This window comes from Canis lupus, chromosome 11 (assembly GCF_003254725.2).
Source record: "Canis lupus dingo isolate Sandy chromosome 11, ASM325472v2, whole genome shotgun sequence".
Taxonomy (NCBI): domain Eukaryota; kingdom Metazoa; phylum Chordata; class Mammalia; order Carnivora; family Canidae; genus Canis; species Canis lupus.
In genome coordinates, this window is record NC_064253.1 from 63,204,977 (window position 1) to 63,277,065 (window position 72,089).

Here is a 72,089-nt window from a genome sequence, read left to right on the forward strand (position 1 = left end):
ATATTTATAAATAATACATAATATAATGCACAAGTATAAAATATATTTGTATATAATTATTATAACTAATATATACATAAAAGATTTATATATTATATATAACATATATTTTTTATAGTCACTGTGCCAAGTAAAACTATTTGTAATTTTTCATTTCTTTCTGATTGTGGTATTCCTGTCCTGACAGTATCATAATTAAGAAAGAGACAAGGGTTCAGAGTAGTGCCAAGAGAGATGACAGATGGACCAGGGAGGGGCATTGTCAGTTCTAACTTTCTGAACATAGCACACTAGTCAGAAGAGTTAACTCTGGCACTCCGAGAGGCAGAGAGCCAGACAATACTAGGTCAAGGTGTGCAAAAAAAAAAAAAAAAAAAAAACCACATTATTTATGAGGAGAAAGAGTAGAATTCAAAAAGCTTCCCATGGTTAATTTCTTGCTTGAAAAAAATACCCACTGCTGAAGGGAGCTCTGAAAAGGCATAAGTAGCTTTGAGCCTTAGAAAGAGAAAAAGGAATAATAGCCCTTCCAATGCCTCATGAATAAAGTAGCCATGGTGGGCCTTCTCCCCATTCCCTTAGCAAAACTTCATTATATCCCACTCTATTGAGGTGACACAACCAGCTTTAAAGCTAGAAAAGACTTTGGAGCATGTCTGAATAGAGGGAATGAAGGGACTTGTCCATGGTCACAATGTAGTTTGTGGTAGACTCAGGCTTTTCTGGATCTAGACTCATGTAGGCCTCTAGACATCAAGTCCAGAGTTCTGCTCCTTGTATCATGCTGTTTCAGCAATTTAAACCTAAGCTTTGTGGATTTTTTTTTTTAATTTCTAGCCTAGTATTTGGCCTAGTAAACGAGATTGTTTCTGATATATTTCAATAGATAAAGCCTTCAGTATAAAGAGATTTACTTTATTCTCTACATCACTTATGAGCATCATGAGAACATGTGAAAGGAAGTTGATTTCTACGCAAAATACAAACTCAAAGATCTGTACATGCCTTCTCTCTGTAGAGACGTGAACAAATGAAGAAGTCTGGTACAATGTGACCAGGCAGCTAAATCTTATCGAGCATAGAAACACCATGGAACCACTGGCTTTCACTAAAAGTGATAGGTGTCTTATTTTGTCACTTTAGGGTCATTTGGAAATCTCCCATTTGGTGTGATTGAGATGTCTACGTGTCATGGCATTTGTTTCTTTTCTAAAAATTGGTGTTTGTAATCACAGATCTTAATGGGCCTTCCATTCCTATTTAATTTGTTTGTAGTTAGGCTACACTGCTACCGGGTGAACGGAAGTACCTTAGTGATAGACAAGTTAGAACTGTCAGGCGATCTATAGATGGTTAATTGAGAATGAGATCAATGGTCTTTTACAGTTCAATCTGTGAATTTTTTTAAATAAAAGAAAGGTTTCATCCATTCATTATGTATGCGAAGAAGTAAGAAAATGGTACATTCAAAATAGCAATTACTCATGTTCAGGAATAAGCAGAAATGAAAGGACAGCAAGAATAAGTGCTCCCTAAAATTAGTCATCTAAAGTAATACTCATACACGTTGCTAAAGCTATACCTCTCAGAATGTATTTATTTTATACATAGTTCTAAAAACCACACTAGCTTCATTATCACATCAGAAAGCACACAAAAGAACTCAAAGAATTAAAAGGTTGAGGGACGAGGGAGCCCACACATATTGTTGTGAAGACCTCACGGTTTTATAATACTGTGTCTTGTTCAGGGCAATAGCCCTGAGGCATGAGGAGAAAGCTACTGTGTTTACCATATTCTCCTTCAGAAAGCATGGACCATATTATTTTGATCATTTTCCATCAAATTATTACATTACAATTGTTTTTCACTTTAAATGTAAACACTTTTTGTACAACTTAGTTAGGCAGTTCATTTCTCCATTGGCAGAGAAGTAACTTCATTCAATATTCATCAGTAGTATTTAAAGATTATATTCAATTGGAACAAGATCTTAAGCAATGCAAACTCCTAGATATGTGCCATGCCAATGTATGAACAGCTAAAAATAATTTTTAACCCAATGCTGGTTCTGTTGCATCATTTCAGCAAAATTATTTGACCTCAAAATCTTTTTGTCAGGAAGCATCTCAGAAGACAAATCTTCCTTTGAGTATACAAGAGAAATGCTGCTCTGGTGCTCTGTGAACTTTGCAACGTTTAGTACAAGAACTTAGCAAACATCCCTAACTCAAAAACTGGATTCAGATTTTAAATATATTCCATGTAGCTTGAAATTGCAAGGAATTGGTTCAATCCAGCGAGCATAAAATATATTCTAGAGAGAAAAAAATTAAGATTCTGTCCATGGGATCATCTTTCCTACCTTTGCCTCTATTAAATCAAAATTACTGACTTAAAGTGGAGACAGTGGATTGGTCAATTCTAAGCTAGTAATTTCTGATCCTAGCAAGGAGGCCTGGGCAGCATAACATCTTATAAACATACATTTCTACTTCTTATTAAATGGATAAGATAATCAACTTATTTTTGTAACACCTGATCTCCAGCTATTATTTGCTCCCATGGATGTCAAACAAAGGCCCTGAGTACGTCCCTCTCATTTTGTGTAGTTATGATCTAAGCCCATAAAACATTTCTATAGGCTCACATTCCCATGGTCATGTGTGGGTAAGAACAATAATTGGCCAGGTATTTAAACAACTGTGTCAACTCTTAGACTACTTCTCATTAAGTCTGAGCTTGAGTAGCCACTGGGACCCTTCACTGGCCTGACTCATCTCACTGAATTCATCCATTCACTCAACAGATATTTTTGAGGGCCAACTTTGAATCAGGTACTGCAAAATATCAATTAACCAAACAGATGGCAAACCAGAGCCACTCATTGTTTTGAATAACCCCAAACCCTCAAGGCTACCTACCATGTATGCAGTATCCCATACACCAAAGCACTCAGGGGTCTGATACAAATCTGCTGAGGGGAACAAAACTACATGAAAAATATGTGAAATATACATATGGTGTGACAATTTTTCACAATTGCAATATATACTATGAAATATGCGTGTGGTGTGACTGCTTTTCACAGTGCAAATCCATTGATGTCCTAAGGACCAATTCATAAGCATCTATGCTTAACAAGAGGTATGAAAAATAGGAATGAAATATGATTTCTGTACCAAACTCAACTCCTGACTTCCTTTGAAGTCTACTCTCTCTAACATTATTGCAACTTGTTTACCAATACCTAAAGAATAATCCTACTTTAGGCTGAAACATATTAAGGGATTATTAGCTTTTGTTCTCATTTTTACAAGAAACTACTAAAATAAAACAACATGGGTTTTGTATATATGCTGATTTTATTAAGCTCTTGCTTTCGCTTGAGTTTGCCATATAGAATTTTAGAGCTGGAAAATATAATCTATAATTTGACATAATCTATCACTGTGGTGTTAGAACTGGACCCCAGTGGTCACCATGGTGACTGGTGTTAATCACAAGACACCAGGGGTCACCATGGGATGCAGGAAGGTGGTGTACACAGGCAAGACCCTGAATTCCAGAACTTTAATATTTGACTTATGATCCCAAGAACATTTATTTAAAGAAAGGAATCTGTGTTTTTTTGAAAAAGTTTCAAATCATTGAATTAGCCCAACTCCCTTGTGTTATGAATAACAATATTGAAACTTAAAGAGACACATGACCTGCCAAAGATCACATAGTGGGTGAGTGACAGTACCTGGACTCACATCAGTATCTCCACATTCCTTATTTAAGAATTGTCCAGGGATCCCTGGGTGGCACAGCGGTTTAGCGCCTGCCTTTGGCCCAGGGCGCGATACTGGAGACCAGGGATCAAATCCCACATCGGGCTCCCGGTGCATGGAGCCTGCTTCTCCCTCTGCCTATGTCTCTGCCTCTCTCTCTCTGTGTGTGTGACGAAAGAAAGAAAAGAAAAAGAAAGAAAGAAAGAAAGAAAGAAAGAAAGGAAGGAAGGAAGGAAGGAAGGAAGGAAGGAAGGAAGGAAGGAAGGAAGGAAGGAAGAAAGAAAGAAAGAAAGAAAGAAAGAAAGAAAGAAAGAAAGAAAGAAAGAAAGAAAGAAAGAAAGAAAGAAAGAATTGTCCAATAGGGGGCATCTGGGTGGCTTAGTCAGTTAAGCAGTTAGGCATCTGACTTATGATCTCAGCTCAGGTCTTGAATCTCAACTCAGTGCCTAATGAGTTCAAGACCTGCCTTGGGCTCCCTGTTGAGCTTGGAACCTACTTTAAAAAAAAAAAAAAAAGGAAGGAGGGAGGGAGGGAGGGAGAGAGGGAGGGAGGGAGGGAAAGAGGGTGGGAGGGAAGGAAGGAAGGAAGGAAGGAAGGAAGGAAGGAAGGAAGGAAGGATCGTCCAATAGGTCATACTGTCTACTAGTAAGGTATTTAAATGCCCAGAGTCCTAATGTTATGACAGTATTTCAATGGACTGTGGCATGATGGAGTTTCTGTCCATTTCAAGATCTTTGTCATCCTCTCTGAGCTCCTTTCTAATACTTCCTAGAGTTGAGGACATAAAACTTCAGAGTTTTGTTCTGAGAAGATATCAATACTACTAGGAAAGTTTGTCTGTAAAGGCTCTGTGTTCATATATATATGAACATATATATGTATATAAATATATATATATGTTTATAAATATATATCTATGTATATATATATTTGTGTACTAGATAGCGCCAGGAAAGCATCAGGTTGTCTCTAGGCTTGGCTACAAAGGGCAGTGGTGAGACTCAGCCAAGACCTGGTGGGGCAAGGCAGAGATGATTAAAGGGAAGCAAGGAAGGCCATGGAAGTTAAAGGGACTTCTAGGTGTCTCTTTGAAGCAGGAGAAAACTAAGGGAATGTTTTGTATTCTCCTTTGGCCTCAAAATATGTTTAATACTGAGTTTAAGACTGTACTACACAACTTTTCAGATCAAAAACCTTCAGGGAAATTTCACTTAATTTTATAAATATGTGACTAAGAAATGTTAACACCTACCTTTAACACCCTAACCTTTCAAGATGTAGAGACTCACTATACAACAATATTTAACAATTGTGTTCAAACTACTGATTAATAATAAATTTCTGTAGTGTACTGCGCCTTACTGAGAAAGTATTTAACTTCTTATACAGAAAAAAGAAACAAAAACTGTCCTATATGACAATGAAGATAATCAGGAAAGAACATCTTAGTTAAGTCTACATGGGTATTGGGGTAATATAACAGACTCAAAATCAGGTCTTTGTTTCTGTGTACCAGTCCACTGAGAATTATTGGCACCTCCACTTTGTCCTTTACAGTTTTGAGAGGTAACAGTTGTATCTGGGAGGGGCTACCATGCTCTGGTTCCAGCCTTGGAGCCTCAGTCTGTCCAATCACACAGGTGATATTGTGTCTATATCTGGAACCTTCTTTGGAGGAAACATCTTACTGTTGTGCATTTGTCAATCTGCTTTAACCATGATCTTTCTCTACCCTTCCCCTCTGGACTTTTTGATCTGCTGATCAATGGCTTTAGCTTAATATTAATTTTTAAAATTTCTCTTAACTGGTCAGTTGAAAGAATAAAGAATACAAAGTCAAGTTTGTAATGTCCAGTTTCCCAAGGTGATTACACCTCACCTTATAGCTAGGACCCTTTAACTTTACTGTGTTTCATAAAGAGCAATAGTAGTGGTTAAGAGGACAGCTCTAGAGTCACACAGCTTAGATTCAACTCCTGGCTCTGTGAATGACAAGCTGTGTGATCTTGAGCAAATCACTTGACTTTGCTATGCTGTGTTTTCTCATCCATAAATTAGATATAATAAAAATAGAAGTTCCTCATAATGCGTAAATGAGATAACAGGTGAAGGTGCTTGGAATAGTGACTAGCGCATGATAAGTACTCAACAAGTGTTGGCCATTATGAATCTCATGCTGTTGTGTGGATCATGGAGGTAAACTCTTCTGATTCAAGTCTCACTAGGGAATGTGCAGCCATTTTCTTTAGTTGACAGTGTAACATACTCTGCCCCTCCTGAACATTCAAAGCTAAATTGTAGGCTGTATCCTATAGTTGTTGACTACTTTTGTTCACTTCTACTTCTGCCGTTTTCTCTGTCTCCATCACTAACATTGTCATTATCATCTTCAGCAACATGGAGACACAGTGAAGTCTTGTTCACTCTGACATAAGATTTCTATGCTCTGTAGGGATCCACAGTCATCAGTGATTTTTCCCTCAGTGCCCACTAGAGCTCAGGAGAAGTTCTGAGCCCAGCGTTGAGGATCAGAAGTCAGCAGCACAGAAGTGAGTTTAATCAAGACCCTGACTCTCATCCTGCCAGCTATGGTCCCACAGATGGTAATAGCTTCACAGATGCTACACTAGGATCCCAGGAGAACAAGAGGCCTGAGATGCTGTGATCAGAAGGACCAAATGATTGGCATTCAAATACCCAAAGACACAGACCAATAGGACGCCTTCTTCAAGGGCCCTCATTGCCTCTTACCCAGCATGAGCCACACTAGAGACCTGGAACAGAAGGAAAGGACTGTATGTGGGACTATGGGCCATAGTCAAATTCCAAAGAAGTGAGCCAGAGGTGTGGTTAAGACCCAACCCCTGCCAGGGGAAGCCAAAGGCCAATGGTTGAGAAATGCTTCCTTGGCCTATTCAGAAAGATGATGAAAGCTTGGTGCCAAAGTACCTCTGTCAGCATCAGCATCTTTACTAAAATTCATTATTCACTTACTCAGGTTGAGCCCTGTTTTCAAGCAACATGTTTCATACACAGAAACCTATGAGATGGGTATCATTTATCCCACTTTATAGATAAGGAAATAGCCTCTGAGAGTTTCGGTGAATTATCTAAGATCACACAGCTATTAAACAGCAGCTTAGTCTCTCTGAGGCATGAAGGCACTTAACTGAATATGCACATCCCCAGCACCCACCGGCTGCTATAAGGTTGGTAACAGAGACAAAGTTATTTAACTGCTTTTACGGTGTTTATTTTATACCGAAAACTGTGTATTGTCTTTTTTGTGTAGCTATAAAAAATATTATATGGTAAAGCATTAATTATTTATCAGCCTTTTAATATCTTCTCACTGCTCTAGGAGTCCAAAATGATTGTCTCTATTTTTTTTTCACTTTTTTTTTACTTCTACCAGTTAAAAAAATTATTCAAAATTAGTTCCACTAGATAATTTCATGGTTCCTAGACTGGAAATAAATAGCTCTCTAGAATTTGCAAACTCTAGCATGCTGTTTCACTGCAGAAATCAGATATCAGCATCGGGTTCAACCTGGCCTCCATTCTTTTCTCTTTAGAGAAGTACACTTGTTGATTGGTCTCAGTAAGATATGTCTTACATTCTGAATGTATTGTGCCATGTTGCATTAATCATTACATAGCTACAGGGAATGAAAATAACCAATTTCCTTAATTAAAGGGTTCTAGTAAGACAAGAGATGCTCTATTCACTTTCCATTTGTCTTGGCTAATAGTAACAGCAATAATAATACCTTGAATTTAGACAGTCCCTTTCTTCCAAGAAGTTCAAAGCTCTAGTATGTCATAAGAACAGACAGATGAGTAGTTGTAAACTTGGCAAGAAGAAACAGGTGTAATTTGGGCCAAATTAAAACACAAAAATGAGACCATAATTTTTTTGTGATGAATGTATTATCTTTCATAGGATGGATACAGTGTGGTGTAAGAAGGAAAGAAAACACAAAATTTAGATGCCAGCTTTTGTGTATGAATCTTGGCTTCGCCAAAAATTAGCTGGGGGGCGGGGGTACGGTCCACACTTAAGTACATTTAACCATGCTAAGTCTCAGGGTTCTCACCTATAATAGAGACATGTATGACTATTATTAATATAAAATAACAGCTAAGGAAGGCACTTTATAAACCATGAAGTCTTATAAATGTTAAATTATTATTTTCTCATGATGTTCATAGAAAAAAATTTCAAGCAAGCTAACAAACAGTTGTACCTTACCTTCTACAACTCATGCTCCACTTTTTATTTTCCAGTCTCTTCCCTGGTATCTAGCACCCAATGAAAGGCTATGGATGCTTGTTGAATTGGGATGGATTAAATCGGATTGAATTCATAGTCTTTCACACAGATCTCCAAAAACAATAGATACGATATTCTAATGTTCCGAGTCTAAATTCTGGAAGATTAGATTTGTAACTGTAAGAACAGAGGAAGTGGCTCCAAATTGTTTCAAGAATAAGAATTTTGGAGGCTAAGAATTTCAAGGAAATCCATGGAATCTATGCTTTTTAAATGCAGTTGAGAATTTTAAAAATGTTTTTCAGATATAATTTACCATTAACAGAAGTTGGTATTTATAGCTCTAGTCCTAAATGATAAGGTTAGGATTAAAAATCGATTCTTCACTGGTTGAAAGAGATAACCACTTTAGCAATAAAGAACATGGGAGGACATTCAACTCCAAGCTCTAGAGAGGAAGAAGTAAGTGAGGGATTGGTTTAGCTGACTCTAGAAGCAAAGAGAGAGTGGCTTCACCACCACTGCCAACAAAAACTCAACGGCACCGTTGGCTCTTTGAAGTGATCTGCTCACTGCCTAAGACAAAGTCTGCATGTTAGGTTTGATGGTTGTGGTTAGTGGTGGTGATGGGTTGGGTTTTTTGTTTGTTTAGGTTTTGTTTTGTGGTTTTGAATTTTTTTCCTATAACTGAATTAACAATTATTTGACTAACTGACCAGATGAACCAGCTCTTTTGCCTTCAAAAGACATAACCTAAAAATACAAAAGAAGAAGAGAGCAACAGAATAAGGAATAATGGAGTTGAGATAAGAATATAATGATGGACATTAAAAATGGACAGAAAAAAGGGAACAAGCACCTAGAAAGCAGGGGGGGAAAGACGACTTTAAAAATATTTAATCTCCTTTATGTTTATTTTACTTAATTGTTTTTTGTGTCTTTTCCTAGGAAATAACATGATAAGGTAAAAAAATAAACTTTAAATAATCACCCAAGGTCCTAATATAAAACTTTTTATTCTTTATTTTGCATGTAAACCTTTTTCTGAGCTACTTTCAGACAGATTTCGTGTACTCTTTCCAAGTCCCTCCTGACGGGAGTAACTGCTTTCTGATTTATCTTTGTGTAAATGTAGGTTTCCATGCAGTGGGTTTGTTTAAAATGAAATTTGGGCTGGCAGCAAATCTCTCCTGGGCTTCCCTCTGGCTTCTTGCACATTTCTTTGCGCAGTGTCACAGAAAGAGCCAGACTGGGAGAAATGACTCTTCCTTCCAAAGAAGCATTTACAAAAATATATATATCACATGAATTATTATCCCAGACTCATCAACAACCTTCTCACAAAAGATGTAAAACTTTCTTATAATAGAAGCTACCACTCATCGAGAGCTCCTGTTAGTCAGATGCAGTGTTAAGTTCTGTATATAATTTTTATTTTCATATAACCTTACAACAACCCTATGACTAGGTATTATTATTATTCCCACTTGACAGTATAGGAAATTGAAACTGAAAGAAGTTAAGTAACTAGCTCATGATCAGAGAGCACACAAGTGTTGGAATTGGGATGTAAGCTCATGTCTGCCAAGTTCCAAAGCCTTTTTGGATGTGACAACCGCTGTAGAAGCAAAGAGCACAAAGTCGTGTTGCCATCATCTGAGGGGAGGCCACGGGAGCTCAAGTTAGACAGTCACTGGATGACAGTTTTCACTGGACCTGGACTCAATCATTGGAGAGAACTTAGTGAATCCTGAAGAATGGCAGGCTGGCACATATGTCAGACTTGTTATCTACTTTGTTAATCACTCTTCCAGTATCATTTTGATGCCTCTTTCTCCTCTCCTCTCTTTATACCTTCAGGTTGTACACTGAGAAGCTGTATTGTCTTGCAGGCAGACAGTATGGGGTTGCGAAAAGAACACGTGGAAAGCAATAAATAAGCATAGTAGCTAGGTGTGAGGCACTATGCTGGGGCTTTACTGATATTTACTCATTTTACTCTCAGCTCTTCCAGGATGTGTTTATATTATAGTCTCCTCACTTAACAGACCAGGAAACTGAGGTACAGGGATCTTCCAGGCTCAACTACTCACTACCTACGTGATGGTGGGCAAGCGACTTGACCCTTGAAAGCCTCAATTTATCGTCTACACCAAACTCATAGAATTAGTGTCAACCTATAGTAGAAAGTTGGCACACAAAGGCTGTTTGCCCTATTCAGTTTGATATCTCTTCTCAACATCTAACAGAATGCCTTGAAATGGTAGGAACTCAGTTATGATTTTTTTTCTTAGTTATGATTTAATTTGGTTTTGATATATAGACTGGTTGATGGACAGTAGAATGGTGTTGAAAGGATGATATGAAATAAGCATTTGTAGATTAAATCTTCTGGAAGGAGATAGGATCAGGCTTCTTGAAGGGGGAGCCATGTGGACTATGGTTCTCATCTTCTCTGCCTTCAGTCTTCTAATCTGAAGGCTGAATTATCACTGTGGATTATTAGAAATGGGAGAGAGGAGCGGTAGAAGGCCTATCCCCCGTTCCACTGCCACCACTTCCCTGCCTTTGTCTGAAGTATAAAGTCCCCCCATGATGTGTTTCTCCACCCATGTCTAGTACTAATCCTTCCTTCAATACCTGATAAGTCATCCATTCCAGGCCAATGGCTTCCCGTGCCTCAAAAACACTTTCACCTTTCACACCCCTGTTGGTTCTTTCCCACTTATATGGGATATCTTTCCACCATCTCTCCTTGTCAATCTTCCAGATCCTCCTAAGCAAAGCCCAAATGGCATTTCTTTTAAGGGCCTTCCTGGAATTTAACACAGAAAACTAGATTAACCCAGCACCCTCAGCTGGGTATTGCAGCGGGTGCAAATATATCCCCCACACACGCACACAGAGAAGTAACTTTGTCTTATTCTTCTCTGTATCCACAGCAACTACCACAGAGCCTGGCCTAGGACACTTTTTATATAGTTGAATAAAATAAAAGAGGATGTGATCGGAACCCCTTGTCCTAACCTCTGCAGTGAACCATAAATCAGGCTGTGTGTTCACTGAGGGACTGCTTTTATGTTCTCTATCCCTTCCAACCTCTGATTTAAATATTAACAGACTTGACAGGGCTGAGGTTTACCCTCCATGAAAATGGAAACTGGTTTGGTTTAGAATTGTTTTAATAGTGAAAATCGGAAGATGACTGATGAATCATCCTCTTTAGTCACCATAGGGCCAAAGCTTAGGACACACTGAGAAGGAACTCTGCCCTTAACCACATCTTAAATGCAGAATGTCCACTGGGCTCTCCACCCACCATCCCTTTCCATGATTTTTGGGTCGGGTTTCATTGGAAGCATTGCGGGGCTGTTTTCCATTGACACAGAGGTGGAGCACAGTCAGGATGGCCACAGTAACTAAAAGACAAACAGTGAGGGTGCAGCACCAGGTCTGAATTCACAGTCCTGTTGTCTTCTCTATTAGTCCAGTGCTCCCGTGGCCTGATATCCCTCCAGATACTTTGAAGGTAGAGTTTGGACCATTGGCATGGCTGTGCATGTATCCCTTCCTTTCTTCCTACAACAAGTTGCTGAGAAACCCTAAACTTAAGAAAAAGTAATTGGTCAACTTCCATAAGGGAACATGCATTTACTGAGGACCTGCTGTGTGTCAGGAGTTAGGCATGGGGGGTACACGGAGGCAAACCCAGTGACAGCCCCTACTGACCTGGCAGAGAGCCAAGTGGTGAGGAGTGTGAGCTCTGGAGCCAGACCACCTGTCTGATCTGATTATCAGCTCTGACACCTAGGAGTCATGCCACTTTAAATAAATGAATTAATCTCACTGTGTCTCAGTTTCCTCATATGTCAATGGGAATGATAATAATAACATCTACCTCTTAAGAGTTCTTTTAAACATCAAATAACATATGTAAAGCCCCTGGGAGATAGTAAATTTTAGCCCTTTGTGTTTTAATTTAGTAAGGGACACAAACATCAAACAGTCACCATTACCTTGGAAACAAACATGATTAGAAATGAGCCATCAGTGGTTGACAGTGAGAATGAACCCAGGGATACTTAAACTAGTCTAATGGTCCAAAAAGGTTCTACTGAGGAATTGTACTGGGGAAAAGGTGAGGTGGAAATTGTTCAAGGCATAAGCCCTGTGGTGAAGAATACAGAGCACATTCCACAAACCAGAAGAGCAGTGAAGCTGGAGCTCCTCCAGTAGGAGCTGAGGAACCTGGTCCAAGTGAAGAGGTCAGCTCACTGGCCTTAATGAGGGCCCAGTGATGGCATGAAGGAGAGTGACTGGTGGTTTGGGGGAAAAGATAAAGGTCTTTAGGATGACATAGTCAAAATCAGTCTAGTGCGAGGAATGTGAAACTGGTACAAAGATCCAAAGAGGGTTTCAAGTAGGAAACAAATCTTTGCTACCAGAGCAGATGCCATGAGCCATGATATTTACAAAAAGGAGTAGAGGCTTCAAATTTCTAAGGGAAAAGATGCCATGGGAAAAGGAGACAGAGGGAGATGGGCATTTGAGAAAGATGTGAAAGGCAGCCAGGACTACCAGGAGGAGGAAGACGGATGCCATGAGGAGGAGCAAGTACCCACATGGCACTCAAAGGGCCAGCCCTAGGAGTCCTCAGAGGATGTGTGGCCTGGACAGGGGTCCTCTACAACACTATGGCCAATTTTCTACCTATGACTCTGGGTGGCTTGGATTTATCATTGGAACGTTGCACTAAAGTTTCTGAATTCTATACCAAATACGTGTGTGTGTTTTGGGGAGCAGGATATGGCAGGCACTGGAATCAGGAGGAAATCCTCTGATTTTCTCCTTGTCCCATCATTGGCCATTCCTGACCTATAGCCATCACATCCCTGGTGGGCTCCTCTGGGGAGGAGATTCTCCCACAGACAACCATATTCCAATATGTTATGGGACTTGAGGACATTTCTTTTTTAAGAACTGAGTTTCCTCCAGTATAAAATGAGAGACCTGGACTTCTAGGTCAGGGTTATCAAGTTATCAAGACCTTATATGAAGCCTCAGTTCCACCCACAATTCTTGACAGAGTTCATTGGTCCCTTTGTTCTACCTTTTTTTTTTTGTTTTAGACTCAAAGACTGCCTGAGATGGAAACCCTCTAATCTTACTTACAGTGGATATGGCATAGATCAATATGCCAAGATTGAGGAGAAGGGGAAAGAAAGATACTTCTAGTCAGGATATATCAGGTGCATAATCGGTTGGGCCCAATGCATCATAGAAATATGAGGCACCTTGTTCAAAAATTAGGAATTTCAAGATGGCAACAACAGAGTATTAATCCAAGCCCATGGCCCAGTGTACCTACATAAGTCGCATGAAGCCAGCCTACCTCCTGATCCAATACCTTTATCACACGCTGACTTCTCTTTGTTTCTCTTCCCATTCCCAGCTTCCATCAGGTAGTGAGTGATTGAAAAATAAACTATATTTTAGGTTTGAAAGACTATGATGAGGCTCTTGAGAAGAAACTATTCAACCCCTAGAAAGAAAGCAAACAAAGAAGAGGAGTTGAAGACCATCCCCCCTGTTTCTGACCCTCTGCAGCATGCTGTTCACTTCCAAGAAACTGCTGTGTGAGCAGAAAACAGGTCAGAATATAGAATTCAGTGGGTTAGTAATTTTTGGTTTAAAAAAAAAAAACACAAATTGGGTTTTCTGACTAAAAGGCAATATATTCTAAGAGGTGGGCAAAAGGGACTGTCCCTGACCTCAAGGAACAGCTTAGGATAGTTCTTATTTCTTGGTGCTTGAGTTACTCAGAAAGACCATCCAGATCCAACAAGGCAAATGGGGTCAATACAACCCCTATTGTGGGGGCGGGGGTCATAGCACTGACAGACATAACTAAGCCACCATATGGACAATCAAGGGCATAAGAGACTGAGATATGATGTTTGGCATGAGCCAAAGCTCTGATAATATGGCCAAATAAAGCTAAAGCTACCATGCACTGGTTATATCAACAGGAGTATAAAGGCCTGGGGAAAGAAGGCAACATTTATTCTCTGCCAGTATTGAGGGTGACAGTGAGAAGGATCTTTTTTAAGCTCTTCACTATAAATGAGAAAGGGAACAAGTGCAGGTTTTAGGTCGGAAAGATCTCAAGATGATACCCCCTGAGGAAGAGTTGAGAGTGGATGGAGTTTTTTGCCTGAAGAGCAGAGTCGATGATTCATGGGCACGTTTGAAAGGCTGTTATGTGGGAGCTGGATTCGGCATACTCAGTGTGGCTATGGATATCAAGAGACTTAGGCGGGTGGAAGACAGGAAGACAGGACAGGCTCCTGTCACTGGAAGTGGAAGCAATGTGCACCTGTGCATGCTATTGCAAATTAGGCGTTCTGCTGGGTGGGACTCCTAGGTTCTCTTCCACATTCAAGAACTCCAGGGAATCAAACACTTGAAAAGATAGTGGGTGTCTTGAATCTTGGTGAGATATATTTCACAACCAAACTCAACATATTTCCAAGATTTCATAACTGCAAGGATGATGGTAACAGGGAGGGGGAGCCGGCATCTACAAAGAGTTAACTGGAAGAACACAGGTACACTTTACAAATACCTTCCCACTGAAGAGTCACCCAAGACACTGCTGTTGGCACACGGTAGGTACTAGCTAGGACTAGGGCCAGCACAGATTTTTGGCTTAACACGAAATCAGTCATCCTAAGGTTACCTAAGGCTGGCCTGGAAAGAGATAGTGGTGGCGGTTCTCTAAAAATATTTTTATTGACCAGCCTGGAGTATGGATTAGCATCAGCAGCATCTTCTAGCTATGATAAGAGAGAAAGCAAAAGACATCTCTCGCTCTGCTCTGCTCCCCCCCCCCCCTTTTTGCAAGGCCTGTTTGCAATCCTGGGTCCTGTTTCCTTTTATAATCATATAGTGCTTTTGTCAAGCCACTCTGATTCCTCGTTTGTTTTCTTTGGATTACTCCACCCTGCTGTGGGAAAATTAACTCTTTGGCACATCCACAGGTACACAACATGCAGATATCCACCCCCGGCAACACATCCTCGGGAGTCCCACCAAGGCTACCAGGTTAAAAGAAAGGCTTAAAGTCTAATTAGAGTCTAATGAGCTGTGCTAATTGAGATTATTCTTACAAATTGTTTAAAATTCTAATGAGTTGGCCTTAAATGGAACCTCCAGTCAATGTTTACTCTGGCTCTGCCCCAGAAAATTTGTAAGACAAACACAATGTCTCCATCCTTGCCAGCCTCAGTAAAAATGGGGTATAACACTACTGGACGCCAGATAGTCACAAGCATTAATCATCATTTTAGGCTGCTAGAACGCTGTCAGCTACTGATACAAAAACTGATATCAAACACAATGGGTGTTTTCTAGGAAAGTAGCATTCACCATGTGCCAAGCGCTGAGTTAGGGGAGTCAAGAACTCAGGACAAACACAGACACTTGCCTGATTTCATCAGAATCTCCAAAGTCAATGTGTGCCTGTTGCAGGCCAGTGGGGGTAGGGGAGGAGCCAGGAGGAGAATGATGGGGGGGGAGGGGGAAGGGAAAGTAGTTCAACTATTCCTCCCATGCAGATACCAACATTTTTGTAGCAAGACTTGGGATCCATTCATTCCAGATCACTAACTACAGTAACATCTACAGCGGATTTTGTTCACGTAGAGCTCCATAAAGATAATGAAAGCCAAGACAGGCTTTCCAAACACTCAAGTAAATACATCTCAGTGCCTGCCATTGCACACAGACATCATGGCTTGTACCATCACCTTCAGGGCCTGGACACAGAGAGTCAACTTTGGCTGACTTCCAAAACAGGTGCTACACCACCACTCTCACCAGGATGGAGTCCTCACGGCAGCTGGTTCTCAGGTGGCTCCAATTGAAATGAAGTCTCCTGTCAATAGTTCTGACAGATGGACCCTGTTGTCCCATACCCGAGCCCCAAGAACTCTGGCTTCTACCTCAAGGAAGCAGAATTTATACTGTAAAATGTTCCCCAAATAAAAAAAGAGTTTTCCAAGTTGCTGAGCACTCACAAATAGGACAAATTCCCTTTCATACATCTTAGCAAATAAGACACTTATGGGTGGAAATTTAAGAAATGGAACCAAAATTCACCTAAGCCAAGCTCCAAAAACTATCTTATTTCCATACTACCCTGTTGCCACCTATAGAAAACAAAATGGCTCAACAAGCTGTATCTTTAACATATGCTTTGTCCATGTTCTAGGAAGCTAGTAATCTGGAAAAAAGAATGTGGCCTCAAACTTTATTCTTGAGGCAGATTTTCTAGGATGGATCCTACTTTATCACTGCTAAAATAGTTTTAACAGCTCAGACTCTCCTTTAAACAGACTTTCTTTCCAGCTACGCATTTTCTTATGATTATCTCATTTAAAAAAATCCATGATGAGGGGGCATGGGTGGCTCAGTCCATTAAGCATCCAGCTCTTGATTTCAGCTCAGGTTATGATCTCAGGGTCTTGAGATAGAGGCCCGCATTGGGCTCTGGGCTCAGTGGGGAGTCTGCTTGAGATTTTCTCCCTCTCTCTGCCTCTGTCCCTCTCCACTGCATCCTCTAATTAATTAATTAATTAAAATTAAAATCTAAAAAAAATAATCCAGGATCACCAGAGCAGGTATCTATACAAACTTGCATGCATCTTCATAATTATCAAAAAGAAAACTTTATTGCACAACTATGGCCATTTTACCTATACAGAAAAAATTATTATGAGAATTAAGCTGGAGTAAATGCAGTGAGAGAGAAGCATAGTTTAAATGTTATAGGAGTTTGATGGTGGTAGGCCATCTGACTAACAGAACAGATGGCTTCAAACCAAAAGGGTCATCAATGCTGACCCTGAAAAACAAGCCAAATTTCAACATGACAACGGGTTCAAGAGGATTCCAAATAAAGGGAAAAGTGGGAGTCAAATAAGAGCCAATGATGGGTAAAAAATACACAATGGAGAAAAAGGCTGTAACATGACTCGTTGGTCTTGAATTGCATGCTAACAAGTTCAAGCCCCCATTCAGTAAGCACTGGGGTGTCATGATGTTGGGTTAAGTGGCCCAAACTATCAGATCTGGGATTTAACAAGATAAATGCAGATATAAATGTCCTGTGGGCTAGAGGAGAATAGAGAGAACTGCAGACCAGATACAAAACAAACCTGGGGGCACCTGGGGGCTCAGTGCTTGAGCGTCTCCCTTTGGCTCAGGACATGATCCCAGGGTCCTGAGATCAGGTCCTGCATCAGGCTCCTTGCAGGGAGCCTGCTTCTCCCTCTGCCTGTGGCTCTGCCTCTCTCTGTGAGTCTCTTATGAATAAATAAACAAAATCTATAAAAACAGAATAAAAATAAAACAAACTGACCCATTTTCACCAGCACCAGTTTTCTTCAAAATATTCCCATTGTATAGAAACAATGACTAAGATCAGAACAGGATTTTCTTAGTAAGAGAAATGCTTTCAACTAATGTAGGAAAGTCTAAAATATGAGTAAATTGGCACATGTTTTGGCACAGGAACCAGGCCAGACATTTTAAGCTGTCCCTGCTGTAAATTGCTAGGCTGTAAAATTATCGGCTATAACTGCTACAAAGGTATCTTAGAAACCACCTCATCAAACCCCTTTATATGACATGTGGGAAAACCAAGATCTAGAAAGAAGCCATTGGGCTTGTGCAATAAAGTAAAGCATAGTATGTGGCAATCATTTGGGCCTGCTAATGAATGGGTAATGTTTAACTTTCTCCTGTGCTTATAGTCCAAAGATAGGGACAAATGTTCCTCCTCATACAGGACCATATGGCACAGTGGAGGCCAGTGTTCATATCCCAGATTCTCCACTTGTTACCTGGGTGAGTGAATTACTATCTATACCTGTTTCCTTTTCTCTAAAAGAGAGGGTATAAGGGACGCCTGGGTGGCTCAGTGGTTGAGCATCTGCCTTTGACTCAGGTCGTGATCCTGGAGTCCCAGGATTGAGTCCCATGTCAGACTTTCTGCATGGAGACTGCTTCTCCCTCTGCCTATGTCTCTGCCTCTGTGTCTCTCACGAATAAATAAAAATAAAATATTTTAAAAAGGGGGGGGTCTAAGAGTACCTTCTTCATAGCGTTGTTATGAGTTAGTTTATATATAGTTCTTAGAACAATACTGCCATAGAATTGGTGTTCCGTAAGTGTTAACCATTTGTATCTATAATTCAAGTGACAGATTTGGGTGATCAGTTGCCATATATCTGGAGAAGCCCAGCCAAGATGTTGCAGAGTTTGGAAAATATTTCAGGCTAAAAACAGCAGAGAGGATTGAGGTATAGAAAAGAGAAATATGGTGTGGGGAACAGGGGAGCTGCCCTCAAAAACTGTATCATGGCAGAAAAGGGTATAGGTTCATTCTATTTTCACAGCAGTAGAAAGAACTAAGAAAATGGAAGACATAGGTAGATCCCTATTCATAGAAAGAATTTCTAAGTAGAACTCTTCCAGAAGAGGAGTAGTTAATTCAACCAATAGAGAATGTTCTACCAATGGACATGGTCAAACCCTGAAGATCCAGCAGGATGGTGTCCAGGCGTCAAGTGGTCTGGGTTAAGAGGTTAGCCTGCGCTACTCTCCAGCCTTAAAAATAAGTTCAAAATGTTCAGCATTACTGCTTAATTGAACAAAATAAGAAGATAATAACAATAATAGGACTTTACATAGTTCACAAAACAATTCTGCCTTCAGTATTCAATTGAAACCATAATCTACAAGATTAAGTCTTTTCCCCATTTTACAAAAGGACTCTGAGACATGGAGAGGTAAACTGACGCTACTGGAAGCCACACTATGAGGGTCTTGTGACTATTGTTCAGGGTTTTTTTTCCCCCTGCTGTACTATGTGCAACCAGGCAAAGGTCACAAGTGAAGTTAATCTACGAAGTAGGGCACAGGCCAGACAAGGACATCAAGATGGTGCGCCTCTAAGTCCACAGAAAATTGCCCCTAAGAATTCCAGGGGCTTCTAGGTTGGAAAGTTTCCACCAGGGCTTTGGAATTTTGTTAGCAAAAGAATCTTCCTTATGATGCTGTATCTTAAAAATAGTAAATAGAAGTCTAATTAAGATGCAAAGCAATCATTTAGAATAAAACCTAGTTATTGGGTTCTTGATATAAGTTAAATATTCAATTATGAAGCTTTGAACCAGCTGGGACACTGCTGGCTGTCTCTTTTGGAATTGATGTGTTTCCATATATTACATGATAAACTCAGTTTCTAGGCCATAAAATATTTCAATTTAAATGCATTTCAAAAATCGCTCACATACAAGCAAATTCCAATATGGTTCCTAAGTAAGGAAATAACATTTCTTTGTAAAATTCTTTTTAGTTCATAGCATATGTTCCCATCCATCCTAACAACTAAACTCATAACAATACTATGTGATAGGTACTGTCACCCTTAATTTTATGGTCAAAGACCCAAAAAGGGCTTACGCGAGGTCACCCAGATAATTAGGATAAAATCACAGAAGCAAAGTTAAATGCTTCTCTTGCAACAGAGCCACGGTGCAGTGACATGAGTAATCTCTACCAAGCTACGGTTGATACCTGGAACTAGCCAACTCTCAGTGCAATTTTGTCAAGTTCCCATGTCTCTCAGAATTTTTTGGCCACGTTCTGACAGCACTCACCTCACCAGGCTCTGCTGCCCTACCCAAAGGTATGGGACTGGTTTTCTCAATACCAGGTGAATGCGCAGGGCTCTGAAAAAGCAGTAAGTGAGCTGCCACATGCCCGGAGAAATGTGACTCATAGCATTGAGAAGAGGAGGTTGTGAGGGAGCTTGACAAGGCCCCAAGAGGACCGTTATCTTGGTCAATTGGCAGGGCCATGGTCTAGCCCCTCCCTTCTCGGGCTCATAAATTCTTACTGTCAAAGCCACAGATTTGACTGGACCCAGAGCACTGACTCACTCTAACAATGCTCACAGACACATTCATCAAATTAGCTGCCAAATCTTCTAATTCATGGGGAAACTCATTGTCAAGTGGATGGATGCTTGGTGTCAGCCTGACCAGCTGTGGACAGGCCGCATGGAGAGCCAGGTGACTGGCAGGCTCCTTCAGGGCTCTAACCCTGATTAGAGTGAGGGAATTAACTGGGTGATCTAAATGCTGAATGCTACTGGGCCAGAATAACATGGTGAGGCTTCCAATTCACCATGGGGTGGGCCTGTGAGGGAGAAAGAAGCACCGAGGCCAGTGCGGCAGGGCACACCATTCCTGGGCCAGCTAGGACGGGCACTGGGTACCTCCCTGACTTACCTTTAGACACATCTAATCTCAGCCAACTCCTTTGCATCAGAGGTACTTCTGAATTGTATTTCCTTCTGTCAAGTTTGATTGTCGCCAGGACTAATTCCGGCCTGTGAATCATTCTGATACTTTAAAGAGATTTCATACCGTTCAACAGTAACACATTCAGTGTTGATTCCTGAATGCAATTCTCAGGGGGCAATCTGAGTTCCTTGTTTCCAAGTCTGCGGTGAGAGTACACTCATCGCTGTCACCCCATGTCAGGGCATTCTGACTCATCCTATCTGCTTTTGCAAAAAATAAAAAATAAACAAACAAAAAAAGCTTTGAAAATTCTAATATTTGAATATTAGAAAACCAATATAAGCACCATACAGGAAAATTAGAAAATACATATGACATGGGGCCCAAATCCCAGGACCCTGAGATCGTGAGCTGAGCTGAAGTCAGACACTTAACTGACTGAGCCGCCTAGGCACCCCTGATATTTTATTGTATGAAGCACCAAAATTATTTAAGGAATCCTCAATGGTTGGATATTTAGGCTGTTTCCAACTTCTGTTTTTACAGAAGTACTGCAATAAAAATCCTTATCATTAATAAAATTATATTTTAATAAACATTTAAATTTTAATTAAATACTTTAATTAACATTTTATTTTAGAATAATTTAATGTTTACAGAAAAGTTGCAAAGAGTACAGAGACTTCCCATGTATTCCGTACAACCCCTACCATTAACATCTTACATTACCATAGTACATTTCCCGTAACTAAGAAAGCAACATTAGTACATTATTATTAACTAAGCTCCATACCTTATTCAGATTTTATTAGTTTTCCACCAATGTCCTTTTTCTGTTCCAGGATCCAATCCAATGTAACATATTGCTTTTAGTATACCTAAATTTTTATGCATACATTCATTACTTCCATTTATGCCTGGAAGTGGAAAAATGAACTCCTGGAAGTACTGAGTCTAAGGGCACACATATTTTTAAGTTGCCCACCAGAAATGTTGTACCAGCACACATTTCTCCAGTAATGCATTAGAATGCCCATTACATGCTGATGACACTGTTCTGTAAAGCAGCTTTGAATCCTAGGCTATTCTGAATTAAGGTATGCCTAAAGTGTAAAATAAATACCAGATTCTGAAAATCCAGTACCAAAACAATGAATGTGCATGATCTCATTAATGATTTTATATTAAATACATGTCATAAAGATAACTTTTTATATAACAGATTATATAAAATATATTATTAAAATTAACATAGGGGATCCCTGGGTGGCTCAGCTGTTTGGTGCCTGCCTTTGGCCCAGGGCGCAATCCTGGAGTCCCGGGATCGAGACCCACGTCGGGCTCCCTGCATGGGGTCTGCTTCTCCCTCTGCCTGTGTCTCTGCCTCTCTCTCTCTCTCTCTCTCTCTCTTTCTCTGTCTATCATGAATAAATAAATAAAATCTTAAAAAAAGGAGCCTCGGTGTCCATCAAAAGATGAATGGATAAAGAGGATGTGGTTTATGTATACAATGGAATATTCCTCAGCTATTAGAAATGACAAATACCCATCATTTGCTTCGACGTGGATGGAACTGGAGGGTATTATGCTGAGTGAAGTAAGTCAATCGGAGAAGGACAAACATTATATGGTCTCATTCATTTGGGGAATATAAATAATAGTGAAAGGGAATAGAAGGGAAGGGAGAAGAAATGGGTAGGAAATATCAGAAAGGGAGACAGAACATAAAGACTCCTAACTCTGGGAAATGAACTAGGGTTGGTGGAAGGGGAGGAGGGCGGGGGGTGGGGGTGGGTGACGGGCACTGAGGGGGGCACTTGACGGGATGAGCACTGGGTGTTATTCTGTATGTTGGCAAATTGAACACCAATAAAAAATAAATTTATTATTAAAAAAATTAAATTAACATCAATTATTTTGTTAATATAGCTAAGAGAAAATTTTAAATTATATATGTGGCTTGCATTATATTTCTACTAGACAGCAGAGTACTAAACTAATTTTATGATCTACTAATGAGTTACAACCCAGTTTGAAAAACACTGCTCTAGTGGGCTCTGGATTCCTGACCAGGAACCACTGCAGAAGGCAAGTTACCATTCCCCCAACACACACACATACCCAGAACACCTTTCTGAGAGCTAGATGCCCAGGGACTGGGCCAGGATTCTCTTGAAATATGTTTTCTTAGTCTGTTCCAATGTCTAGAAGAATGGATGGCCTATGTTCAAAGTTCTACTCCACAGGTCATGTCTAAAATAGTGTAGAATTCACTAGACATTTCTGAAGAAGTTCAGACTTCTCATCAGTATATTTTGAAGATTTGGACACTTCCTTTAAAAGAAGTTAATACCTAAGAAAGTGTGTTTTGGTGATAGAGATGTCCTCAAGCAGGCATTGATAAGCTATCTTGTTACTGTTATTGGTAGATATAGATAAAGCTTTCTGTTTAATGGGAAAAGATACAATCTCTGGGAAATGTTGATGTTAAGATCTAAAGCAGAATGTTGCTGATTTTTAACTATGTGTCATTTAATTTTTGCATGCTTATAAATTCTATTTAATAATGCTCCATTTAACTGTATAGTCAAAAGTATAGTGGAAAAATGCTTTACAATAGTATTAAGTAATACCACATGGAATACTGGAAACTTGCTAAGAGAGTAGATTTCAGGTGCTCTCATGATACACACACAAAAAAAAATGCTAACTATGTGAGGAGAAGATACGTTAATTACCTTGATTTTAGCAAACATTTCATTTTGTATATGTATGTCAAATCATCAGGTTGCACAACTTAAATATACATAATTTTCAGCTGTGAAGATTTTAAAAAGAAAATACACAAATGCCCCAACATTAGTAATATAAAATAAGTCATTTTATTTCTATAACCTCTTTATGAACTAATGAGGGACACGGACAGAGACATTGAAATGGCATGTACATTATTTGTTCAGTAATTTTCACCTGAGAGGTTTTTGTGTAGGTCAAAATCCACCCCGATGTCTCTGAAATGAAAGGAAACGAATAATTCAGGGTGTACTCGGATCTGTTTATTAGATGCCCTTCCGCTCTAGTAAATACTGCCAATGCCATCAAGGGGTTAACCTGATGAGCATAAACGTGGTGACTTCAGTAATGTGCTTATTAACCTTACTAATAAACTTGTGAACTACTTTCCCTTACAGATATCATATGCTATTGACCAAAGGTTTCTTTTTTTATCATCAAAGCTTTGCTTAGTTACGGAAGTTAACACAGGCTTATGTAAGCACATGAGCAATCTAGACATGTATCATGTAACCACCCGGCATCACAGATGCAGAGGCACATTGCCACAATATTGTAATGACCACTCTGCTGGAATCACAATAAGATCACCTCTAGGTTTTGAGGTCTTGGAAGGATGGGGCACCACAAACTGAAATAAAACTGAATTATTCTCTTCATACATATTATGCAATTCTCTTATTAAATTTCTCCTGAATTTTATCATTTCTGTCATTCCTCTATGTTATATAATTTTTCTGTTCCCATTTCTAAGCTATTAATATTCCTAACTGGAACTATTTTTTAAGAAGTTAAATTCTTTTGTGTAAGGCGGACATTTCTACATCCCTCTAGATAGTGAGCTCAGAAGATCTGGTCTTTCTCCCCTCATCAGCCCAGCACAGAAAAGGCACTATCAATACTGGCTGAATACAGAGACTTTGGAATGAAGACTTGTGCTGTGTGTCTACTCCTCACTGGCTTCTGCTTCCATTTGAGATGTTCTTGGGGGGAGAGTGATGTTTGGAACCAACCATGACCACTGACTGGACCAGGAGACAGGCTTCTGGGACTGGGCCTAGCTAGACTGAGTGAAAGAACAGGCATGGGGCTGGTCAGAAACAGAAGCCAAGTGTGAGGAGGGAAGCAGAGAGATGGATGGATTTCACAAGATGCCAGGTTCTCAGCTCTCCTACCTTCATCTAGCCTCAGTGTACAGTCCTGTGAGGAGGATGAATGGGCCACACATAAGACCAATTCCTCAAAGATCTAGGAGTGGCTGGGAAGCTGGCCGGATGACGGGGAGACCCTTCCATATGGTGAAAGTATGGCTCGGGTCTGGCTGTGGGCTGAGGCCCCTCGGCAGGCTTTTCCTGGCCTCTGGGTGTGAGGGAAACGTACAGAGGGCAGTGTGAGGAGTTGATAGCCAGTGTGGGGGTACAAATCTGAAAGCATAAGGACAGAAAAGAAAGGGACTTATGGACACAGATAACACAGAGAGGCTACCCACGAGCTCAGGAGTGGAAAACAGGAAGAATTGTGGAGAAACCCAGAATCTAAGAGAAGTTTCTTTTTTTTTTTTTTCTTTTAAGATTTTATTTATTTATTCATGAGAGACACAGAGAGAGAGGCAGAGACATAGGCAGAGGGAGAAACAGGCTCCATGCAGAGAGCTCCATGTGGGACTCAATCCCAGGACCCCAGGATCACAACCTGAGCCAAAGGCCAATGCTCAACCACTGAGTCACCCAGGTGCCCCCTGAGAGAAGTTTCAAGCTGGAAAAATACAGGTAAGATTGAGGATTGCAGAGGGAGCATCTTGCAGGAGAGAGAGGATGCTGCATTGGTGTTAATGAGGCTGCAAAGGGGCACCACGACCCCCATTTCCTACACGTATGCAGAGAATCAGACTATGCTTCCCAGCTCTTGTGAACTTTAGAGGGAGCTGTGAGGCCCCAAGCTGCTGCAGGAAAGGGTGAGCTGGGTACTTGGGGCCAGGTCTGTGCTCTCTCTCTGGTATCTAAAGTCAGGTGGCCACAGGAGGTGACCCTGACCTCCACTGTGAGTCAACCAACTCTTTCAGGTCACCACACACTTGTGAACACGCCTTCCTGTCTGTCTGGGCTGTGGTTTGCCTTCCCTTGATAGAGAGAAACTGAAATGGGAGGCAAAGGCAGGGGTCTACGCTTCAGAATTTCCGTATCCCATACAAAAGATAATTGCTCGAGGACACCATAAAGGAAGTCAATCAGAAAAATCCACAGGCCCTTCAAGAAACAGAGCTGGGGAGATGCCTGGAATTTTGAGTGACTCAAGGCAAAATGCACAGGAAAAGTTTATCTGTCCACAGGTAGGAGGAGGAAAAAAAAAAAAAGAAAGTAAAGTAAAAGCTCATATGCTTTTGGCTTCCGTGTGCTATCATTAATCATTTTCCTCGGAATGGAGGATCGTTTCCTTGCTGTAAGAGGAAAAGAGAAACAGATTCCTTTGACCAATATGCTACCCAGATGTTCACCAGACTCCAATATCTTTTTTCCCCCCCACTTGATTTGGAAAAGTGAAAGCTAAGATGACAATTGAGGGGAAGTGGCTCCTGAAGACAACATCACCAATCACTGCTCAGATGAGGCAACAGTCGCCTTCTGCTGGGGGAAGGGAATTACATGACATCCCAAGAGACTTCAAGAGCAACATCTAGCCACCTTCTGACAGAAGCCATGGAAGTATTTGTTGGACTAACTCTTTGCTGGATCAGCCATGAATTAAACTGCTTCATGAGATGGAGACAGTCTTGTGTGAGGCCTGTTGCCTGCAGGAGTAGCCCCAACCTGGAATGCCTTGACACATCCCAGCTTCACATGGCTTCCCACTGCATCATGTACGGGATTCTTGAGGAGTTCCTTGCCCCGAGGAAAAAATAAGTCAGATACTTGGTGGAAAGAATTCTGGAAGCTTCCAATTATAGAGACAAGGGTGAGATACAAATACTGTGAGGTTCAATAAAATGGGTCTAATTCTGAAGAGAGTGAGGACTGCCTCTTTGTTTTTCACCATGGATTTCCCAGATCCAGAGACTCTTTGGGTATTAATAAATGTTATTATTTTCTCTTGATTAACTTGTATTTTTACTTCTGTAAGTGTTTGTAAGTGAGAACCAACTTAAATAGAAAGTAAATAGCCCTTGCCATGTGTAGATGTGAATCATGAAAAATAAACATAGTGACAAGAGAGGCATTATAAATGCCATTCCAAAGAGAGGGTTATCTACAGATTTTTTTGCCTTAAATTTGCTTTTGCTTCATTGATAAACAAATGAATAAAGAAAAATGATTAGTAAGTAATGGAAAAGTTATATGGATATTTTGGCTCCAAACTGTAGCCTTTTTGGCTGAAAAATTAAAGAAGGCCTCTCATACAAGAGTCAATAGTACTTAGCATTGTAACCAGACACCCCACCAAAATGATCCAAGTACCACCAGGGAGACAATCCCTCACTTTGGGAAACATCAGATTAGATGGTCTTGAATTCTGACAGTCAGTAATCTTGGTTGTTAAAAAAAAAAAAAAAAAAATCTCGGTCGTTATGGTGATACCTTTTAAACTGTATCATCAATAAAATTATCAATATGACACAGATGAGACTATATAGAATGAACTTCAGAAGTAACAAGCCTGATGTCTTTGCAGCCAAACTCCTTAGCTACGCATCACACAGTGGGGCCCCGTTATGATTTACCAAGTAATTACGTGGACCTGGGTTTCCCAAAACTATGGCTGGTTGGAAGTAAGCCTACAAATCACAAACCATCATTCTCTTGAGACAGATTATGATGTTTCTGGAGTTTAGTTCTTCCCTGAGTTATTGTCAATAAGGTGAAGAATGTCCTTTTAATAAAAGCAGGATAGGCCCAATGGTGGGACAGCATAAGGAGAGTTCTGGAGAATGGATTGAATTCCTAAGTGTTTTATCCAAGGTAATCCAAGGGAGAGAAGCCACAGCTGGGAGAAGCCATGGTCAAGAGACAAGCTGAATTATTCTCTAGGGAAAACCAGCTGTGAGTATTGGGGGAAAATTTTAATGGGACACTGAGCAGTAAGACGGATCAGGGAAAAAGAATTGCAAAGTAAGGAAGAAGGAGCCAAACTGGTGGTTCAGAAGCTAAGTTGAAGATTAAGACCTCGTACCACAATGTTTCATCTATAAGGCACCTGGCACATAGTGCCCAAGGCAAGCACATGAGCAAAGAAAGAGCCACTTTAAAATTCATAGGCAGTACGTGCCTTTGGCATACTTGGATGCCTATAAGCCTGCACGCATCCATCTCTGCACGTGAGCCCTTCGCATTCCTCACTGCATGAGGCTGTGCTGAGGGAATTCAGAGGTGAACACAGTCTAGATCAAGAGGCTGAGAAGGAAAGAAAGAAACAAGACAGGAGAAACCATGGCACTCAAGGCAGACAGGGTCCAATAGGCCAAGGGAAGAAGGTCAGGGAAGAATGGGGCCCTAGCAGGCTGGGGTGGGGCGGGGCGGGGCAGAGCCCGGAATGCCTAGAGTTCTCAAATATCTCTACCTCCACATGAATGCAACAAAAAAGGAAGGACTAGGGATGAGTCCCACATCAGACTCCCTGCACGGATCCTGCTTCTCCCTCTGCCTGTGTCTCTGCCTCTGTGTGTGTGTGTGTGTGTGTGTGTGTGTGTGTGTGTGTGTCATGAACGAATAAATAAAATCTTAAAAAAAAAAAAAAAGGAAGGACTTTCCTGGAAATGGGACCTTTAAGCAGCATTAAAAGGATTAGGGACTGCTTGACGGGCACTGAGGGAGACACTTGATGGGATGAGCACTGGGTGTTATTCTGTGTGTTGGCAAATTGAACACCAATAAAAAAAAAAAAAAGAAAAAAAAGAAAAAGAAAGAAAGAAAAAAAAAGAAAGAAAGAAAAAATAAAAAGGATTAGGGGAGGCCAGGATAGCTGTAACAATGGGGGAAGGCCCAGGGATTTTTCAGGCAGAGAAAACAGTTTCGGCAAAGGCAGGGAAACAATTATTTACAGCTTCCTAGATGTTTTCTAACCGCAGAAACCAAAATGTAAAGAATCTGTCAGCACATTCGAGGATTGCTGACTGAATCTTGAAAATTTATAGGCAACTGACACAGGAGGGTTGAGCAATTCTGTTGATTTTATCAGGGTACCTGTAATCTTACGTGGAGAGCCAGAGGCTCCCAAGAATTTTCTTAGATTCTGCAATTTGAAAATTCTTTTGCAATAAAATACCTTGATGTGTTTATAAATGCCATATTACAGTAAAGTGATCCCTTCCGGACCAGACACTGGGAGGCAGGGGAGTAATATCTTGAATGGAAAATTGGGAAATTTCCTGGAAAAATAAAAACTTAAATGATACTTAAGGCACTCGGTATCTGGTCACATGTTCAAACCACAGCTGGCCTGGACCCCTTTCAACCCCCAAATATTGCAAGGTAGCAGAGCTTACTTCTGCTGATGGTGAATTCTTCTCCTTAACAACATTAGTGCATGGCGACTAATCCTCTCAATATTGAGAGGTGGAATAAAAAGAGGAAATTGTTGATCTTTGGAGAAACATCTTAGGAAAATGGTAAATAAAGGGCATCTTCTTAACTCTGAAATAAAAGTGCTGCCCTTTTTGTTTGTAATTGAAGTATAATTGTAATCGAAGTGTAATTGACGTATAATTAACATACAATGTTATATTAGTTTCAGGTGTATAATATAATGATTCAATATTTCTAGACATCACTCAGTGCTCATCATGATAAGCATACTCTTAATCTTCCTTATCTATCTCACCCATCCCCCTACTCACCTCCCCTCTGGCAGCCACCAGTCTGTTCCCTGACTTTAATTTTTTTTTATTTTGCCTTTTTTATTTAAATTCAATTTGCCAACATATAATATAACACCCAGTGCTCATCCCATCAAGTGCTCTCCTCAGTGCCTGTCACCCAGTTACTCCATCCCTCCACCCGTCTCCCCTTCTGCAACCCTTTGTTTCCCAGAGTTAGGAGTCTCTCATGGTTTGTCTCCCTCTTTAATTTTTCCCAGTCACTTCCCCTCCTTTCCCTTATAATTTCTTTCTCTATTTCTTATATTCCATGTATGAGTGAAACCATATGATGATTGTCTTTCTCCAAATGACTTATTTCACTCCGCATAATACCCTCTAGATCCATCCATGTCGAAGCAAATGGTGGGTATTTGTCATTTATGATGGCTGAGTAATATGAGTCTGGGTTTTGTTTGTTTGTTTCTATTTTTCTTTGTTTTGTTTCTTAAATTCCACATATGAGTGAAATCATATGGTATTTGTCTTTCTCTGTCTGACTTATTTCACTTTGAATATCCTCTAGATCCATCTACATTATTGCAATAGAAAGATTTTATTCATTTTCATGGCTGAGGAATATTATATATATATATATATGTATATATACATATATATAAATTATATATATACACATATATAATATATAAATATATTTATAATATATAAATATATATATATATAAATTGACATGTGACACCACATCTTTATCCATTCATCTATGGACGGACACTTGGGCTACTTTCATAACTTGGTTATTGTCAATAATGCTGCAAAAAACATAGGGGTTCATATATCTTTTTGGATTAGTGTTTTCCTTTTCTTTGGAAAAGAAATATCCAGTAGTGAAATTACTGGATCATATGATAATTATATTTTTAATTTTTTAGGGAAACTCCATATTGTTTTCCACAGTGGCTGCACTCATTTACATTCCATCAACAGTACATGAGGGTTCCTTTTTCTCCACATCTTCACCAACACTTACTATCTTTTCGACTCTAGTCATTCTGACAAGTGTAAGGTGATACCTCACTGTGGTTTTGATTTACATTTGTCTGATGATTAGTACTGTTAAGCATCTTTCCATGTGTCCTTTGGCCACTTGCATGTCTTCTTTGGAAAAATGTCTATTCAGGTCCTAAAATGTCTATTCAGGTCCTCTGCCCATTCTTAATCAGATTATTTGCTGTTTTTGGAGTGAGTTGTATAAGTTCTTTATATATTTTAGATATTGACCCCTTAAGAGATACGTCATTTGCAAATGTCTTCTCCCATTCAATAGGTTGCTTTGTTGTTTTGTCGATGGTGAATTTTTTTAACTTCTATTTTAAAATGAAACAAATGAGACAAAGAAATTAAGTAAATGGGAAGGAACATTAGAGTGTGTCACCACTAGTTCTGTGTCACTTTTACCCAAGCAATCCTCCTTGGCTCTCCCTCCCTATAACTTTAACTCTTGACCTGGAGCCTCCTATGCTTACCCCTCTCCTCTCCCTTGGCTCTGTAAGCTGGCTCTGAATTCTACTTCCTATAGAATTCCTTTCACTTTACCAACCCCAGAAGATAGAACCAGATGTAGAAAATTTTGTTCTTCTGTCTTCCCCATCCTAGCAAATGATATCACCATCTATTAGGTACCTAAAACTAAAAAACGTAAGAGTTATTCTTGATTTCCTTCTTTCTCTCCATATTAGGTTCCTATAGATGACATAACAAATATATCACAAACTTAATGGCTTAAAACAACAGATATTTGTTCTTTCACAGTTCTGGAGGCCAAAAGTCCAACATCAGATGTTGGCAGAGTTAATTCCTCCTGGTCACTCTAAAGGAGAATCCATTCCATGCCTCTTCTACCTTCTGTTGGCTGTGGGCAACCCCTGGCCCATAGACTCATAGACCCATCACTCTAATCTCTGCTTCTGACTTTACATGACCTTCCCCTTTGATCTACCAGTCTTGTCTCCTTTTTGTCTCTTATAAGGACATTCATCTTTGGATTTAGGACCTGCCCTAATCTAATCTCATCTCCAGATCCTTATCTTTCTTATATCTGCAGAGGCCCTAATTCCAAATAAGGTCACATTGAGAGGTTCCAGGTGCACATATCTTTTAGAGCCCACAATTCAATCCAGTACATCCTCCTTCCCCATCAAATTAGTTCCAACTACCACTGACTTTACTTCACCATATATTCCATTATCTTTTCCTTCTTTCTATCTTCATTACCACCATTCAGGTCGACAGCACCACCAATATGTGTCCCTGGACCACTTCTGTAGCATCCTAACTGGATTCCCTGACTCCACATTTGGGTCTTCCCATTTGTCCTCCCCATCACAGCCTAAACGATGTTTTTGTTTTTGTTTTTTAATTCATCTCTTATTGATCCCCTACTTAAAACTCTCCACTGATCTATCACTATCAGAATAAAACCCAAACTCCTCACCACAGCCTCCTGACATAGGAGTGACTATGATATATGCTCAAGGTAACATTTTAAAAATATACAGCTTTTTTATGACTTAATCTCAATTTAGAGACACCTGATAATGCATGTAATTTAAGAGGGAAAAGAAAAACACAAAAATACATAACATAAGCAAATAAATGAAATATCCACCACTTCCAAATGTTGGTACCAGTATTAGCTGTAGACAGAGCAGAGAGAGTATCCTGGATCTTCTTTTCTACCTTTGATGTGTTGCTCATTGATTTTAAGCCTAAACATCTCTTTTTCCTATAATTTTTCCTGTAATTTTTTAGGCACAATTAGATCACATAATCAACTTATGAGTTCAAAAGCTCTCTATGGGCAAAGACACCTTGTTTCCTATTTCTGTTTTTGTTTTTTTAATGTGGTTCAGCTAGTTGGTTGCAGTCAAATAGAGGCAAAGATAAGTGTTATCTGAGTCCCTCCATGGCCTGCTGCATGGGGTCAATGATGGATGCTTGCTGGGATGCTGAGGTGCATACAGCCCAGGCTCCTCTGGTCAATGGAGCCTGCTCTCTGGGCAGGGAGATGGACACTTGGATAAGTCAGAAAATGAAACAGCATGAAGTAAGTAAGTAAGTATACCCAAACCAGGATAAGGAGAATGCAGAGGAAGGGCTGACTATTCCTGAGTCAGAGCATTAAGAAAAGATTTGTGACATAGGTGGTTTTTAACCTCAGCCTGGAAGGATTTGTAAGAGAAAATGAGGAGGGCATTGCTGACCAGCATGAATGATGACAAAAGTGCCTGACTTGAAGGTTCTTGAGCATCGTGCTCACAAACTTGAGCTTTATTCTATATGCTGTGGACATATTACGAAATACTTTGAGAAGGGATATGATATGAAAGAGCTTTGCTTCTGAGAGCTCACACTGGTGCCTGGGCACAGGGCAAATGGGACACAGAGAGACGGAGCAGGGAAACCAGTTAAGGAGCTGCAACCACAATCCTTAGAAGACATAAGGGGCCCTGATCAAGACGGGAATAGACATCTGGGTGGCTCAGCAGTTGAGCTTCTCTGCCTTTGACTCAGGGCCTGATCCCGGGACCCAGGATCGACTCCCACATCAGGCTCCTGTAGAGAGCCTGCTTCTCTCTCTCCTTATGTCTTTGCCTCTCTCTCTCTCTATCTCTCTCTCTCTCTCTGTCTCTCATGAATAAATAAATAAAATCTTTTAAAAAAAGACAGGAATAGAAGTACTGCAAGACAGAGACTTTGAGAAAATCAACAGAGTTAAGAATCAATTGGAGATGGAAGAGGAAGTAGAAGGAAGAATTAGGATGACTCTGAGCTTTGAAACAGTGAAAAGAAGGAATTTTGTACTTCTCATTAAAATTGGAAGCAAAAAGATTGGGAGGGGAAAGATAATTTTGCTCTGGGTCATCCTGGCCTTGTGCTCATTACTACTTGGACAGATTACCAGAGCTGAACATCAGCTTTTGCTATGACTGCTGGGATCAGAAACGGTTTTTTTTTTTTTTTTTTCAAATAGATAACACTTAGCACTCGTCTTAGGATAGGTCCATTACCCACACCTTCAGTGACCAGCTCTAGTATCAGCAGCTACAGGGGCTGTCGAGCGCATCATCATATTTCTGCCAACTTACCCTATCTCAATACACTAATTAACCCCTTCCCATCAACCCCAAAGAAGGCAATGAAAAGCACAAAGAATGTAAAACAAAAAGAACACAAGCATTAGAATCAGAAAGGACAGGCCTCCAAAACCAACCTCTTTACCTCCCAGCTGCATGACCTTGGCCAAGTTTCTCAATGGGTCATGACCTTGGCCAAGTTTCTCAATGGGTCTGTGAAGGCTCTAAATGCAATTGTGCTTTTTACTCGCCATCATAAGAGCAAGTAGGGATGGCTACTATGGTCCCCAAGGATGCCTTCCCAGTGGACATTGGCTTCATCCATTCCATGCTTATCATAACAGCATCGTGGACATCAGCTGCCATTGAGGGCTGACCAAACTAGCCCCACTCAGGGCAGCGGAGGCTGAGGAGCGTTTGTCAGCTGATTCCAGGCAGTGAGAGAAGCCAGAACATACAGATTAGGAATGAACTGCTCCCTCAGCAATCACACAACACTGGTTCTTTATGTGTATCTGGGGAATATCTCACTTCGAAGGGGTCATTGTTATCATCATAATTAATATCTTACATCTGTACAATGTTTTGCAGTTTTAAAACACTTTCCTGTTCATCATTTGATCATCACAGAAACCCTCAGAGCTACAGATTTTTATCCTCATTTTGCACTTGTTGGTAATAATTATGATTAGGCAATAATAATGTATTAGGGCAGTTACATCAAATTATTAATTAGTTACCATGTTGCACACCTTGTGCTAAAAGCTTAGCTTGTGTTATCTCATTTAATTCTCACAACTCCAAGTGGTAGGTGAAACTAGTATCCCTGCTTTACCAAGGAAGAAACTGAGACACTGAGAAGGTAAGTCACTTGCACAAGGCCTTGCATAAGGCCCTGCACAAGGTTGCACTGAATCCAGAGCCCTCTGCACCAACCACTGATCAGACTGCCTTTCTAGGAGTAGCAGGAGGCACAGTGTGGTTAAGAGCTGCTTCAGAGGTGATAGGTTTAGTAAGTGCAGCTCTGCAACTCAATCCACTTACTCTAGACCTTATGTAGCCCCTGGACCTCCCCGTGTGTTTGGAAGAACAACATAATGAAGACCAATTCCTGTTATGGAGGTAGGAGATAAGAGGACAAGAAGTGACCACTGGGCATTCGTGAACTCCTCTTAGGTGTCACTAATCTCATAGTCTGTCCTTACCCCTTGACAGATGTTACAGCTGAGGGCTGCCTGCATTGGGACAGTGGCTTCTTCCATTGGATCTCCCACTAATCCTCCCTTGCTTCACTGGGCTTCATGGTCCATAATTTCTGCTGCACTCTCATGACTGCTCCAATCACTTGACCTGCACAGCCCTTCCATGAGCCCTGCCAAATGCAAATCCAGATATTGACCATTCTTCCCAATCTTCCCAAGGTCTGCAAACATTCCTGATAATGCAGTCTCAGCTAGTTTCTGTTTTGTCTTGAATGCCCTACAGAGGCCATGGCCTCTGAGGGGAGGATCTGAGCAGTTGCAGAAGTGGTTACTGCAATAGCCCCCTACATGGGCTCCTTCCATTCCTTCTCCTTGCCCGTCCACATGCCCCCATGATACATGGACGATCTTTCTACAGCACAGAATTTACCATACCCCTTCTCAAAAACCTTCAGTGCCTCCTAGCTGCATAAGAATACATTCCAAACTCCTCATCCCATATTGTTTCAGGACTTGATCCCTGTCTTCTTCCCTTCTGTTCCCACCTGCTACCATCACTTCATGTATTCCTCATGGGCCTTACACTTTCTTGCCCAGTGCCTCTGCTCAGGCTCTTACCTCTGCCTACTGTGTCTTTTCCCCCATGCTTAAATTTGGCCATCATTTGCCAAGGCCTACTTCAAAATACCACCCTTCCCTCAATTCTTTCCAAAACACTCTTACAATTCTTTCTTCCTCATGATTTTCCCAAACATGTTATTTGCACTTACTATAGTATATACTACAAACAGTGCTGTGCTAGAATTATTTTTATAATGAGAGTCATACATAAGTCTATGTATCCCCCACTTGATTGAGAGTTCCTGGAGAGAGGGGATTAGATATTATCTGCTTTTGTCTTTCTTTTCACACATAAAATAATGTGTTATACAGTATAGAGCCTGATGAGGTAGGAGTTAGTAGATGGGAAGATAAAATGTTAGCTGATAATTGATGACCATGAACTAACAGGTTCCTAGTAGAAAAGTGGCTCATGCTCTCTCAGTTTCTTTCCATCCCCACACACAGCCCAGGGGCCCAGGTTGTCCTCAGGGAAGTACCAGAGCTGGTGGGGGATGAGCACTGATCACAGGTCCCTCCTTCCTCATTGCCACACCAGCTTCTGCTGCTTCTCACTGACTCTGGCCACTGTGTAATCACTGATGGTGCCTTGGGAATTGACACCTAACAGGTAGCATTTCAGTCACCAAGCCAGGCAGGACTCCAAGGCAGACTCTCACTCTGTCCTCTAATGATGAGCCCCGGCTAAACAAAGTGATTACTGCTGTAGGAAGCACAGAGGATACTGAGTGGAAGTGTTAGGAGTTCTTTTTCTCTCTCTCTTTTTGAAATTCAAAACAGGCCAGTGTTGATGGCATTCTAAAGAATATCTTCCCCTTTTCGCAATGGGTTTGCCGCCAGAACACAGGTGTCGTGAAAACCACCACTAAACCTAAAACAAAATGGGAAAGGAAAAGACTCACCTCAACATTGTCATCATTGAACACGTAGATTCGGGCAAGTCTACCACTACTGGCCATCTGATCTACAAATGTGGTGGGATCGACAAAAGAACTATTGAAAATTTTGAGAAGGAGGCTGCTGAGATGGGAAAAGGCTTCTTCATGTATGTCTGGGTCTTGGATAAACTGAAAGCTGAACATGAACGTGGTATCACCATTGATATCTCCCTGCGGAAATTCGAGACCGGCAAGTATTATGTGACCATCATTGATGCCCCAGGACACAGAGACTTTATCAAAAACATGATTACAGGCACATCTCAGGCTGACGGTGCTGTCCTGATTGTTGCTGCTGGTGTTGGTGAATTTGAAGCAGGTATCTCCAAGAATGGGCAGACCCGTGAGCATGCCCTTCTGGCTTACACACTGGGTGTAAAACAACTAATTGTTGCTGTTAACAAAATGGAATCCACTGAACCACCCCACAAACAGAAGAGATATGAGGAAATCATTAAGGAAGTCAGCACCTACACTAAGAAAATTGGCTACAACCCCGACACAGTAGCCATTTGTGCCAATTTCTGGTTGGAATGGTGACAACATGCTGGAGCCAAGTGCTAACAAGGGATGGAAAGTCACCCGTAAAGATGGGAATGCCAGTGGAACCACATTGCTTGAGGCTCTGGATTGCAGTCTGCCACCAACTTGTCCAACTGATAAGCCCTTGCATCTGCCCCTCTAGGACGTCTACAAAATCGGTGGTACTGGTCCTGTCCCAGTGGGCCGAGTGGAGACTGCTGTTCTTAAGCCTGGCATGGTGGTCACCTTTGTTCTGGTCAATGTTACAACTGAAATAAAGTCTGTTGAAATGCACCATGAAGCTTTGAGTGAGGCTCCTCCTGGGGACAGTGTGGGCTTCAATGTCAAGAACGTATCTGTCAAAGATGTTCATCACGGCAATGTGGCTGGTGACAGCAAAAATGACCCACCAATGAAAGGAGCTGGCTTCACAGCTCAGGTGATTATCCTGAACCATCCAGGCCGAATCAGTGCTGGATATGCACCTGTGCTGGATTGTCACACAGCTCATATTGCTTGCAAGTTTGCTGAGCTGAAGGAGAAGATAGATCATCATGGAAAAAAAGCTAGAAGATGGTCCCAAGTTCTTGAAATCTGGTGATGCTGCCATTGTGGATATGGTTCCTGGCAAACCTACTATGTGTGTTGAGAACTTCTCTGACTATCCTCCTTCAGGCCATTTTGATGTTTGTGACATGAGACAGATGGTTGCTGTGGGTGTCATCAAAGCAGTGGACAAGAAGGCAGCTGGAGCTGGCAAAGTCACCAAGTCTGCCCAGAAAGCTCAGAAGGCTAATATTATCCCCAATATCTGCCACCCCAGTCTTAATCAGTGGTGGAAGAACGGTCTCAGAACTGTTTGTGTCAATTGGCCATTTAAAGTTTAATAATAAAAGACTGGTTAATGATAACAATGCATCGTAACACCTTCAGAAGGAAAGGAGAATGTCTTGTGGATCATTGTGTGTGTGTGTGTGTGTGTGTGTGTGTGTGTGTGTGTGTGTGTGGTAGTTTTAAATTACTAGTTTTTAAAATCAGTACTTTTTAATGGGAACAACTTCACCAAAAGGCTGTCACAGAATTTTGAGACCCATTAAAACAAAAGTTTAAAGTGGAAAAAAAAAAAAAGAATATTTTCCCCTTAATTTGATTTTCAGCAAGGAGAAAACTGGTGATCGTACTTCTCACTCATCTCATTTTAAAAATGCAGAAACTGGGGTACAAAATTAGAGATTACATCCGTCAGCATCTAATTAGGAAAATAGAGCCCAGGATAACTCCAGAAGAAATTAGTCACAAGATTTTCAGAAGAGCCTAAAAGCCAAGTATGGAATAAAAAGTCAAACTAGAGATTATCAATGGCTAAAAGCTACCACCATCCCAAGGGCTAGAGGAATAAAGATAGGAGATGGAGTCACCAAGAGGCAACTGGAATGATGACAGGGCTGCTTGGCAAAAGGGGGGACCACAAGAAGGAGAGGTTATCTGATGGCAGCGAGAACCGTGCAGGAGACTCAGCTACTTTTGGGGACACTTGCCAAAGCAGGGAGAGGAGAGAAATACCCTGGCTTCCACCCCCTCCTCCCTCCAATCTCTCACCAGTGCCTCTGAGCAGCTGATCTAGCCAGAAGCCAGATGATAAGGGTTCTTGGGAAATGTCACTTGCAGAGGTCAGCCCCCCATCACATGAAGCAAAGCGAAGTAAGAACAATAAAAGGATCTGAGACCAAAGTGACAAGTGAATGGTGCAGAGACTTCTCGGTTGTCTTTTCTATTCTACTTCATCTACCCAACATTTCTTATGCTTGCTGCCTGTGCCAATATTTCTTGAGTTTGTTTTCTGCACCAAGCTCCCTGCCAGGCCCTGAGCACAAAGACTTACATAAGACATGGACTTTGCCCATCCTGGAGGGTCTCTGAGTCCTGAGGGGGAGAAAGGAGGAAACAACCTTAATGTGATCAGCACCATAATAGGAATGGGCAGTAAGGGACACATGAGTGGACCCGCAAGGATAAGTGAAGATGGAGATTTTCCATGCATGGGAAACAGCATAAAGCAAAGGTGCAGAAGCCTAAATGTATGTAAAGAATGCAGGGAGGAAGAAGTCACTTTAAGGGACTAGAGGGTGAGATCTGTCTGAGAGTGGCAGGCAGTGAACTGGAACATCAGATAGGGCCAAGAAGCAAAAGGCTCGAATGTGGTAAGGTTGTGACTCCAGGGTGTAGGCAAAAGAGCCCTCTGAGCCTTGTGTGAAAGAGCTTACTTTGTATAAGAATAAGGACTATATAAGGCCACTGTATTCTAGCTTATTCTGTTCTAATTACACTCCCTCTTTGGGTGTCTAGTACTTGATTTTCCAACATTCTTAATGAAATTTTCCAAATGTCCATAAAACTTGAAAGAATTCCATCATGTGTAGCCATGACGTCCCCCACTCAGGTTCTATGCTGGCATTGACTACACTGCTTTCATCACAAATCAACCATCTAAAAAAAAAAAAAATCAACCATCTATCCCTGTCTATCCATCCAGTCTTTTACTTCTGGTGCATTTTAAGAAAAGTTATAGACAAGTACATTTTGCTTCTGAATACTTCAATGAGCATATGATTAACGAGAGCTCAATCTTTGCAATTTTTTAGGTTAAATTTATATGCAATGAAATGCACAAACCTTAAATGCACCTTTCAATGAGTTCTGATGAATGTATTTCCCTGCGTGGCCTAGACCCCTATCAGGACACAGAACATTTCCATCACCCCCCAGAAAATCTCCTTATGCCTTTCAAGTCCTACATCCCAGAGATAACCACTGTCCTGTTTTTCCACCCAAATAAGTCTGTTCTAGAGCTTCATTTAAATGGAATAACACAGTATAGTATGTACCCTTGTGAAAAAGTATATAGTCTTGGGTCAGCATTATGGTTTTGAGATCCACCCCTATTGTTGCATACATCAGTGTTACTTCTTTATTCTTCAGTAATAGTCCAACATGCCACAGGTTGTTTTTCTAGTCTCCTGTTGATGGACATCTGGGTTGCTTTCAGTTTTGCTATTATGAGTGAAGCTACAGGTAATAGTCTTATGCAAGGATATTTGTAGACTTTTATCTCTCTCATGGAAATACCTGAGAGCAAGAGTGCTGGGTCACACAGTATCTATGATAATCACGTTTACCTGGCAAGGTTGCTGTGGGGCTTAAACAAGGTGATACAAAGAAAGCACTTGGCATAGGGCTGGGCATGGAGAAATCACCATGCTGATTTAGGAGCAACAGCATTATCAAATGCATTTTCCTGGTAATAATAAAATAGAGTAATAATACAGGATCATGTTGTCACATTCTCATGTTTCAGAGTACTTCAAGACTACTCTTTTTCACAACCACTCACCTACTCTCCCTGTTCCACAGTTGAAGAAATTACAGAGACACAGTCCAGAGCTACCCACTTCTGGACAGAATGTCAGCATGAAACTAGTGGTATTTCCTATTTTAATAGATGAAATCTGTGACCTTTCTTTGAAACGAGAGCACATTTATTCCCAAATATGTCCTCCACGCCTAATAGGTAAAAATCCCCCATCATCTATATGTGCAGGAAGTATCCATACACTGAATTTCAGCAGTAGGGAGTAATAATAGGAAGAAGGAGAGCTCTGGAATTAGCTGCCCTGGTTCAAATCCTGGTCTGTCATTTGAAAGTGTATCACCAGCATTCTGACCAGTGCAAGGTGGTATCTCACTGTGGTTTTGATTTGTATTTCCCTGATGCCGAGTGATGTTGAGGATTTTTTCATGTGTCTGTTGGCCATGTGTATGTCTTCTTTGGAGAAATGTCTGCTCATGTCTTCTGTCCATTTCTTGATTGGATTATTTGTTCTTTCTGTGTTGAGTTTGATAAGTTCTTTATAGATCTTCGATACTAGCCCTTTATCTGATATGTCATTTGCAGATATCTTCTCCTATTCCATCGGTTGCCCTTTGGTTTTGTTGACTGATTCCTTTGCTGTGAAAAAGCTTTTTTTATCTTGATGAAGTTCCAATCATTCATTTTTGCCTTTATTTCCCTTGCCTTTGCATACATGACTACTTAGAAGTTGCTGTGGCCAAGGTTACAAAAGTTGCTGCCTGTGTTCTCCTCTAGGATTTTGATGGATTCCTATCTCACATTTAGGTCTTTTTTTTTAAGATTTTATTTATTTATTCATGATAGTCACACAGAGAGAGAGAGAGAGAGAGGCAGAGACACAGGCAGAGGGAGAAGCAGGCTCCATGCAGGGAGCCCTACGTGGGATTCGATCCCGGGTCTCCAGGATCATGCCCTGGGCCAAAGGCAGGCGCCAAACTGCTGCGCCACCCAGGGATTCCCATTTAGGTCTTTCACTTATTCTGAGTCTACTTTTGTGCATGGTGTGAGGAAATGGTCCAGTCTCATTCATCTGCAAGTGGCTGCCCAATTTTCCCAAAACCATTTGCTGAAGACTCTTTTTTTCATTGGGATATTCATTCCTGCTTTGTCAAAGATTAGTTGACCATAGAATTGAGGGTCCATTTCTGGGTTCTGTATTCTGTTCCATTGATCTACATGTCTGTTTTTTTGTGCCAGTACCACACTGTCTTGATGATTACAGCTTTGTAACAAAGTTTGAAGTCCAGAATTGTGATGCCACCAGTTTTGGTTTTCTTTTTCAACATTCCTTTGGCTATTTGGGCTCTTTTCTGGCTCTATATAAATTTGAGGATTATTTGTTCTAACTCTGTGAAATAAATTGATGGTATTTTGATAGGGATTGCATTGAATATATAGATTGCCCTAGATACATTTTAACAATACTTGTTCTTCCAATCCATGAGCATGGAATGTTTTTCTATTTCTTTGTGCCTTCCTCAATTTCTTTCATGAGTGTTCTCTAGTTTTCTGAGTATAGATCCTTTGCCTCTTTGGTTAGGTTTATTCCTAGGTATCTTATGGTTTTGGGTGCTATTGTAAATGGGATTGACTCCTCAATTTCTCTTTCTAATGTCTCATTGTTAATGTATAGAAATGCAATTAATTTCTGTACATTGATTTTATATCCTGCCACTTTACTGAATTCCTGTATAGTTCTAGCAATTTTAGGGTAGAGTCTTTTGGATTATCCATATAGAATATCATGTCATCTGAAAAGAATGAGAGTTTGACTTCTTCTTTGCTGATTTGGATGCATTTTATTTCTTTTTCTTGTCTAATTGCTGAGGCTAGGACTTCTAGTACTATGTTAAATAGCAGTGGTGATAGTGAACATCCCTGCCATGTTCCTGACCTTAGGGGTAAAGCTCTTGTTTTTTCCCCATTGAAAATGATATTTGCTGTGGGCTTTTAGGATATATATGGCTTTTAGGATATTGAGGTATGTTCCCTCTATCCCTATACTATGGAGAGTTTTAATCAAGAAAGAATGCTGTACTTTGTCAAATGCTTTTTCTGCATGTATTGAGAGGATCATATGGTTCCTGTCCTTTCTTTTATTAATGGAGTATATCACATTGATTGATTTGTGGATGTTGAATCATGCTTGCAGGCAGAAATAAATCCCACTTGGATGTGGTGAATAATCCTTTTAATGTACTGCTGGGTCTTATTGGCTGGTATTTTGGTGAGAATTTTTGCATCCATGTTCATCAGGGATATTGGTCTATGATTCTCCTTTTCGGTAGAGTGTTTTGGTTTTAGGAATAAGGTAATTCTGGCCTCATAGGAAGAGTTTGGAAGTTTTCCTTCAATTTCTATTTTTTGAAAGAAACTTCAAAAGAATAGGTATTAATTCTTCTTTAAATGTTTCGTAGAATTCTCCTGGGAAGCCATCCAGCCCTGGGCTCTTGTTTGTTGGGAGATCTTTAATTATTGTTTCAATTTCCCTGCTGGTTATGAGTCTGTCCAGGTTTTCTATTTCTTCCTGTTTCATTTTGGTAATTCATACACCTCTAAGAATGAATCCATTTCTTCCAGATTATCTAATTTGTTGGCATATAGTTGCTCATAATATGTCCTTATAATTGTATTTCTTCAGTGTTCGTTGTGATCTCTCCTCTTTCATTCATGATTTTATTTGGGTCTTTCTCTTTTCTTTTTGATAAGTCTGGCCAGGAGTTTATCAGGAAATGACATATGTTGACAAGAATGTAGAGAAAGGGGAATTCTCTTACACTACTGGTGGGAATGTAAGCTGGTACAACCGCTCTGGAAAACTTTTGAGATTCCTCAAAAAGGTTGAAAATAGAGCTACCCTATGACCTATGACCCAGCAATTGCACTACTAGGTATTTACCCCAAAGATACAAATGTAGTGATCTGAAGGGGCACCTGCACTCTAATGTTTATAGCAGCAATGTCCACAATAGTCAGACTATGGAAAGATCCCGGATGTCCATTGACAAATGAATAGATAAAGAAGATGTGGTGTATATATACAATGGAATCCTCCTCAGTCATCAAAAAAGAAAAAAGAAATCTTTATATTTGCAATGACATGGATGGAATTAGAGGGTATTATTATGCGAAGCAAAAAAAACTCAGAGAAAGAAAATCATTATATGGAATTCCACTCATACATGAAATTTAAAAAACAAAATAGAGGATCATAGGGAAAGAGAGAAAAAATTAAACAAGACAAAATCAGAGAGGGAGACAAACCATAAGAGACTCTTAATCATAGGAAACAAACTGAGAATCATTGGGGGGTGGAGGGATGGGGTAATTAGGTGATGTGATGAGCACAGGGTATTATATAAGACTGATGAATCACTGACCTCTCTATGTCTGAAACCAATACTACATTGTATGTTAATTAGTTGAATTTATATATTTTTTAAAAAATTTTAAAAAGGAAAGTGTATCACCAGAGACCACTTAGTTTAAACCTTTCTAAGCCTCACTTGCTCCACCAGCAAAATGGGTATACCAGTAACTACCTCGTAGGATTATTCTGAGGATTAGAAATAATGAATGCAGAGCCTGGCACATGGTAGGACTTCAATCAATGTCGACTACTAATGTGTATAAGCGACAGATAGAAATAAGTAGAAGTCTTTACACCTGTGATAAATACACACTTAATTCTTGAGTGACATCAACTCAGCAAGGAAAAGCTGAGCATATTAGAAAGAGATGTGGCCACTTATTACTTTGCTGATTATCTTCCCAAGGAATTCACTTTCATTTCACCCTCAACCCTTTCCTCAAATGAAAAACAAAATATATGTAGCTATATTCATTCATTCAACAGTCACTGAATGAAGCCCTTCCTTACAACTGGGCTGCGCTAGGCACAGGGTTGACCTAGAGGGCAGGCAGTCTTTGGCCTTGAATAGTTGTTGGTCTACTGGAGGAGTCAGATATATAAAGCAATAGCTAGAATAAGTCACTTCTTACTTGAGGTAGAAGCCATTTGGAGCAACTCTGATACTATTCCTAAAAGGCTACATATCTTGCCTGATGATGAGCAAGAAGCCCTCGGATGATGCTGTTTATGTGCCAGCTAGTCTTAGTCAAACTAGAGCATGTCAGAATAAGCAGTAGAATAAAAGCCAGCACAAAGAGCTTTGGGAGTAGCGTTAACCAACCTGCACAGCAACGTGGAGTTCCCTCCCAGCAGGCAACACAAACAAGGCCCTGGCCTCTAGCTTTTCATGGGAGACTACTTGAGAAAAAAAAATGTGTCCCCAAAAAGAGAGAGAGAGAGAGAGAGAGAGAAACAAGAGAGCATCGGGGAAGATTTGTACGGGGACAAGGAAAAGAGAAGCACAGTACAGGGTGAAGGAGAGGAAAGGGAAAATAATATAAGTGGAACAAGAAGAAGGTAAGAAAAATAGGACGTGAAGACCCACAGGAAGGAAAGATTGTGCCTGGGGACATTATAGATGAAGGGACATTTGAGCTTGGTTTTGTTGTCTTTTTTTTTTTTTTAAGTTTTAATTTTAATCCCAGTCAACATACAGGGCTCTATTTGTTCCAGGTGTACAATATAGTGATTCAACTCTTCCATACGTCACCTGGTGTGCATCACCATTTGAGCTTGGTTTTGAAGCCTGAGTAGGAGTTTGAGAGAGGAAGATGTTCCAGAGTAAATGGGGTATGATGGTGCATACTTCAGCATGGGAAATGCTTAGTGTAGCTGGAAGATGCTATGGTTTTATTAGGTCATGGGCAGAGGTGAGGAACACTGTCAGAAAGAAAGAATGAAAATTGTGATCAGACTGTAAAAAGACTTGAATGCCGAGGTAAGGGTGGGATCCTTTCTCTACCAGCAGTGGAGAGCCACAGAAGGATTTTCAGCAGCAGCTGGCATTCTTAAACTCGTGTTTTAATAAAAAAAAAATAATAATCTGTACTACAGAAGAGAAATAACATGCCACCCAGATCCCACGTTAAGAGTGAAGGACTTGAGATAAAATTGCTGGGAATGCAGTCAGCCCCCTTTTGGGATTACCTCAGCTGAAAAGACTCTCCTCACCCAGTCATGCCCTTTTCCTGAGGTGGCCAGCATCTGGTGTCCTATTGATGTGGCCTATAGGGGTGCAGCCCTATCCCCTGAACTTGGAACAGCTCTGAAGGGTTATTATCTCATCTTGACAGCTCTCCGCTGAGGCTTCCACTGAGCCTGCATCCCCAGCCTGAGCTCTCCCTAGATCCAGTCTTGCTTCCCTCCCACCCCTCTTCTTCCCTCTCCTCTCCACTCCTCCTCTTCCCTTCCCTCCCACCCCTCTTCTCTTCCTTCCCTTCCCTCCCCTTCCCTTCCCCAAGAACACTCTCTAATATACCCTCTGTACACTAAACTGTCAGTCTGCTTCCCAGGAAACCCAACCTAGGACGGGACGGTGGAGTAGGTTGAAAAGAAAAGAGGGAAGAGGCAGGAGGTGAGATCTTATTGGCCTGGGCTGTGTTTGCTCAGGCCACACAGCCCAGACTTCCCAAGACAATCCTCTGCCTGGTTGTAGACCCATCCGGCCACATGTTTCCTGTGTTTTTTCTAACTCCTGGCTGGTCTCCTGGCTCCTGGATTCACCAACATGCTCCAGTGACCGAATTAAGTTGTCATCATTTTTGGAAAGCAGAAAGGAGAGTCTTCCACAGACAAGACACAAAGAGAAGAAAGCAGTGCTCTCCCAGGGTAAGAAAGAATGATGAAGAGGATGCAGCAACCTCTCCAGAAATGGGGGAAATGAAATAAACCAACAGGACAGCTGCTTATGAAACCTATCTTCTTTTCTGAAAACAAATCATTCAAAAGATAATCCCTTTTAAATACTTTCATAGACACTTTCCAAGTCTTTTTCATCTAGGCACAGAAACAAAATGTTTTAACAATAGCAGGATGAAACTATGTGCATAGTTTTATGTCTTGCTTTTTTCTTTCCCCTCATTTCATTCCAGCTTCCCATGTCAGGAAGGGAAATAACCTTTTGATTCAACAGGGACAACTGGGCTCAATTTGTACAGTTGAGTTTTTATTCAAAATATAAATCAATGGCTGATATAAGGAAAGCCAGATTCATATTCATTTGTTGTAAGGTGGCAACCTATCAAATGTCTTTCTTTCAAATGTATGAGCATCAGACACACACCTTTCTCCCTACACAAATCCTACCCTGATTAGTTATAAGAGTTCTATTTGTTTTGTTAAACGTGGTAGATATAATAATATTCATAAAACATATGTAAACACATAAAGAATTGCCATACAATGAACACCTCTGTTCCCACTGCACATTTTTTCTTAAAAAGAACATTATCATTAACTTGAAATCCCTTGTAGAGTGCCCTACCCCATCCCAAACATTAACTCCCTCTCAAAATTAGTAATCATTGTCTCAAATTTTGTGTTTATCATTTCCTTACTTAATTTTATAGTAACATAGATATGTTTTCATCTTTAGGTTGTGCATACGCACATACATATATATTTAGTTATATATTTTTTGAGCTTTAAATGAATGAAATCATTCTGTATTCTTCTCTGGCTTTGTTTTTCCACTCAACAGTATGTTCCTGAGGTTAACCCACATGTATTTTAATTGAAGGTAGAGTTATTTCAACAACTCTGAATCATAAATACCATGGTGTCCGATGCTAATAAAAGCCCCAGGTAGTCAGAGAAAAGAGACATTTGCAAATCAGTGTCAGGGTTTCCATAATGTAATGGTCCTGCTGGAGAACATTGTTTTTTCCATTCCTCTCACCACTCCACTTCCTGCAGGGACACTGGGCAATGTCACCATGGAAAAATGTGTCTGGAGAAGCATCTCTCTCAGTGAGCCAGGGAATTCATCCTCTGTATCTGCTGCTGTAGGACAGGCTCAGCATATAGCCCCAACCCTCTCCTCTCTGCTCTGCTCCTGTCCTGAAAAATGGACCTGTCCCAGCTCTGCAACCAGCTGATGGGCACCAAACAACCCCCACTCATCTCCTGCCCAAACCACCCTGTACGTCATTGCCTAGGGCTGGACACCTGACCTGCTTTTCTCTCATAATGCACATGAAGAAGATTGATCTTGGGGAAACTACTATCCACTGATGTTCTAGATGCATCAGTTCAGTTAGCATCTGGTTTCTGAGCCAGTTTTCCCAAGTCTAAAAAGCAACACACACCCCCATGGAAGAAAGGTCATATCAAGAGCTATTCCCCCCTCATTTCAGCCAGATAAAATGAGAGTCTGTTCTGTTGACTTTCCACATTTAGCATTTCCACTATAGCCACCGCTGGCAACTCCCCCTCTCTGAAGAAGACCAAATTAGACCCTCAGCCAGGCTGCTGGCATCAGAGCACTCTGGATCCCAAATGTCAAAGATTTCCATCCAAGAGGCTCTCATTTCTCTCTCACATTACTCTGCAAAGGCATAATTAACAAACCATTGACTTCTCCTTTTCAGAGAATCAACTCCCTAGTCTCAGGGAGGAAATCTGGTTCTGTAGGAGGCATACTTTCTTCACATGGGATGTTCCTGGAGACTCAGCACCTTGTCTCTGAGGACTTCCCATCCCCACAACCCTGGCACAAATGACTTGTCCCTTCTCCATGCCCTTCACTCGATCCATATGGATTTATCTTATGATACCCACAACATAGTACTATCTTTAATTATTTAGATAGTTTTCTCCTCTACCAAGTTATAGGCTCCTTTAAGGAAGGAGAGTATCTAATCCATCTCTATATTCCCAGCTTAACCCATGGCATGGCATAGAGGAGTCACCCAAGGAATCCACCATAGTTGTCCTGCATCTCCTCTCCTGATCCATCCCAACAGGTGAAATGGAAGGCCAACCACAATGCCAGACAAGCAAACTGGAGCCAAAGAACAAGTTTCATAAGGCTGACAGGATGTCTTTCTCCAGGAGAGAAGCTAAAGAATATGAAGGAAATCTCACCAAGTCCTTGAGACAAGGGCAATAGTCCAAACTGGGGATATTGACTACTCATGTTGAGTATGAAATGGTGGGGTGGGATCAATTACTAGAGAGGGAGCCAAGTATCAACTGGATAGTAGAGTAGATTACAGCAGATCAAGAACAGGCTAGGAAGTCTTAAAACCATGAGTTAGCCAGGCTTAAACAAGTTTAAAGCAAATAGGTTGTAACTAAAGGTTGAACAGCCTTGCACGCCATGCTATGGAGTTTGGCTATTATTCTGTGGGACAATAGAAAATGGCCCTATGGCACCAGAGATAAACTGGCTTCCTTCAAATAGAGCCTGGTGTGAAGCAAGATTATTTGAGAAGAGCAACATGACCTCTCAGTTTAATAGAAACTTAATTTGAATTCTGTCTTCAACTCTAAGATAGGGGGAGGCACCTATGTAGTTTAAGGAGTCTTGGCATTAACTCCATAAATGTAAACTAAAATGGCAGGTTTCAAATGAGGAAAGAGAGATGGAGTCAGGCCATCACAGCTCTCTCACTCATTCTCTGGACCTCAAGACCATCCTCTGTAGAGTGAGGATATGAAGTCTTCCTCACAAAGCTCATCATTTAGGAAGCTATCAGGCATTTTTTTTAAGAAACAACCTTACAACCTTTTTTTTGTTTTTTGCTTTTTGTTTAAGAAACAACCTTACAAGTCTGCCTGTTTGCTAAGAGTTTCGTGATACATTGGAAGCCTCCATATTCCCAGCCCATCAAATCACGACACAGTGCAATACAGGAGCCATATTACCTCATGCAATGTCTACAGGGATCTGGAGTGGAAATGGCTTTGCCTGAACAATTTCTGAGAAAGCTGGACACCATATAGAGACCATGGCAAAACAAACCATCCTGGCCAGGCCTCCTGGTTACCGTATTCTTCAGTCTAAAACAAGATAATCAAACCCTGGTAAACATTCCTAAACTAAAATGCAAAGACCATTTCAGACCAGGAAGAGCCCTTCTAGGTCATCTAGTCCAATACGCTAATATTACAGGTGAAAAACTCAAAGTCCAGAGGGGGGACCAGGCTTAACCAATGTCACAAATATGTAGAGAAGAACTGGAAACAAAATCATGTCTTCCAACCTCAGATATCATGTCTTAAACACTGACTTAAACATGGTTTTATTTTTTAAACGACAGACTAATAAAAGTATGATAAAATGGGAATAAAATGGAAGAAAAACTCACTCAAATACTAAGAGGGAAAGTAAAACTAACCAACAAGGCAAACTCTCCAAATAGATGATACAAACAATAGAATGCTAAGGCCCCTAGCTAATTGCATTTACGTTATGAAAATATGAAATGAGGGTGATCAAGCCTGGAGATAACCTGAGCTCTCAACTCATCTAAACAACTAATGTTAAGCACCTGGGAAGTTGAAGTGATTAGGTTTGCTAAACTGAAAAGAGATGAAGGAAAAACTGGATGTGATTTTGGATGAGCCCAAAATTTGTGTGTGGCGGGGGGCTTCAAATGAGAACATAGTAGGTAGAAGTAGGTGGACCCAACCCCAGTCCTATTGCTGCCCCTCTGAAACCTGACATGCAAAGACTCTGCACAAATGCTCAGAACACGAGAGTTCTCTTTCTAAGCCTCAGTTTCCACAGCCCTGAAGCCAGGATCATAAGCACCATTTCCCAGAGCATAACAGGAGCATCATGAAAATCCCCCAGTAAACCATGACTTACAGAAGGCATGGTTACTCAAATGTGGATAGGACCAGAAGGTTTGCTTACAATTCTATGATTTGTGTATCTGCTTTTTGTAACAAATGATGGAAAAAAAGAAAAAAAATTACACAGTGGAATAGCAGAAAAATCTCTTCAGAAGGAAGTAGAGAGAGGTATTTAACAAGCCTAGCAAAACAACCATACATTATGCTGCCTGCCAGACCAGTAACCGAAGCATAAATTTAAATGGCCAAACCAGAAAAAAACACTGTGGAGTTTTTTAGAATTATGGAATTCCAACATGCCATATATCTTCGGTATGATTATCTACACAGTTTCTTGTTTAGGATGATTTTTGGAATGATACCAGTCCCAAAATGCAGCTGCTAACACAAACTGCTTTGTTTCACATTGTTCCCAATGGTGCTACCTGGAGAGGGGCTTTGAACATGGGGGAAGGGAGTTCTAGTTCCAGTTCTGCTCTTACTTCACCGAGTGGCCTCAAACACAGTCCATTTCCTCCCTGGGGTTTAGATTCCTCACCTATAAAATGAATGTTTGATCCAGAGATAATCGTCATTTTTAATGACGAATCTCTCATTTTAGCTATTGAGTTGGCTTTCCAACATGCGTGGTATGTGAAATCTTCTTGTAATGAGAAAGGTTGGGCTGCCCAGGTATGATGCCAAATGGCAGATGGCTTGGCTCCCTCCTCTTCCTTGGGCAATTCCAGATGAAATGAAAAGACAGCCGATTGAGGGTCCTGCCTCCTGCTGCCACACTAGCCACTTCAGAATGTCAGTGCCCCTCAGTGCTGATCATCTACTGCCCTTCTCAAAACCAGGATGTAGAGAACTACACATTTACATATGACATTTGAATTACAAGATGGACCGAAACTAAGATGCAGCTATTGCCTCGTTCATGAGAAGACCCAGGAATCATTTCTAATCTTTGACAGTTAGTCATGGAGACATATTCTGAGTAGCCCCAAGAAGAGAGAACTAGGACCAATTAGTTGCAGGAAAATAGTTTTAACATAATATACACCAGTCTACTTTATGATATTCCTAAACATTCATGCTAGTGAAATCAAATTTTTTTCTCTGATGTATTTTCTAAAAATAAATTAAATATGGATGTAACTATGTAAAAGTGCCCTGTATCTATTTTTTCACATGCTCCAGGTGCTGGTATATGGTTTCAGCCAACAAAAGCTATCAAAGGAAACTCTACCCTCAACCTTGAACTGAGTATACTCTATAATAGGTGTGGTTTATCTATGGTTTATCTACCATAGCCTTCTCTTATGTTTCTACGTGTATGTGCCCACATATATGCACAGTGACAATAATTTTGACCCACCATGGAATGCAAAAGCTACTTCAGAATGGATCTGGATTTTCCAGATTTTCCTTGTTAGTTGTTACTGCAATTAAGTAGCAAATTTTGCCACATCTTAATAAGACTTCTTCAAAAAAATAGATGAGGAAACCAATGATGAAGATGAGCAGATAATCAGGAGGGTTTTAGCAGACTGTCCCTATATTTGGTTTGCCTGGACCGAAGGCTGATTGGTGAAGCTCCTGCTCTCTTCTCCAGGCCTTACCACCTAAATCAGCCAAGGTCACTCCTTTTGTCCCACAGAAGTGATCTGCTTGGGCCAATCTTGCAAGCTAGAAGTTGGCTAAGCTGAGCTTAGACACAGAAATTCCAGAGCACTTCACTGCCCTGACCACTTTCCTGTCAGATGTCCAGAATCTTGGCTATACGATAGCCCTGTCAGATAGCCCCACTACATGAACTCCCTACATTTTCTAGCACTCACTCAAGATATTGTGTCTGAACGTCCTTGGCAGGGCATCTTCTGAATGTTCAGAGAAGCTTTCAGAGGCTCTGTTCAGCCTGCCACCTCCTAGGAACCTTTAACTATGAGTGGCTTCGTGCTTTTTCTTACAGTTAACTTCGTGTTTATTAGTCAGCTTTTTTTTTTTCATTGCTTTTCATTTTCACTTACATGGACATAATCATTGATAAAAGCAATAAAATTTTTGGTTGAGAAAAAAGATGGCAAACTGCCAACTAGAGATTAGTGGAAGACCTTTGACATTATGTGACGTTGTTAACATCGTAAATGATCCTTCAGCCTGGAAGGACTGAACAACCAAAGTCTGATGGAAGAAGCCATAATTGGAAGCATGTGGTTGGTGACTTCAGAGAACATAAAGAGAACAGAAGAGCCATGGGAACACAGTGTGACAGGGACCATGCTACAGATACCCTATATTGTGCAGATTAGGGTCCCATTTCTAGAACCCATACCCTAATTAGATCTTCTGTGGGGTTGGTCAATGGCAGGGGGTTGTTCCCCAATACAGGAGATTTTCAAAGATTGGCTGGGTGTGAAAATACGCTTGTACAAGGATATTCATTAATGCCATTTATATTAGAAAAGATAAATCCAACAACAGCGAATTAGTTACAAAAACTAGGGTAAACCCACACAATGGAACACTATAAAAACCAGATGTAGCTATGAATTTATTTGGAAAAAATGTTTTTAATGTTTTTCTAAGTAAAAAAAAAAAAAAAGTAGAGCACAATCTCTTTCATAGAAGAGACTGAAGAGTTATGCACCTGAGTCCTAACTATACTTATTCCTGAGTGGCAGAATTATGGCTTTTTCCACTTGATTTACATATGTTTTCTCATTTTAAAAAGGGAACACATAGTTTGTATAATATTTTGAGGCTAAAATAAAAAAATACAGGTTGATTGGTCTTAATGGCATTTAAATACTCCTCCAATAATGAGGCTGAAACTGATTCCTGAAATTGTAAATAACTAATGCTATGGCCCCTCCTTCCTTTAACCTACTCCACGTACACACATACACAAACATGCACGTGCATACATACACACATGTGCATATACATAGCTAATCTGGAGGCTCTTTTTCATCCCTGGGATATTGTCACTAGCAATAGCCAGGAAGCCCATTCCTGGGCCATGGGGCTACCATGATCAGCCTCCCACGCAATGGCAAGAAATTCAATAGCCACAACAGCACTGCTGCAGCACATTCAAAATGACAACATGGCTGAAATAACACCAGTGCTCTGCAAATAATAAACAGGATGGAGCACAGCTCAGATTAGGTGAACTCCACAGCTTGTTTTCTTTCTGCTGTATTTCCCCTTTCACAAAACAAGAACTTGCCTTTGGATGTCCCAGGCTGAGCAATACTGTTATTTTGACAGTTGTTTGGTGGCATTGCAGAGGATGAAAGGGTACTTGTTAGTTCTCCATCTAAACACACCGCCCACTCCATGCAGCATAGGCACTATTATTTTGATGGATGAGATTTATAAATACATACGTAGAGGGCAAGTTGAAAATTAGCAAGGAGATGCAGAGAATTATAATGAAGACACAAATAAATGTGATCCATTTTGTCTACAAAATAGACCAAAAATTGTATTTTAAAATGAACTTGTAGAAAGATAAATGCATTTTAACTAGAGGTTGATACCTCCTAACAGGTCAAGGTTAAGGTCAATACCAAACACTAATCCTCATGCTTCTCAGGAATGTTGTGGATTTAGCTCTAAGTGGTTAATGGAGCTGAAAGTCCTTTATACATTTTGTAAGGAGTCGTGATTGTTGTATGAGTAACAGTAAGAAAATAATGTGTAATTATTCTCTGATTTCTTAAGAACACTTACTTACACCAAAGGCCTGTTTTTGCCTGCTGTGTTAAGATACACAAAACCATGCTAGGAACATGATTGTTTTTCTTTGTTGAAAAAACTGAACTCAACATCCAGAACCCTACAGAAATACCCTACAGAAAATATGAGGGAAAACATTTTCATTCAATTGTCCATATAAGTCTTGGCTCTAATATGGTAAACATATTATATCAGAAAGAAAGTTGTCATTCAAAATGGTATCTACACCAAGCCACTTCTGAAACAAATAGTAAGATTTAAGCCTCTAAAAAAATTTTTTTATACAAAGTAATATTTGGAATCCTATATATGGGCACTTCTACATGTTTACCACTGTTGACCTATGCAAGGAATCTCAGAACAATGTTTTACTGAAGAGAATTCTAAAGCTAAAGATGATGAGGGGATCTGTCCAACATTCCACAGGCAGACACTTTCAGGGCCAGGATTCCAGTCCACGTTTTGTTTTGTTTTTTGTTGTTTTTTTTTTTTTTTTAATTCCAAGACTCATGCCTGTTCTGCTTTAAATGAGCTGCCTCCCTTTTTTTGCCATGCTGGGTGGCATCACGACATATAGTATAGGCTTATTACCTGAAAACCCCTAGTTTCTAAAGAGGACCAGCTTATGGAAAATGACTTGTACCAGGCAGGTCACCCTATGCCCCACATATGACCTTCTTGTTGCCTAACTCATGATTGCAGTGAAGTCACAGTTATCCTAATTGCCCATCATCTCATGACCAAGCCATACAGGAAAGGTGTTTCCTCCCAAATACTGATCATTTGGAACATTGTTTATGACGGAAATAATGTGAAGGGCTAATCCAAGATAAAACAATAGTCATGTAATTTAAAGTCACATTCTATTAACAGGAAGATATGCAGGTTACTGATGCATAGGGGTTGATTTGCAACTGTCATTCTTATTCAGGTTCCATTTGAGTTGAAAAAAAAAAACATGGAAATAATGAACAGAGGCCCCTCACTTAGATACTTTGTTAGAATGAAAAGTGTCCTCCACCCCTACCACCAAACCAACCGATAGAAAACATTTGAGAAGTATTTGGGATAATGGAGAAGCCCAAATTCTATAATCCTACCACCTTGAGTTTTACTACTTACTGAGTTATAAGGTCTTGGACCAGTTATTCAACCTTTTTAGTCTGTAATTTCTTCATGTGTTAATGAGTATCTATATATCTCACAGCTAAGTCCTGACAGAGCCAGGACTCAAAATCCAATTCCATCTGACAGAAGCCTGTTGCACATCACCATGCATGTGCATTTCAGAAGACAAGTAAGCCCGAACATGTGGAAGATGTGCTCATATAGAGCAGGGAACCTGAGCCTTCCCCTGGGGGACATCAGAGACCAGGTAATAGTAGAGGGTACATGAAAGAAGTTGTTTTAGGAAAAGAAAATGTTGGTAGAAAGGTAGGTGTCCACATGAGGACTTCTAAGCCAAATCTAGTACAAGACTCAAAGTGCAGAGGTATTTGATGAGGCCCTCAGAAGTTCCAAGGGCATAGGTCTCCAAAGAAAACAGGTACACCAATCTGTGGTGAACCAAAATCCTGAAAGCTCTCTAAGAACATTTCAATCAAATGGATTTCTTTATCTGACATTCATTAAGCATTTATGCTGGGCAGGCACTGAGGGGCCTTGCACACGGGAGAACTTAGAGTCTAGAGGGAGAAACAGACATGTACACAAACAATGTCAAGCTGTTAACTAAGTACAGTGGAAAAATAAGAAACATGAATGAGACCTAAGAAGAAAACTTGAAGTCTCCAAGGTATGTCTCTAGAGTTATGTGAGGTATAAGGTATGTTTTACTTCAGGGGGTAATGTCCTCCTTGATTCCCTTTGCTGCTTCCACATCATTTCTCTTCCCAACTCCTGAATTCCTACTCCAAAATAAACCAACAAACAAAACTCAGCTTCATTGAAGGATGTGCCATTAGACACCGCCTCCCCCCTCCCCCGTCTCACCATTGGTGCCCTCATTCACTGAAGAGTTGAGAACATGGTGACTCTTTTTCTCACCACTTCTCTTAGCATCTGTCCTGGTGACTTCATCACCCATGGAGATCACTCATCCATTGCCTGGCCTCTCGCTGCCTTCCTTAGTTACTCCTATCAACCAATATCAATGCAGGCTGAAATTTCCCTTCTGAACTGTCGACTCTTGGATGTCTACTTTCTAGCTTACCAGCTCATATCCATGGCCACATCGATGATTCTTTGGCCCAATTTAGAGTTCCAATCCATCCACTGAGTCCACAGATTTGTTCCTTTCCATCACCTCCAATATATTCTCAATTTTTCCATCCCCGGATGAATTTTCATGATGTATTTCATAATGACTCCCTGCTCCTTCCACTCCCTTGCTCTCTCCTTCAAACTCTCCTGTCTAACCCTGGTCCACAGTGCTGGGTAGGGGCTATCAGCACAAACTCTCTACATTTGTGAGGTCAGAGGAATTAGAGGCCTGGAGAGATTCTCTCTGGTGTGGCAATTCCCTCCAGCCAGTGAATTAATTAGCTCTTGCAAATATGTTGTTACATGCAGGTAAAAGAAATTAAAGCATTATTATATACACAGATTAGGTGAAGGAGACTGAGGAGAAGTTAGCAAGGAGGATAATTTGAATTTACAACTGAGAAATAAGTCTCTTTCAAATGTGTTTATACACTCATTTTCATAAGCCTGTGGTTTTGTAATCAAAACTATCTGTTGGCCTTTTCTTCCTTTAAATGTATGTTAGTATATATCTTAATATGCAGGGAATTTATTTAAACTTCCTTATCCGTGTTCCAATGATACTTCCTTCCTACCTCCATCCTCTAGCCCAAGATATCAACATTTGGGTTAAGTCTACTCCACCACCAGACACGAACACTTCACATCGAGCTGGCTTCCTTTTCTACTTGGCTTTCTCTTAGCAAGAATAACAGCAACAATAAGACATTTGTTGAGCCCATAACCAGGTATAAGCCAATGTATGGAAGACTTTTATAAAGATCACCTTGGCTCACTGCCTTGTAGTTCACTGAATGTCACTGAATTTATTAATTTCATCAGTATGTATAAACAGAAAACACACTTTATTTTAAAAGATGAATAACACATCATACATACTGTTCAGGTAAATTTTCAACTCTAACAAACATAAAATAAATAAAATGTGTATCAAAGGCTGTATTCAACATGTTCATTAATGAGCGAACTAGTAAGATGTTATAACAAGTATTTGAGAGGGTAGATATGCAGTCAATAACAGGTTTCTACTTTTGATACAAAAGTGGCCACTGTCCTACAAGGCCATAACCTGTCATCTTTGGGGATATATTTTCCACTAAACAGGAACTATTTGCCTCTCTACCAGACAAAAATCTACAACTTATCCTGATATTCATTCCTACAGAGCTGTAGAGTAGCCCAGTCAATAGAAAGTCTACTGAACTGCACTGACACTCTACTGACAGAATATTGACAGTATCCTCTTTTGCCTATTTGTGAGTTTGCAGTAGTTTTCATGACAACTGAGAGTTAATGAAATATTACAGTGCCATTAATTAGTAAGTGAGTGAGAAATCTTTTCTCAGAAATGTGGCACAAGGACGCCTGGGTGGCTCGGCAGGTGAGTGTCTGCCTTTGGCTCAGGGTGTGCCCCCGAGGTCCTGGGATGGAGGCCTACATCCGCCTCCCTGCGTGGAGCCTGCTTTTCCCCTCTATGTCTCTGCCTCTGTGTGTGTGTGTGTGTGTGTGTGTGTGTGTGTCTGTGTCTCATGAATAAATAAATAAAAATCTCTAAAAAAAGAAAAAAAAATAAAGAACCTTATTTTAAAAAAGAGAAATGTGGCACAGTTTTCCAGGACTAAGTGTGAAAAAAAAATCACAGAAAAAGAGAAAGATAGGGAAGGAGTGAGGAAAGAAAAGAGAAAGAAGGAAAGAGGATTTCAAGTTTTAACCTTCATGTTACATGCCTAGAATCTGGATTCACCCAAAATATTTTACCTAGAGATGATATTCAACAATATTTGTAATTCTGTCAAATTTAAGGCAATTTGAATTGCAGACTAACAATATCTGAATAAATATAGCATTACGCTTAAAGATTAGAGGAAATCTAAACTTATAACAGTTTTGATGTACAAATATTCTGTGGTTAAATCAGATATGCTACATTTTCATTGTTAAGATATTTGTTTAAATTACTTTACCGGGGTTTTGGTATACACACTGCTGTTTGGATTTTTTTAATCCTTTAGGGAGAAGGGCATGACAAGTTTTTGGGAAAAACAGTTTTAATAAGAGTTTCATATATAAATGTTCAGTGCTACATGTTCTAAAATGTATTTAAGAAGCATAGGAAAGTCTGGGAAATGTCGAAATTCCTTCTGATCTGAAAGTGATATCTTCAGAGTGAAGCTGAGTAGAAAAAAGAATCTTATTTTTTTTCCTGCTATTTGAAACAAATATTCATACTTTTTAAATGCCTCTAGAATTTAGGTTATTTTTTTCCTTAGAACTTTAAGCTTTTGGTTCATATAGAAGAAAAGAAATACTAGAATAAAACATTTTTGGGGGATCCCCAAAGCCATGACATGTTGGAACAACTGGAAAGAGACAGACAGGCATTTGGATGAGTATCCCATATAAAAACCCACCTTCCAATCTCACAAGGGAAAAAAAAATATCCTTCAGATAGTCCTTGCACAATTTGCTGCGGCTAACCAAAAACACCTTCAAAAGAATCTTTACAGTGGTACCATGAAATCTCTAATGTTGGCCTTCAGTAGAATCAGAAATCACAATGCCAAGGACAAACAGAAATAAAATTAAGCTGTTTTTTTAAAGTGTCCCAATGTCAGTCAACATTTCAATCATCCAACATTTAGTGTAAGGACTAACTCTTCACCATAACATGTCAGCCTTTAGATTCCCACACAAGGAGCTGGCATTGACCCTCATGGGCTCTCCTGTCCCTTTCATGAATGGCTTCATGTGAGCCAAACTTTCAGGGAAGACAGACAGGGTTACTAAATCAGTCTCTTCTACCCTAAATGCTAGAGAGAGACTACAAAAGGAACTGACCATTAGTGAGAACAATTATGGCCAATTATGGCTTTATAAATGCCATTCCCTGTAAGGTACATGTTACCTTCTTCCTTTTACCAAATGAGGAGACCAATGCTCAGAGAACTGAAGAAAATTGCCTAGGATCACAGAGGACTACCCAGCAGGAACACTTGCATGACAAAATTCATGTCAGTTGAAAACGATTCCCTCAGGCTGTGGGCCAGCAGGAAAGCGAAGATGCCTCTTGCATGATCAGTCTTTGAACAAGACAAATCAGAAAAGGGATTTGGACTCTGGTGTTCTGACCCCAATACCAGACACTCTTTGCCCTACTTCAGTGACCTGAGATAGAATGAGAAGACCTCTAAGCACGGTGGATATTCTAGTACCCCCACATCCCTGTTTAGTCTGGGGTTCAGGAGGGAGGGCCAATTCTCTGAACATATTCACATTCTAGGTATGTCCACACAGGAATGTCCAGGTCCACCATATCTGCAGTGCCCTGCCTAAATCCCACACAGGCCTCAGAACTCAAAATGCCCACCCAAGTTTTGGAGAGAGCCTGGAACATGTGTCTATTGTTTTTCTAACAACTGCTTCAATTCTGGATATGAGGCTAATGAGATGTAATGAGAAAATTCATAAAACAATCCCTGCTCCCCATTCACTGAAAGTTCATATTTTAAACCTTTGTAATTAATCATTCGACAGGTATATTACCAATGAGACTTGCCAAATTATAAACAACGACTTGTCAAAGTCCAGAGCTGTGACAGGAAAGAAAAACAACAATTTATCCAGTTATCCAAAAGCAACAAAAAAGATACAACTAACTCTTGAGAAAATTGACAGGCTAAATTTTACTCAGATTTATTTAGGTAGAATGGTCTTGAGATGTGGTTGGTCTTGATGATCTATTGCCAGGAGCAAGAAGTTCTGTATGAATTAGCCTGCAATTCAGTTGTTATACTTGGTGGGTTTTCATCAGGGTTTAAATGGTCAATCTTCAACATCTCAACCAATACCTTAATATGCCTCAACTACTCTGAAATACAATTTGCAGATAAATCAACCTGACTTGGTCTCACAGGGTCTAGTTTCTCAAAACTGGGACTACAGTGCTTCACTGAACGAGCGTGATGGACAACACATCATTCTCTGTTTTTTTTCCAAGATAAACTCTCAACCATGCTTTAGTCATTCTTCTTTGTTCAACTAGCACTTGTTTGGATCCATGAACAGCACTGAGGACACAGAAATAAGCAAGGCACAGTCCTTTCCTCCAAGAAGCATGAAGTCTACTTGGGATACAGTCTAGTAAACCATCAACTGCAGGATAGTCTGATGGCGTAAGTCCAGAGAACTTTGTGGACATTAGACTCAGAACCATCTTCGGCCAAATTCAGGGAAGGTTTTCAAGAAAATGAGGAGTTTGATCTCAGTCTTGAAGAGCAAGTAGAAGCCTACCAGATATAGAAGGAAGACTAAAATGGCAGGTAAAGGGAACAGCCTATAGAAAGGCCCAGAGGCGCTTGATGGGATGAGCACTGGGTATTATACTATATGTTGGCAGTTTAATTAAAAAAAAAAAAAAAAAAGACAACGCCCCGCCAAAAAAAGAGAAAGACCCAGAAGTAGTAGACGATATTGTATGTTTGAATGAAGGATGGTGCAGAGTCGCCTAGCAAACACACAGTGGAGAAATCACATGAGCAAGAAATAAAACTTTGTTGTGCACAGAGAATTTAGGGATTCTTATTACTGCGGTGTAATCTAGACAATGCTGGCTGGTGCAATGGCCACATGTCCTTGGGCATAGGGATCTAAGCCTCAATTTCTTCATCTGTTAAAAAAAAAAAGAGTGAGAGAGAGTAATGATACCACTCTCTCTAGAATATATTCATAATAAAAATAAGCTAATAAATGTGAACTTAACTAAAAACTGTTTTTCTTTATTCAGTAAACCTAAGATATTAATATTGCCTTTTTTAAAAACAGAGCAAATAGCAAAAGAGGGAAGAATCACCATCCAAAGCTACTTTTTTTCTTTAGGGTAAAAGGAAACTTTATTTTCCATATTGACTAGTCTTGTACACTGACTGCAAGGTCTTTAGGTAAAACTCTGTATACCTTGAGTGACAATTCCAGGAAGACCCACCTTATCCTTTTCTGACACAATATAAACAGACCTCCAGCAGGCCGGGGCCTCCTTTGATGAGCCTTTCTGAAATGTATATATTAGTATTTGTGGAGACACGCCTCTGTCAGCTTTGGCTAGAACAAAATTTCTTCTGATATGTGATTCTCACTCCCACCATCTTCCCCATTCTACCAAACTTTGAATTCATTTATTTACCCAATTAGTAACACAAATATTGATTGAGTACCTTCCTATGCACAGAACATTGCTATAGTCAGCTGACTATATTTTCTGAAGCTCAAATTAGGACAGATGTCCAGACAATTAAAAATGTATAAACAATAACAGAATGCTTGAAATTGAGCCCATCAGGCATAAGCTGGCATACATGATAGGTAGGAGATATTCATCCATTGATTCATTTAACACCTACTGACTGACTCCCTACAGTCTGCTAGGGCTGCAAATGATAAACAAAAAAAGACACAACTTCTGCCCTTGATTTACTCACCATTTGGATCAGAAAACAGGTATTAATGAAATAATCACAGACACAAGTAAATTGGCAACTGTGATCAGTGACGTGGAAGCTATGATGTCATGAAGTGTCAAGCCATTTAATTTAGTCAGTAATGCCGAGGAAGTAATGCTTCAGCTGAGATTTGAAGGTAACCAAATGTAGACAGGTGGGGACAATGTTCCATGCAGAAGAAAAGCCTGTGCAAAAGCACTGGAGCAAGGTAAGCAGAGGAGATAAAAAGAAAAGTGAACAGAGAATGCTAGGAGGGAAATGATATGAAGGGAGATTGGATCCATAGAAGGCCTTAATGTCCTTATACCAAGAGCAATAAGAAGCCACTGAAAGGATGAAGAGGTATCAGACATGACATCAATCTGATCTCGAGTGGTATATCTCTCAGGAGAACTAGATATGTCCAGCATTAGCAATGAACTATGGGAGATGCCAGAAGGTAAACTCTCCAAAGTCAGGGATCTTTGCTCACTTAGGTACCCCCAAATAACTGAAATAGGAACTGGTTCCTGAGAGGAACTCAATTAATATTTGAGTGGCCAGAAGAAGGAGCATCACTTCCAGAGATCAGATAGGATGTTAGGAGGCAGCATGTGAGCTGGTAAGATCAGGCTAGTGAAGATGAGAGTTCAGGTATTCCAGAGAAATATTCCAGGGGGAAAGACCTGCTTGAGCAAAGGCAGGGAGGCCACCAGGGCACAGACAGGCTGAGCGGTTCCCTTTGGTTGGAACACAGGGTGCATAAAGGGACATCGTGCAAGGGAAATTCCAAAGGTAGGCTAAGGTTAAATACTAGGGGGCCATATTAATTGCTAACGTTATTTCCCAAGCTTATCCATATGTCTTCTCTTGGCACTTGGAATTCCCACTCGTGGAAACGCTGTGTGCTGTAGCTGGAGGAGCCAGGCCCCAGGAAATCCAATTCTTGAGAAGCAAGAACTCTACACCAATGTGATGATAGGTTTTTTTGTTTGTTTTTATTTGGGAATTCCAATACATGAGCCAGCCCTCTTCAGCACATTCCCCAGGGAGCCACCGGGACTCTATCTGACACGTGGCTCTCACCACCCTAGCCTGCATTCATCCTACCCTTTGGGACACAGAGAAGGGGATATGAAAGTGAACACATGTAATCCGGAATTCCGGGCACCATCTAGGAGGAGCGTGTGCAGCAGCTCAATCATGCAGAACTTCTGAAAAAGTGTTTCTCCCATGGAGACTCCAGACTGTGTCTACTTGCCACTATTAATATATGTTGAACCACACTTGGAGAAATCAGAGCTGTTGGAATGAATTACTGATCACAAGAGTTATGAGTGTTAGCTGGAGGCAGGAATGAAATTCAAGATATGCTGTTCTTCTCTGTGTGTGGGTGTATCTCATTCCTTTCTTAATTTTTAGATACTGGGTTCACTAAAAGAGTAACGCTCAGGAGCCCTGGATGGTGATCCTGGGTTGCCACAAATCGGGTTAAGACTTAGTTACTTAACCTTTCTGGGTTTCCTCATGTATTAAAAACAAAGTGGGGGCATTAGGGAACTGGGGTAGGAGGGAGGATAATAAGAGGCCCATGGTGTCTGGACTATGCCAGAATCTTTCAATATGAAACTAGCATTTGGGTGAGGGATGCTCTGGGGCAGCAGAAAGTACATGTTGTGTGGCCTCGGATCTGGCTTTGAGGCCTTGCCCCCTACTTGCCAACTATCTGTCCTTCCAAGTTAAGTTCAACTGAGCACTCTCTCTACATCTATTCCAAATGCGGGGATTCCAAATGAGGGGAATTATCCCATTTTACAGATGAGTAAACCGAGGCCAGAGATGACAACTTGTCCAGGGTAAGTAGAAGTGATTTTAGACTCTACTCTTCTGCACTATAGGGCAGATGGTGAGTAACTCACTGAACCTCTGTTAAGATTTTATTTTCCCATAAGGTATATGATTAATGATAATAACAGCAATACCCACCTTATGGGATTATTATAAAGGTTAAATGAGATAGTGGATTCCAAAAGTGTTTCTTAAACACTATTAAAGAAATAGTATACAAAGATGAGTTGGAAAACACTTTAGTTAGATCATAAGCTGACCTCGAAAGGACCTTCCAACTCCAATTCAACAACATCAATGATCACATCTATTGACCATCTAACATGCTCCACTACTATAAGGTAGGCATCTTACCTCTTCTTTTTAGAGAAGGAAATTGAGGCAGCTGGTAAGCACTACTACTAGCATCTTAGAAGCATCTGAACCCTAGTCTGCTTGGGTCCTGCAGGCCATACTCTTAGGATTCAATGCTAAGACCCTCCAGAAAAGCCAGAAATTTTGACACAAAGAGGCCTGAGTACACACAGAACAACTGGGCCAATATGTGCCTCTCATGTTTCTAGAACTCCTTGAGCTTCAAACCCCTCTGAGGTGAGAAATGAGAATGGCAAGGAATGTCCCCAGACCATTCCGTTGGGGAAGACAGATGTCCTCTGAGACATTCAGAAGATGCTCTACCTGCCTTCTACAGTCATGGGAGGACAGACAGGTCTCCATCCGGGGACCTGAGCCCTATTTTCATTCACACAGTCACCAGTCTGGATAATAAAACTGAACACACAGAGGGCTAGAATATGGCTGGCTCAGGTTGATCTCCTGCCTACACCATGATAAGCAGCAGCTCTCAGGCCCCTACATGTGTAAGATAGCGCAAGCAGATGACCTTGTGCCAAGTGGGTGCTAAGAGCCAAGCACCAAGAGTCTGCTCAGGTGTGTGTCCCAGGGGAGATGTGTAGGCCTGGTACAGCAGCCTGAGCCAGTTCCTGTCATACCCCTGCCAAGAGGCCAACTTGACGCAGTGTAAGGATGACCAAATCTTTGGAGCTAGATGGATTGAGATGTTCCAAACCCCTCCATACCACTTACCAGCTTATGTCCTTGCGCAAATGATTTACCAATAAGAAAGTCAGCTTCCTCATTAGTAAAAGTCCTTATACCAGCTTGACAGGGTTTCCTGGCACACAGCAAGTGCCCAATGAATGTTCATCATCTCCTCTTCCCTGGTGAGGAAGAAAAGCTAATAACACTTGGTCCAGATCAGAAAATAAGAGGTGATCAGGGAACTTGTTGCTATTATACATTTGAAACTAATGTAACATTGTGTGTTGACTATACTTCAGTTCAAAAAAAAAAAATCAGATATTGGGCTTAAAAAGAAAATGGAGTGACCAGAAAGGCCTAAGGGAGAATAGCAACTTTCTCAGGGTTGATATCAGTTGTTTAATACTTGTTCATTCCTCATTCATTTATTCAGTGAGGATTTACTGAGCACCTACTATGTGCTGAGCACTACATTTATGCATGAGAGGAATCGGACATGGCACCTTGCCAACACCATCCCCACACCACACTTTGTACACCATCCCACTCCTTGCCAGACTACCCAAGGCAGAGAAAAGGCTCAGAAAGAACCACCTCCCTCTTCAGAGGCAGGAGGCCAAAGAGCAGAGCCATTAGTTCAGTGAATCCTTGGTGCAATTGCAGCCAGAAAGGGTAGGAGTGTTCAGGTGCTCAGGAATTGTTCTGTATGGAAAGACAGAAGGAGCAAATGTCACTCCCTTCACCCCTTCCCCAACCCCAACCCTGCATGCACTTAGGAGGTACTTGTCAGGAAGACAGACCAGATACAAAAGCCAAGTAGATTGGGGAACATTGCAGGATGAGGCATTTGGAGCCTAAAGCAAAGAAATTTATAACATGTGATCCTGGCCTGGGGAGAAAGTCCCAGCAGGAAACCAGAGCATGCTCAAAAATCTCCTTGGAGACTGATCACTGACTTTTCTATTAAGTCAATTATAAAAAGTCTCAAAGGAGTTGGGAATCGTGGAGTGTCAGACTGGAGAGAGGGGGTGAAAGGTTTCTTTCTGATATTTTTCATATGTATCCCAAATTCAGCTGCAGCTCTAATAAATATTGTGACCCACACTCTGAGCCGTGTTGGACCAAGGTTTGGTCTCACTATAGAGCTACACCATGTTTAGTGACGCCTCTTCCCGATTAGGCTGCTCACGTGTGTTCCCTTCTGGATGCAGATTCAGGAGGATCAGACAAAGAAGAACATGAGCAGAGCACCAGACATAGGATGTTCAGTCTATGGAAAAGATGACCTGGGCCTTATGGGTATGACCCCTGTTTTCAAATATTAGCATAGCTATAGAAGGGGAGAGGAAGGAGGATGGTTGCATTTGGGACACCAAGGAGTGGGTTTCTTGGAAGTTCCCTGCTGTGTCCCCAGGGCTTAGCACACACAGTGCCTGGCCCAGAGTAATCAGTACATACTTGTTAGATTTCAGTGAATTGAAGAAAGCTATCAGAGTCAGGCTGCTGATAGGCTGGGATCGGTGAGATGGGAGGGATCCAGCGGAGCTCTCCCTATCTCTAGAGGTATGCACGCCAGATGCCACACGGCAGGCTAGGGGAGGCCAGACAGGACAGCCATCAAGGCTCCTCTGGGCCCTGAGATTCCGCAAGCTTGGCTCCAAGAGATAAAGGATCCCCATTCCCCCAGGGTGCTTTGGGCCTCACTTCTATTATTCTGCTGCTTCCACTGCAAGCCGGTCCAAGAACACACATGGTTTAGGATCAAAGCTGCTGGGAGGGTTCCCATTGCACTCTGTGCTCGGCTGCTGACGGATCCCTTGAACTGCCAGGGAGGTCTGGGGAGTGACTGCGGCTCTGCGGTGGGGCTCAGGCCCTCCAGCCACAAGAGGCTGCCTGAGGGGAGAGGGGCCTCGTTGTTCCCCAGCCTGGCCCTCAGCTTGGGCCCATGAGGACTTCTTTCTCCTGTTCGAGAACAGAAATCAGGCTTGAGAGCAGAAATGACCTCAACCTGCATATTCCTTTGAGCTCTCGCTTAGCTGCTGCTGGTCCAGCCCCCTGAGGAGGAATGGGAGGACTCTGCAACAGCTTCCATGGGATTTAGGAAGTGCTTCCCCCTGGTTTCGCCCAGAAAACAGCGTATATTAAAAAAAAAAGAGAGAGAGAGCATCAGAGGCTAGGCTATCTCTAAAGCTTCTCGTTAGGACCCCTTGGGATAAAGGTAGAGGCTAGTCCTTGAGGGGAGAGAAAATAGGAAACAGTTGGTTTACTGCTGCTTCTAGATCTGTCACCCCAAAGCCAGTGCAGAAACCAGCAAGGAGCTCCGACAAGGGGTTCACCTCATGTCCTGAATCCCAGGTAAAAATTTCATGCTGGGTGGTCAGGTTGGTTTCAGCATGTGATCAGGACATTCAGAGGCAATAATGTTCAGTAACAAGTATGAGCATGAAATAAGGAATCTGACAAATGCTAAAAGAGAAAAAAAAAAATCCCGGAATTATAATGTGTTATAACTGTTTTGCTCTGCAATGTTTACTCAAGTATTTGATCTTTCCCTCCTCCCAATCTTTTGAATTTTGAGAAGGAAATACTTTTAAATTTTATTTTCATACCATATCCTCCCGCTGAGATTCCAAGGCTGTCAGCAGCATTACCTAACGCGGGAAGACTTGGGGAGGATGTTTCAAGACATAGGAACAGGGAGGCCTCAAACATCGCTGAGGCAATGGAAGAGAGCCCGACCGCATGGCCACCACGACTATAATAATCGCTTCCTCCTTAGTTTAAGGGACAGCAATAATTTTCCTCTTGGTGCATTTCTGCAGAGCAGCTTATTTGCCTGTTAAAGAATAATAACCATCAAGAAAGAGAAAATGAGGAATTAGTCACATTTATGGTTGCATGAAGAAATGTGCAGTAACTACCCTTGACTTGGGTGTGGCGGCAAAATGGAGTCCATTGACCTGGCCTGAAGGGGAAGGCAAGTTTCGGTGGCCCAGACACCTGTAATGCTGAGCTGAGCAGGTGGCCAGCCTCCCAAAGCCTCGGCTACCTTGACTGCAAACAGCATGCGGGCTTCTTCTTGGCCTGAGGAGCACTGTGAGGCCCACTTTGGAAGCTAGCAAGTGAAATGGCTTTGCATTCATTACGCCTTCTCCAACAAGGAGCCTGACAGACACGAACAACAGGGTGGCCCTGGGCTTCTTATAAGGAATGAAGGAACTATTCCCTGCCACATGACAGCTAGCTCTAGATCAAAAATGAAAATTAGGGGTACCTGGGTCGCTCAGTCGGTTCAACATCTGCCTTCAGCTCAGGGCATGATCTCAGGGTCTTGGGATGGAGCCCCACATTGTGCTCTGCACTCAGCAGGGAGTCTGCTTCTCCCTTTCCCTCTGCCTCTCCCCTCTGCTCATGCTCGCTCTCTCTCTCTCTCTCTCTCTCTCTCTCTCTCAAATAAATAAATAAATACAATCTTTAAAAAAAATAAAAATAAAAATTGTAGTCACTTTGAGCAGTAAAGGAGTATGGAGAGCACTGCTAATGCTACCAAACCTAGGAAACTGCCTGAACTCTGCTGAACTATTTTAAGTAAATGCATTCCTTCATTCATCTGGTACTTCTTTTGGGGTGGCAAATAGAAACTGAGGAAGGAAACTGAGGGAGGCCCTCAGGATGAAGGAAGCCTACAGTCTAGTGAAGGGACCAGAAGAATGGGGCAGGTGCTATGACATGTGCTAGTATATGGGTTAAACCCAGAGGAGGACACCTGACCCAGACCAGGTGGTCCAGGACACACTCCCTCTGAAAGAGATGTGATGACTGGAATCCAAGGGTTCGCCCACAGAAGCAGAGTGAATCCCTCTCGTTTGCTTCCTGAGTACCCGAGTTCACCTTTCTTTTTTGCCCCAGGAGTCAGCAGCGTGTGGGATCAGTTTGGCATAATCTTGTCTTTGCACTTGTCTTTCAGGTGCACTTGTCATCCCCACTCGCTTGCCGGGTCGGGACTTTTCTGCAAGGCTGTCAGAGTTTGGCACAGGGGTTGAAGACAGTGCCTGTGTCGGCAGCTGCTACGACCGTGGTGCTGGAGCTCTCGGGAAGGCACTGGCTGGGGAGATACTCACGCCCACGTCCCAGGGGCAGTACCTGGGAGTGTCTGAGTAGAAGAGTCAAGTCCAAAGAACGCCTCCGCTATTGTTGGAGAGCTTCTCCTCCAGGCTGCTCCCTATGTCATTTGGGCAAAGAGGATTAGGGTGTGCCCTGAGGTCGGCCTGGGGAATGCCCCATTTCCCCAAACACAGCACACAATTATAACAGAGGGAGGTCACAGGGCATGATCTTGTGAGCAAATAACGCTGTCACTGGAGAATAGGAAGCTAATGATTTATGTTATTTCCCTCTAACCCCATACTTTCAAAGAGCCCCATTACTCAGATCCAAGACAAAGGTTTGAGAAAGCCGGGGCCCTACTCATACGCAAGCCATGACATGCTGAGCTATTCTGGGCCTTGTGCATTCTGTGTATGGGGCCCTACCTCCACTTCGGCGCTTCATGGAAGCTCCTACTCATCCCACAAGACCCTGCTCAAACATCACCTCTTGTCTTGCAGTCCATGTAAGCAGCGCAAACTCTTCAGAGATCAGCTGCAAAGTGACTGGGCATATTTGATGCCACAAGAAGGGTTCTTACAGCTAGGCAATAAGAAGTGTCCACCACCCAGATAATGCATTTTACGCACCCTACCACCCTCCCCTTTTCGTGATCATAAGATATTGTAACACACTGAAGGTTTGAGAACTTTATATATTGTGCCCAACCTAAACTTTCCTATGCTCATATAGCCACAAAACAGATGTTTTTCTCACCTTCTTATAACACCTATCAAAAATCTGCAGAACATACAATGAGAAGCATTAGCATGGTACGTTTCAGCCTCATAGTATTCCTGTGAGATAAACATTATCATTCCTATTTTACAGATGATAAAACTGAGCCATCAATTGATCGAGTGAGTTACAAAACCTTATACTGCCAGAAAATAGCAGAAAGTGGGATTAGAGCCCAAGGCTTCCAACTCCAAAGCCAGATCGCTTTCCATTAAAGCCAGAGAAACAAAGAAACCAAGAGAAAAAAAGATAGATGGCCTATGTTGGAATTATAAACCAAAAGAATTACAAAAAGGAGAGAAAGTGAAGGGCAAGGTCCTCCTCTGTGAAGGGATAGGCCTAAGTCGGCAGATGAAGAGCAAAGAGCTGGATCAGTGGCCCCATCCCCTTTAAGATCGAACAGGGTACTGATTACGTGAGGGGTTCAGGGCATAGGTCTGAATAATCCACCGTGCATAATCATTGCGGGAGAGAAGCTGGCACAGAGAACGGAGGGGGTCTGTATGCTTCTGCAATTCAAAGCACCCCATGCAGTATTGTTCAGCCTCAACTCCGAATGATAGTATATTCAGAGTATGAAAGTCACAGGTCCATTTGTCAGGGTTGTAAGTCAATGCTCTGATACTCTGATCTGAGCCAACACTCCTACCTAAAGAACACGTACTAGTCTCTAAAAAACAACCCTAAAAGAAGAATTTGTCAGGGCTACGCATCCTTGCCCAGGTAGCCCAAGCTGACCCTAGCAGACAATAGCCTTCTGGTCACTGGAAAGGAGGCTCCACTGAGGAGCAGGGGTTACCATGGCTCTAAAGCATCCAACTCCATCTGCTTTGCTTCTGTGTTCACCAACGTACTTCGAGGATTAATTCCCTCTCCTTGCCAGAACAACAAACTGAGGACAAGCTTGGCCTATGATATCAAACTCTGCAGCATTCAAAACCCAATGTCACCATTTTCTTAGAGACCTTAGACAACTCACAGAATCTCTTGGAGGCCCAGTTTTCTCATCTCCGAAACGGTAAGGTAGGGATAAATGCCAACCTTATGAGGTGGCTGTAAGACTAGATGGCATAATGCCTCTAAGTGCACAGTGCTTGGCACATAGAAGCCTTCAACAGGTGGCAGTTATTAGTGACGTATTTCTATTGTTACTTCTTTGATACAGCATCTGGAAGGTATTTTTCTATCTTAAAAATTCAGGCTTTGACATTGAGCTTCTATGACACTACTAGGAGAGCTTAAGTGATCACTCAGCATCCGTGTTAGCTTGCTAAGGTCTAGAGACACTGACTAGATAATGTTCTTGGACTTTATGGCCTTTGGTCAGTCCCTAGTGACATTGGTACCCTGGCAGCAACTTCCACCCCGCCCCACAGGCCCTCTCTCCCAGTCAACTGGCCTCTACAGGTTCTACATTTCTTTCTTTGCTTCCATGAACTACAGAAGTCCTTTCTTGTGAACACTTGCCCTATCAGAATATCAACTACTGGAGACCAGTGCATGTGTTCTTCCTTTCTCTGTGGCTCAGGATCTGGCCCAGGACAGAACTTACTGTGTGGAATATGTGGAATGGAATGGACAAAGGACATGAGCAGGGAGACAAGAGAGAATCAAAGAGGAAGATAATCATTGATTGATTCAACAAATGACCATGTTTTCTAAGACCAGAGTGGAAGATGACTCTGCATCTTGTTTTGCCAATTCTGATCATTTGTTGAGGCATTTGTTTTTCCCATGGTGTCCTATTCTGTCCTCTTCTTCCCACTCCTCTTTTTAGCCTTTACTTCCACCTCCTATCCTCAAAGCCCAAAACTGGAAGATCAGTGAGGGAGATGAGTATTGTATGGGTTATTGGCAGCAATCATCAGCCGAGTATCCCTCCTTGGAGAGTTTAGTAAGAACTGACCCAAACCTAGACTGGCCATGAAGAACTTTAGGTTTATAAGTAAAGAACAGAGGAACAGAGGATTAAGCCATAAAAGAGATACAATATCCAATCAAATGAAGGAATGGGCCAGCCAGGTAGCTTCCCAAGACACCAACCGTCTGGTGTCAGGATACCAAATAGGTCCTCCAAATCCTAGGCACATAACACCACAAAAGATTCCTTCTTGGTCACAGCATGTATCTAACACAGATCAGCAGAGGGTCCAGCTCCATCTGGTCATTCAGGTACCCAGCCTGACAGAAGAGCAAGCCGTCATCTGAGAACACTGCTATCTAACACATGGCTTCTGGGTTCAGCTGCCAGGGAAAGGGGGAGAGTTTGCTTTTAAACCCTTGGCCAGGGGACCTCTGGGTGGCTCAGTGGTTTAATGCCTGCCTTTGGTCCAGGGCGCAATCCTGGAGTCCCGGGATCGAGTCCCATGTCGGGCTCCCAGCATGGAAACTGCTTCTCCCTCTGCCTGCGTCTCTGCCTCTCTCTCTCTCTCTGTCTATCATGAATGAATGAATGAATGAATGAATGAATGAATGAATGAATAAATAAATAAATAAATAAATAAATAAATAATAAATCTTAAAAAAAATCCCTTGGCCAGAAATGACATGTATCACTTAAACTCAGTCCCCATTGGCCAGAACTAGTCAGTGACCCATTCAACTGCAAGAAAACTGGAATATGAGGTCCTCCGTGATGCTCACCAAAGAGAGAAGGTGAGAATAAGAAGACAACCAGAAGTTTCCACCACAAAATTTTAGACATCACACGAATTCAGTCAAAATATAGTGGCTGTCACCCCAGGTCTCCACTTACATAAACTTGTACAACCTCACTTAGTTACTCTTACTAAAAGAGAAATGTATAACCACTGCTCATCGGGGTCACCCTATCTTTTTTGGTTAGCTTTATTATGGAGGTTGTTCAACATCACAATTGTCAGGCAACCAAGCTTGAGATCAACCAGGTTATTGTTCCCAGAAGCCAGAAGAAAATCTGAAACCAAATCAGCATACCTAGGGTCATGCCATTTACTGGCAACAAGTGACTCTGTGTAATGTTTAAATTTTAATCCTTTTAATGGGCTTTCCAAGAAGAGGTTTGATTCAGAAAATTAGGCAAAAAAAAAAAAAAACAAGTTGAAGAGAAACTGAGAATGAGAAACAAGAAAGTGGGAAAATTTTGCCAAAAGGCAAACCAGGAAAAGCAATTTTTAAACTCCTTTTGAACTGAGGCTGTGCAACTATATTCTTGGAAGTTACCTTTATCCTTCTGAGTGCAAGTGATTTATACCATCCGATTATGAGCAATGGGAAAACTGTGAATAGGAAAACTGGGCTCCCCAAACACATTAAA